The sequence below is a fragment of the Cyclopterus lumpus genome, chromosome 3 (genome assembly GCF_009769545.1).
Source record: "Cyclopterus lumpus isolate fCycLum1 chromosome 3, fCycLum1.pri, whole genome shotgun sequence".
In the NCBI taxonomy this organism is placed as follows: domain Eukaryota; kingdom Metazoa; phylum Chordata; class Actinopteri; order Perciformes; family Cyclopteridae; genus Cyclopterus; species Cyclopterus lumpus.
The window spans coordinates 2775542-2847630 of NC_046968.1; positions in this window are offsets into that span (position 1 = coordinate 2775542).

Sequence of the window (72089 nt, forward strand, 5' to 3'; positions counted from 1 at the left end):
GAATGCCCATTGCAGATTATGATTATTATGATTATGATTAGAGTTTGTCAAGTGTAAACAACTACTTCCGATAAACACTCTTCATGAATGCCCATCTCTCTTCCCTCGACGTCCTCCTCGTGCTCTCCCACCACCCGATTTATGTCAGAAGAGACGTTTGATGTCTTTGGCAGGAATCACAAAGCACACTGTTTGTCACATTAGTGCGGAATAAAGGAAGAGACATGTTCCGCTGGTTGAACTCTGGGGAGAAGAAAAGAAAAGGCGATAGCTTTGAATCTCATCGCAAACTTTTGTGAAGAAGAAATGCAGATTATAATCAATCGGCATTTATGGCTGCAACGTCGTGGTGTTGGTGTTGCCTTTGGTGTGCTCACAGGTTGTTTGTTTGCGAGTGTCACAGAAACACTCCGACGGGGTCCTTCAGCGACAGATCTATAGATGCCGTTTCTTCAGAAAACATGTCATCTCACTGACAGGGTACACGTCTGCAGGCAATTAGCCGGGGACGAGGAGCGAGGAGGAGGCTCACCTCCTCGCGGGCACGCCGGCTGCTTCCCTGTCCCCTCCGTTTTACTCCCTGACGAGAGCGCTGCGCCGCCTGGCAGAGCATGAGAGAGGCAGGAGCACTTTTACTTCCTTTTATTCTCCATCAAGGTCACGCTGGGGAAAGAAAGTGCCAGCAGTGTGTGAGGCTTGGGGGATTTTAGATCAAATTTACAATGACATTTCTCAATTAAAAGGCTTCTTTCTTGTATTTATAAGGAAATGTTGGAAGAGACGCAGGATGTCTTTACTTATGCTTTATTAATATTAAGCAAAATAAGAAAAACACCTGTTCACTTCAAAGTTCTCTCTAGATTAGTGCATATTAACACCAGGCTATGGGATAGGTTGGTGTTAATATGCACTAATTTAGGTGACCTATTTTATTTTAATGATGAATAAGTTAATTGGGCAATTAACTCAATAACAGGTGTCCATAATTGCCCAATGCTTTGGAGACTGAGGCTTAAAAAGCTGCTTCTTTAGCTTGATGGGCAGAGCTTTTCATTAATGTCCAACGCTGTAAAAAAGATCCCCGAGTGTTTGAGGTTGGGAGTTTCCACACACACCATCACATTTGATTATTGAAGGCAAAGTATTCACATCCTTTAACATCACCAATGAGTTACTATGTAAAAGTATTGTACCATCAGCAAAATGTGCTTAAACTATCAAAAGCAAAAGTACTCATTATACTGACATTAATACAAATATGTATGTATAGCCAATTACGGAACCTGGGGTCCCAAGGCAGGAGCCTACTCTGCTTTATGTCGACAGACTATAACCGTAATGTTTGACATTTATATGAACATATATTGATACGTTCCTCACAAACATGTAATGGAGTAAAATAGTACAATATTTCCCTCTGAAATGTAGTAGAGAGGAGGCACAGAGTGGCATGAAACAGAACAAGTAAGTGAGGGAGTAAAGGAGAGCGATGGCCTGGATGAAGTGACGGAGGAACGGAGACAGGGTCTCGTCGGAAACCAGGATGAACCGGGCTCTGTGGCGCATGTCTCAGCAACGAGGTAATGGCATGAAAGCGTTGGTGGCAAGAGGTTTTCGCAAATGTGTAGCTCTCATTGGAGTGTGTCACAAGCATTCAGCTGCTTTGAAGAAGAAAGCAAATGAAAGGAGATGCGGCGCGCGCCTCAAAGCTTTTATACCAATCGGTGTGAAAAAAACGCTTTCTTTTTCTCTGTCTGAAAACAACAGGAAGATATGATTCTTATTAGACCTTGTCAGACCTGATAACTCCTGAGCGACCACATCCCCAAATCTGTGATTGCTTCATGATAGTTCCCAGTAATTTAGCAATTTGATGAAATACATTTGGCCTATATATGACAGCATTTAGCGTATTCATGGAAGTTGCAAAGTCATTTATAGCATATTTTAGCAGTCAATGTGGACTCATGACAGTGGATTCATAAATATAATTAGGTCTGTTCTGTACGAAGTGTCTGAAAAATGAATGTGAAGAACAGCAACAGAGGTCAAATGCAGCACAAAATAAATAAAAAGGATAACGAGGGAGGCTGGAAAAAAGTGGAAGTTTAGCCCTGACACAACAAGTTATCAGTGAATCAAAAAACATCAAAATTCACTGAATCATGAGAGAAATCCTCTGAAGTCAAAATAAATGAAGATGCTAAATCCAGCACTAATAAATATTCAGTGTAATGTTTATTTCTGATTTGAATACCTTTTCGGTGTAAGGCAAGATTAAATGATGTCTTCGGAATAATGAATATCCCTCCTGCTGCACGCATGAGTGCATATTTGGAAATCGAGCAATCGCTGATGTCTTTCCCTGAAATATTAAAAAATATGAAGGACACAGCTGTTTCAGGGTGTTCGTTGACGCTTTAAATGATGCTAAGATTTTCCAAAACATCTCGGTATTGCATCACATTCATTCAGACTAGTCTGTATGTGGTGTATTTGCTTTTGTAAACACGGACATATAAAAAAAAAAGGTTATTAATGTGTAATCTGTCACGATAAAAGTAATCAGAACCAATGCAGTTATGTCATAGCTGCCTATTTGAAATAATTTGATGGATGGACGATGAGCACAAAGCATAAACAAAAAATAGATGCAGTGAAGAGGTCACACATTTCTCCTGTAATTTGTTCGCATCAACATCACATAGTCCCGCAGCAGATGAAATGGTGAGGGTTTTTTTTTTTGGGGGGGGGGAAGACTAAAATAACACGATTAAGGATGTTGTGGTTCTCTCTGTATGAAAAATAACCGTGAGCGTGTGTGAGTGTGTTTATTCCTTTTTTCCGCCCCTCCTTCCGCTCCCCCACGGCCACGCTGCCGTTGTGCCTGGTAGACTGTTATTAAATCTATGTGTGGTCACACAGCCTGCGGTATGCGCGGCGTTTGATTGGTCTGTCTTCTCTTCCTCTCACCCTTGCCCTGTCAGCCCACCACTGACCTTTCATCGTAGCCTTGAGCTAGTGTAAGCAGTGCTGAGGGGCTGACAGGAAGGGATGTCTTCACGGCTCCCTACCCTCCGCCCAAAGATGTCACGGCGTAATACACACAAGTACTAATGACCTACAATAAACCACATTTATTTATACATCAAAAACAATGACTAAAATGTGTGCTGGCTAAAAGCCCTGTGAAGGACTAATGAAAATGAGCAGTAAAAAAACAACTTAAAGGCCCATTATGTGAGATAATCCAGATTCAGCATCCCTGGCCAGTGACCCATAAAAACTGCCACAACAGAGACGGAATCAGCGCATCTTAAGCCAATCTAAGTCAAACTGAAAATTAAACTAAGGACTAGTTCAATTAGCTATTTTGTGATTGCTGCATCATAAAATGTTTATTAACTGCCTCCGTTTGGTTTATGGCCAAATACCTGCAAAACATTCCCATTAACTCCTGCTGTACTTAATGGCCAGTGCTAATTAGCACACACTAGCAAGAGAACAGTGAACATCAGCATGTAAGCAATGTTGCTGTGAGCATGTTAGCATGCGAGCATGTTAGGATGCGAGCAGGTTAGCATGCGAGCATTTTAGCATGCGAGCAGGTTAGGATTTCAATTCAATCCAATTCAGTTTATTTTGTATAGCCCAATATCACAAATTACAAATTTGCCTCAGAGGGCTTTACAATCTGTACACATACGACATCCCTGTCCCAGGACCTCACATCGAATCAGGAAAAACTCCCCAAAAATAACCTTTCACAGGGAAAAAAGGGAAGAAACCTTCAGGAGAGCAACAGAGGAGGATCCCTCTCCCCGGATGGACAGATGCAATAGATATCATGTGTACAGAATGAACAGTGTTACAGAGTTACATAAACACATTACATGAATATGACAATGTATGAATGGAACTCCAATCCATGAAACAGAAGGAGGTAGAGAGGAGGGGGGGGGGGGGGGGGCACATCAGCAGGGCCAACGCGGGAGGCCGGCTCACCAGGCATCAGACACCTCCAGGTCCAATGGACCCTATGAGACGTGAAGTCACAACGACTCCGGGGAGGAAGCAGAGTTAATAAGGTGCAATGGAGAGATGTAAATTCATCCATAAGGAGAGAGAGAAGAGGAGATAGGTGCTCAGGATGCGAGCAGGTTAGCATGTGAGCATGTTAGCATGTTGTTGTGAGCATGTTAGGATGTGAGCAGGTTAGCATGTGAGTATGTCAGCAATGTTGTTGTGAGCATGTTAGCATGTCAGCAATGTTGTTGTGAGCATGTTAGCATGTTAGCATGTCAGCAATGTTGTTGTGAGTATGTTAGCATGTGAGAAGGTTAGTATGTGAGCAGGTTAGCATGTCAGCAATGTTGTTGTGAGCATGTTAGCATGTTGGTGCTCGGCTCAAAGCATTGCTGTGTTTAGAGGTACAGCCTTACAGAGACACAAGCATGCATGGAGACTCTTAGTATAGTTTCCCTTTTAATAGCTTTTAGTTATATAGATTATTGATATACGTTGACGGTTAGAGCATTTAGAGAATGTGTAACAGTTAACCAATTCATTTAGTCTCACTATTGTCTGAGATACAGCAACTCCTTCTGTTTCATGGATTGGAGTTCCATTCATACATTGTCATATTGTGAAGCCCTCTGAGACAAATTTGTGATATTGGTCCATACAAATAAAATTGAAAAACCAACTGTCAATGTATAATAGACAAGTGCTACGGAAAGAAGAAAGAGTGCAAATGAATGTAATGCTAGGGCCGGCACAAGAAGTACATTACATTCATTGTTTCACTCCAGATAAAAACACAAACCAGGTGTCAGTCATCAAATCCTATACTGATCAACAGTCTTTTCTCAGCGCACATTTGAAAGATTTTGCTCCTTTTCAATTTACGCTTTTCAAATGTAAATTGTTCAATATCCTGTAAGGCAATCGAGAACCTCCGTACAGCATTTCAACCTATTCCTAAACTCCTAAACTTTATTAGGGTAGGACATGGAAGGAATATGACCTCTGCATTTAACCTGAATGATTTTGGAGCAGTGGGCTGCTGTACACCATTTGGGCCTCCGTGTTTTGCAGGTACAATGTGACACTGGGACAGTAGGTGATGGGGATCCAACCGCCAACCTTGTGGTTAAATGATGTGCCCGCTCTAACCCCTGAGCCACAGGCGGCCCCTCTTTTATCACACTTACTGTGTGGTGCTCCTACTGGGTGAGTCGGGGTCAACGCGCACACACTCTGCATGATGGAGTTTCAGATGCTGAAGTGGGAGCTAATTAGCGCAGAGATGCAGCGGAAACTTTGAGCGCAGAGGGGATGTTTATTACCAAAATAAATGCTGCAACAACAGCACTGCTTCGTCATGGCTGAGATGTGCCAGTGCTGATCTGCTGAAAGGCAGAACTTCCAGCAGCCGGTCAAATAACCGCTTGACTCGTATTGATCAAAAACCCTATAGTTGTGCTATAAGGTTGGTTTTTTGTATGGGGTTGAAGCAATTGTACCTATTGACCCTCTAAAAAGGTTCTGATTGGAGTTGCTTGATCTCCTTACTGATCTCCTACTTGTTCTGTAATGGCTGGATCACCATTACAAGGCATGTAGGGAAAACGCCTAATGACCTTTTGATTTTAGTCTAGACTTTGGAGAAGCAAAAATGGCTGTATGTTAAGATCTGAGTTTAGGACTCTGCTTTGTAGAGGATTAAAAGTTCTGTGATATAGCCAGGGGCAACCTACTCAATACAATTTAAAAATCAATTCCAACAGGCCCAGGTAACCTGCGAAAGTAGCACTGATGTATATTTGTGTTCTGGTTTAAAGCCCAAACTGTGTCCAACGTGTACAGGAGAGGAGGTAATTCAAGTCGACATCAGACTGCACTGTAAATAAAAAGAGAAACATCTACATTTGTTTGAAAAAGCCCCATTTCTGCCTCGACCTTTTCAGACTAAGCTCGCCCTAAAATGAGCTTCATCATCTTGGGAGAGCCAGACAAACTAACATTTCTGAATATCTGAAGGCCAGCACAATTAGTTTCCCCCACTAAGTAAACACAAGGGAACATTTGTTGCTTTAATGAAAGCATAATGACACAATGGAGATGGATGAACAAACATGAGGCCTCCTATCCGTAGAGCATGGGCGACTTGCATGGCTAACAAGGGTCCAATATACTCAAGAGATGAAACTCTTCATATAGTTATAACGCTCTTATCTTCCAACCTCATGATAGTCATCACAGGTAAACACGGATATTTGTGAGATGAATAAATTAACCCCCCACCCCCGCCCATTCATCCCCATCTGCAAGGCATATTTTAAAGCTACTTTGACGATTATATGTTTTGCACAACATTGTTGTTTTTTCTACTAAGACAGGTGAGCTTAAGCTTCACTGTGAAAAAGAAAGAAATTAAAAAGTACTTTACAGATGACATACGATAAATGGTTTTACTGCTAAAGGATCATCACAAATTGTGATTCTCTGCACAGCTGCAGAGATACAGTCAGGAAATGCAGGTAACTGGAATTAGTTTGTTGCAAAATTAACGACTAAAGAGCATATTTACAGAGTAACTATGTGACACTCTGAAACGCTCACAGAGCATGGGAGGAACACACATTCGTGTGAAGGTGGGACAGTCGGAACAAAACATACCATTGCTCTCTAATGAAATGTGGGTAGTGGAATGACGACTGCTCTCAATATACAGTGTTTAGCATGAATTCGCATTCTCAAACCTTCCTGTTAGCACAGCTTTGTTCTGTCAACAATAGGTTGGTCCTGTGAAATAAATGAAGATTAATTTAGAGTCACATGCAAAGGGTTAACACAATAAAAGCAGCATTTACAATACCATTGCATTTATTATACACACACACACACACACACACACACACACACTGCAAACAATTCTATCTCAGTTTGTAACCGTCAATTATCGTTGTGACAGTTTCAGAGTTGTGTTGATTCAACTTTAACACAAAATGTGAGTTTGCAGTTGCTCTGCCCGGTGCTCCACTACTTAAGCAGCGAGGCCAGCAATATGTGGAAATTAATTAGGCTACATTTTTAACATAATGTTATCTAATCATATCTACTGCAGAGCAGTGAGGGTGGAAATATGTTGGTGTTCTTCCAAAATACAATTAACCTTTGATTTGCAGAGAAACCCATCTTCTGTAGCCAAGCAGCAGTGAATATGGACTGTATGCAATAATGACTTTGGAATCGATTCTTTGGAATGTGAATTCAATCGCCTCTTGAAACTGTCAAAATACATCCAAAAACATATTCAATCGTAACATTTACAACTATATGCCATTAGTTCATTATACACTATCATCAGCAAGACAAGCAACAGCAAACATAACTTTATGCAAGAATTACACTTTGTTTTTTCAGCCATTCCAGCTGTTTCCTACAGTCTAGACTCACCCCTTAATATAGATGATATCATCTGATTTACCAGGTTTATTCATTAATAGATTGGCAATATATTTCTTTCATACTATTATTCCATTTCATGTGTTTACTACACTCCATTTGGTTTCATGATCATTTAGTCATATTTCTCCAAATATTTCTATTTCAGTGTTCATTTTGGAGTGTTTTTCGTTTGTAGTTTATTAGCTAATATCTTAAACATAAAGGAGCTGTATGTAGTAAGAAAGCACTGATAAGGAGAAAGATCACTGCATCGTGGCTCTAGGCATGACCCAAGGCATCTTCAGTGTCTGTATGAGGGCATTCAAGTAACTACATTGTAAAACCATCCCCATCATTAGTAGGCGCTCATAGAAATAATCTTAGGGAACGTGTTAACATTGAATACAGACCTTAAACAAAGGGTGGGATAGGTCAACCAAACCCACGACTTTCACACAGGAGACCAAAAGTTATGTTAGAGATATGTGTGACGGGATTTATTTACTTATGTCACGTTTTTTTCTCTCAAATCTAACAAAGTTGTTTTGCTGCCCAAACCTTAGCAAGTGTTTTTGTTTGAACTCATGAAGTTTATCACGTGTTTACTGCGACTGTGCGTTGGTCTACCCAGTGCATTAGAAAATGACGCCAAGGGGCCTTACACAGAGTCACCGTGCGACGAGTTGGAACGAGAACTTGGGGGTTTAATCGGTCCACCACTTCCAGTCCAGACTGAAACCTGTCAACATAAACATAAACATAAACTTTCATTGTTATGCAGATGATACTCAATTATATCTATCAATCATGCCTCCTTGCTACTGCTTCATGCACCCAGCCCCTGACCCTGGCCTCCATCCCAATGGCCCTGCCTCATTCTTTGTGCCTCCTGCCTTAAAAGGCCTGGCCTCATTGGTTCGGCCTCTTTCGTGAAGCCCCCTGCCTGGTGGGCCAGCCTCCTGCCTCTGTGCCCCCCCCCTCCTCTCTTCCTCCTTCTGTTTCATGGATTGTGGAGGTCTGGATCGTGGTCCATTCCTACTACTCATGTTGTAACTTTGTAATGCTGTTCATTCTGTACACATGACATCTATTCATCTGTCCATCCGGGGAGAGGGATCCTCCTCTGTTGCTCTCCTGAAGGTTTCTTCACTTTTTTCCCGATGAAAGGTTTTTTTGGGTGTTTTTCCTGATCCGATGTGAGGTCAAAGGTCAGGGATGTCGTAAGTGTACAGATTGTAAAGCCCTCTGAGGATAATTTTTTATTTGTGATTTTGGGCTATACAAAATATACTGAATTGAACTGAACACGTATTGGATGGGGTGCCATGAAATATTGCAGACATCCATGGTCTCCTGAGGATGAAGCCCACGGACTGTGTCCCTCTCTGAATGGATCATCATCTTTCAAATTAGAATGTGTCCGATACTTACAATATCGACATTACATTCATCAGCCTCAGCTGCAATATGTGTTTGGTGCTTTTTGGCGACATGAGCATGTTAACACTGAACAAAGATGGTGAACATGGTTAAGATGATACCTGATAAACATCAGTATTTAAGGAGTTTGTTTTGGCATGTTGGCCTTCATTGGACAGCTTGACAGTGAAGAGATAGGGAGGGGGAGAGAGTGTACGAAATGTTCCTTCTGGGAATCTGTAGAAAGGGGTGTCTGCAAACCTGTTTCTGCAGTAAGTTCAAACAAAAAATGGTCTACGATGAGCAACAAGCTCCAGTATGGCTTTACAGTGTATATATACACCAAGATGTTGTGTGATGCCGTGTTCACACTTCTGTGTAACGAGCTCTCCCATCATTTCTTTTTCCTATATTTCACCCCTTGTCTCATTTTCCCAGTGTGTCCATTGACCCCCTTTACAGCCAGTAATACCTGCAGGTGTCCAACGGCTCCTACATCTGAACAAACAGCCCCTCCCCCGTCGACCGCCCCACAGGCTACTAAAGAGAGAGCTATAGCGTGTCAGATCATCAGGTGAAGTACCAATGTTGTGGCTTCTATCATCAAGAAAAGAAAACACACTTGATGCCTTTGAGGGAGACGGAGTACCGTGCTGAGACCAAGGGGAACGGCACAGAATGAAGGGCAGAATAAGCAGCATGATGTCTCATGGACTAAAGAGAAACCAATGATCTAAAACAACCTATTAGAAAACTTAGTAGTTCTTCCAATTTATTTGTACTTAAAAAAACATAATGGATCACAAAACAATAAGGAATGTACTAACTGTCACGATATTGGTTTTAATTTAGTTTGTTTCCAGTTTTATTTTGAAGTTCCCTGCCTCTTGTGTCCTGTGTCACTTCCTGCATTTGTTTTTCCACCTGTTTGCCCCGCCCCTGATTGGATTATCCGAACGGCTTATCCTATTTAGGGTCGCAGGTGCCGATCGCAGCTGACATCGGACGAAGGCGGAATTCACCTGGACAGGGCGCCAGTCCATCTCAGGGCACATAGACAGACAACCATTCACACTCACATTCACACCTACGGGCAATTTAGAGTCCAATTAACCTGAGCTGCATGTCTTTGGACTGTGGGAGGAACCCGGAGACAACCTGGCTCCGAGGCTATGACAAATACGGCAAAGACACAACAGCTGATTGGAACGTAAAGTGTTTATTTAAACTTAATAAAGAAATAGTTAACGTTATGGAGTGTCCCAGTCAGTAACATCAGTAGTGTCAATGTGAATGCGTGTGTAATGGAGTGTGTTGTCAGCGAAAACCAAAACCAAAGTAACCGGCAGCAACGTTCCGGGCCCACTCCAACTATGACGGAGAGAAAACCTGCCCGGCAACGCGAGAGCTCAAGGCTTTTATGCCCTCCCTGTTCTCTGGCCAGGTGCTGCTCTCGGGACAAAAGCATACACAGTGATTAGACAGGGACCATCACAGAACGCACACTGCAAACTCCCTGATTGGACCCTCCTGCGTCTAATCACCTGCACCTCCTCTGTTGCTCTCCTTAAGGTTTCTTCACTTTTTTCCCTGTCAAAGGTTATTTTTGGGGAGTATGTGTACAGATTGTAAAGCCCTCTGAGGGGAGTTTGTAATTTGTGATATTGGGCTATACAAAATAAACTGAATTGAAATTGAATTGAACCTCCCCAGTGTATTTGAACCCTGTGTTCCCCTGTCTCTGTGTTGGTCCGCCTGCTATGTTCCCTGCTTTGTTCCCTGTCATGCTTCCTGCTTTATTCCCTACCATCCTGCTTCCTCTATGTATCCCTCGTGCCATTTTCAGATTCACCTGACTGTCACGGTCTTGGGTTTTGTTTCGGTTTCCTGTTTTATTTTGAATTTCCCTGTCTCTCGTGTCCTCTGTTCCCTTCACTTCCTGCCCCTGTGGTTGTCTGGCCCGCCCCTGATTGAATCCTCCTCTGTCTAATCACCTGCACCTCCGCAGTGTGTTTCTACCCTGTTTGTGTCCTGCCCCGCTGTCTGTTTCTTTCCCTGTGATATCTCCGCTGTCTTGGACTGTTCCTTGCTGTAAATAAAATTACTTCTGTATTTTGGCATTTGGGTCCGTTCCTCGTTGCTCTTTTTGGCCCTTTATCCACCGCCCTGACACTGACCCTGTTTCAAAGGTCATTTTGGCTGTTTTCAGTTTTTTTTCAGTTACTCAGTTTTAGACTCTCCTGCTCTGTTTGTTTTGGACATTTCTTGTTTATTAAAATTCACCGTCTGTTCCCCCGTGTCTATGTGCATTTGGGTCCATCCCCTGTTGTCTTTTTTGTGAATAAATAATTAGACATGTAAACATTAATAATAGCATTTGTAAATAATTGGCGTTAGCAGAGGCAATAAAACACATGGATGGCTTGTGAAACAAAGCCTTATCTTGGGCCTCTAATTTTCTTGATGTGCTTTCCCCTCAGATGGCCGCATGCCTACTCTATACAATTGTATTTGACATGAGGCAGTATAATGGATAGGCCTCTTCTGAACTGTATTCTTTGGTTTAGCAAATTCATTTTTAATAGTCTATTACGCTTTCTATATTAAATTGCGTGTGCTCTAACATCTTTACTCCGGGCAAGACAGCGTGTGCAGGACACCGCAGAGAAACGTGAACAAAGGAGTGAGCAGATTCCTGTTCAGGAGCAGGTGCTTTACTTACCTTAAACGGTCCTACGCAGGACAAATAGATCAAACATAAATATTTAAACATAATTGTATCGATTTTGCAATCTTATTAGAAAGTATAGTACTGAAGATTCCGCTCATCTTTTAAGACCCAGTAAAACAAAAAATAAAACTTTTAATTTAACTCATTTGTTAAAAAACTCTGCATTGGCGTACCTTTAAGATCAGAACCCCAATCCAAGTCCCTTATCCCCCTTTACAATGGTTTACAATGTGTGATGACTCATCCTGCAGTCAGAGGCGTTTACAAAAATGTCAAACGAGACTTTAGGCAAAAAAACCACACTGGTCCCAAACATTGATTTGCTGGTTAAAAGTGCTGTTTGTTGACTCATCCACCTCCCCTTCCTTCCTAAAGTAAGTAAGTCGTCTTCCTCACAGTGGACATATTTAGGTGGATGTTTTTAATTTTATTGTCCACCAATAAAAAGGATCTAAATTGACTTTCTATTTCGCATTGTTTCCGTGGTGTCGATTACGTGCAACCACAACGTGATGTCAACTGGTCATTTTCTGTGAGATCAGGTCGATCCTAATGGCTACCCGATCAACACGGAGACAAAAAGAGACGTGTGATTGGATATTAGTGAGCAAAAACGTTCGCTTTTCGATTTCCAATACAATCTAACGGAGAGGTCTGATTCATTCAAGTGAAAATGTGCAGATGTTCAACCAGGCAGGCAGTACATGCACAGTGCATGGTGAGCAGGTAGCTCTGGGTGCAAAGTCCCCCTTTAGTCTCTCCCTGGTCCTCCTCATCGTGTGTGTGTGTGTGTGTGTGTGTGTGTGTGTCCCCTCTGTAGCTCCGTATCGCGCTTAATTCTAAGCCCTCCCTATTTCTGAGCGGTCAAATCAAATGTGCAGGATTTGATTTAAATCCCTCTTGCAACAGTACACCCCTCAAATATTCCGTTTCACTGGGAATTACGTCACAGCACAGAAGACACTCTTAACTTCCGTTTCAGTGGAGCTTTAAACGGATTGAGGAGTCGTATTTCTGAAGGCTGAGCCCAAACAACACACACTGAATGTTTTCTCCATACGGTACATGTAAATGGGGTGGACAAAATAGTAGAGACGCATGCAAAACTTAATTCGACGTTTTTGCTAATATGGTCACCTGCTGTTCAACCTTGTATTAATAACTCATTCAAGACAATGAGAGTATACAATAGCCTCAAATGTATGTTTTATTCAGAAATGCATATCCTCCATTGCAAACGTTATTGTTGGGCGCTTCTTTTCACTAGTCACTGCAAGCTCTGTGGGATTTTACAAAAGTATTGTGAGTCAGGCAACCTGTAAGCTGAATGAGTCATCCTGAAGAGCCTTGAATGATCCCCACACAGTTTGCCCTCACTGGGGTTTTGTGTCAGCACTTCAATATGCCCATGCCTACTTAAGTGTTCAACATGTGCATCTTCTATATCCACATTTCTGCACAAACCGTTCAGCTCATCCACTTCAAAATAAAGTTTTTTTTTGTTCTATTATATATTACAGTGCATCCGGCCACTCCACAAATCAGGCCTGTTTGGTAGAGTGGCCAGACAGAAGCCACTCAGTAGAAAGCACATGACCGCTCGCCTGGAGTTTGCAAAAGGCACCTGAAGGACTCTCAGACCATGAGAAACAACATTCTTTGGTCTGATGAAACAAAGATTGAACTCTTTGGCCTGAATGCCAAGCGTCATGTCTGGAGGAAACCAGGCACTGCTCATCACCTGGCCAATACCATCCCTACAGTGAAGCATGGTGGTGGCAGCATCATGCTGTGGGGATGTTCTTCAGCAGGAGGAACTGGGAGACTAGTCAGGATTGAGGGAAAGATGAATGCAGCAATGTACAGAGACATCCTGGATGAAAACATGCTCCAGAGCGCTCTGGACCTCAGACTGGGGCGACGGTTCATCTTCCAACAGGACAACGACCCGAAGCACACAGCCAAGATAACAAAGGAGTGGCTTCGGGGCAACTCTGTGAATGTCCTTGAGTGGCCCAGCCAGAGCCCTGACTTGAACCCCATTGAACATCTCTGGAGAGATCTGAAAGTGTCTGTGCACCGACGCTCCCCATCCAACCTGATGGAACTTGAGAGGTTCTGCAAAGAAGAATGGGAGAAACTTCCCAGAAATAGGTGTGCCAAGCTTGTGGAGTCATACCCAAGAAGACTTGAGGCTGTAATTGCTGCCAAAGGTGCTTCAACAAAGTATTGAGCAAAGGCTGTGAATACTTATGTACGTGTTATGTTTTCGTTCTTTATTTTTAATAGATTTGCAAAAAACAGTTTTCACTTTGTCATTATGGGTTGTTGTGTGAAAATAATGAATTTAATCCATTTTGGAATAAGGCTGTAACATAACAAAATGTGGAAAAAGTGAAGCGCTGTGAATACTTTCCGGATGCACTGTAATATATAATAGAACAAAAAAAACCTTTATTTTGAAGTGGATGAGCTGAACGGTTTGTGCAGGAATGTGGATATAGAAGATGCACATGTTGAACACTTAAGTAGGCATGGGCATATTGAAGTGCTGACACAAAACCCCAGTGAGGGCAAACTGTGTGGGGATTCAATTCAATTCAATTCAGTTTATTTTGTATAGCCCAATATCACAAATTACAAATTTGCCTCCGAGGGCTTTACAATCTGTACACATACGACATCCCTGTCCCAGGACCTCACATCGAATCAGGAAAAACTCCCCAAAAATAACCTTTGACTGGGAAAAAAGGGAAGAAACCTTCAGGAGAGCAACAGAGGAGGATCCCTCTCCCCGGATGGACAGAAGTCTCTGGACTTTTGCAGTGTTTATAGTTATGCATCAAATCACCAAGACACATTCCTTCTATGTTCAAACCTTTGCATGAAATGTTTCTGATTATCTATCTGTGTCTCACTGAAATGCAGTACAGTCAGCTCCTTGAATTTGTGAAGTAACATTAATGTTGTGCAGAGCGGTCTGAGGAGGAGCAGGAAGTGGGAGGGGCCTGGCTTAATTAGAGCCTATATAGGGGTATTCATTTCAGGTGTGCAGGAGAACCTCTGGGCTCTCTGGAAGCAGTTGTTTGTCTGAGTAAATATGGGAGTGTCTTCTCTCTACGTACATTCGATTGCATTACCTTCAGTTATTTAAGTTAAAGGTCCAGGAGCAGGAAAACCAAGGGTGCGTTTATGATTCAACATTCATTTGTGAGAAAATTAATGTACTTTTTAAATATTTCAAGTTGGTGGCCAAGCGCTGTCATTTAGAAGAAAGACAATATCTTGCTCTTTTTAATAATTGTTGGTTTTATTTTCCAATCCATCCACTCATTTACTATTTCTGGTTCCATCACAGAATTTGGCATATTCATAGCAATATTTGCTTATTAAAACTCAAACTCAACCCTACAACTGACCAGAGCATATCTTTTTCTCTGCCCACTTTCATATGTGATTGCCTGCAGCTAGGGCTGTCACAATATATGATTTTCATTATCATGGCCAAGGGTTAGGGGTCACAATAACAATATTGACGTGACACACACACATATATATATATATATATATATATATATATATATATATATATATATATATATATTGTACAAGTGACAGAAAAAGAAGGAACCATTAAATAAAAGAAATCACCATGAGGAGATCAACATTTCAGTTATATATACAGTATAACGAGGTGGAGATAGCTTATGTAACCATAACTGTTTATGAAATCAGTTTAGAGGTGCATATTATTATATATGTATAGTTACCAATATAACATTTTTTAAATAGCACAGTTATCATCAATACTGGTACATTGCCACACCCCTTATTTGTTGTTAAATACGACCCAATACCTTCACTTAATGCTGAAGACCCGAGCTTCCTCTCTACATGGTTTTTTATTTTAAGTGACAAACATCTCACGGCCCGTCGCCACCTGTGAACGTTGCCTCATTCGGCGCTGTGATTGGACGGGTCCTCCCCCACTCTGCCTTGGGATTCAATGTACATAGTGTAACTTCAGAGAGTAGTCTTGCAGGTGAGCGTCTGCTGAGAGGCCTTAGCTGGGCAAGTCATTTGATCAACGGCGGCTTTAAAGGCTTATTCAGTTCATTGCTGCCTCTGCTCCGTGCTCCTCTGTGACTCAAGAGATTAGGCCTCCGTGCACACACTGAACACGACTCCTACTGTAAAGGAGCCCTCTGGTCGGGCTCGGCACATACACGTCTCACACTAGGCTCCCTGTCCGAGTGGCCCACTGGAGCAAAACAAACAGCGTCACGTTAAATGTTATTCAGGCGAGATGAGAGGGAACATATTGGTTGTCCTTTGCCACCAGTCAACTCCTCATCCCCCGGAAATCTCCCCCCCCCGACTCCGCAGCGCGTTTCAGAGTGGTGAGCCCATGGGTGTCAATACGCTGTCACTCATCCCCACACCCCTCTCCTTAAACCGACGGCTTAAAGAAGGAATCTCGATATTTGCATTCCAATTATCATAAATGTAAGAAAGTGGAACAAGTGGCTTTGAAAGTCATCGGGCGAAGCGCATATTCAACCAGCGGGGGGGAAAGGGAGAATAAAAAGGCTCCATGTATGAGAGAGAATAGCAGTGAGGGCACGAGGCGAGAGTGCGTGAGGAGGGGAGAAAGGGAAAAAAAGAGAGTTTTGTATTATGATAGTGGGCTCGGGCTACACAGTTCGAATCACTGGTGTATGTCTTTTATGAGCTTACGACTTCACACTGCGTGGAAAATCCGCCCTGCTGCCGGGGTTCTTTGGCATTCAGAATGTCACTTTTAATCACGTTCCCCTCTGAGATGTGATCCCGCTGATCAAAGACGCTCTGACTTTAAGTTAACACGTCAACAAAGATGGGGGGTCTTGCATGGAGAGAAAAAAAATGCAGGATGCTGGTGAAGTTGGTTTGTTGTTTGTTGTTCGGGTGAGGAAGGGTTGAGGCTCGGTGGCGTTGGTGCTTAAGGGGATCTTTGGATGACGGAGTATGTGTGCTGTGTGGGGCTGTGTAGGTGCTTCTGAAAGGTCTCTCTGCTCTGCAGGGACAGGCCCAACATAAAAAGGTAATCAGTTTTTGTATTTCGGCACCTCATTTTGGTATACATTTATTTATTCTATTCTATTAACTATTCATTTTGTCAAAATGCATTGATTTGACCATGATTTTGAGTTCCCAAAAGATATTTAGTATAGTGTTTCATTTGTTGTGTTATTGGTGAATGTTCAATGTGTATGTCTTCTGAGCTTTCTAATGTCTATCTTGAGGTTAGCACAAACAAAGTAGCAGATTGTTAGCGTCCGCGTTTCTCTCCGGGGTGATACCGGAGTAAATGTAGTCGTATTAGAAAGTGCGTTCAGTTGCTTTTCAGTGCGTTCAAACAAAGTTGAACCAAATTCTCGGCCGCTGTAAACATTCCGTCCGGTTTGTGGACAGAAATCCAGCAAGTCAGCTGCCAGTCGGCTGCATTTTTAGGCTTGATCTGTCCATCTTTTTGGGGAATTGATCTTAATTCTGGCCCAACAAGTTTCGATTTGCAGCATCGATAAGAGTGCATTCTCTCTTGGCAGACACTTTTATTTCCTCTCCGTCAAACCTCTCTGACTTACTCTGTTTCAACTAGGGCTTCAAAGAATTGACGCCATGGTGGGTTCCAGGTTCAGTGGTGCTGTATCCAAGTTTTCTGCTCATCCGGCATGGAGGGGCATCTCCAGATTGTTGCTGGCCACACAGGCCGAATCCCACTTGGATGCACTCCAGGGCTGGAGGGGGCGTGGAGGTTTTGTTTTGAAGTATTGAGCCACTGTCTTAGAAGGCCCGAAAAGAACCTGCATCACACACCTAGCCAACATGTGTCTTTGCTCTTGCCTACACCATCCTGAAATCTTGGCCCGACTCTCAACTCATTGTCATATGTTGCTCCAATGCTTTAGAGTCTAGAGAAGTGCACCGATTGCAGCAGTGAAATGGCAGCCTCCATCGAGTCGGGCACAGCACCAGAACGTAGCAGACCACCTCCTCTGAGCCAAAATGAGACGGGGATTAACCGTTACGATGATCCTCTGATGAACAGAAACTTGAACGTCTTGCATGAACGAATGTGTGGTTACTGTAGTGGACATAAAGGGGGCTTGAAGCCCCACTGGTGTTGCTCGCACCTCCATTGACACGTCTGATGAACCCTCAAAACAATGTCCTCGCAGACATTTTGAGAGGGAAGTTTAAACAGAGAAAAATGTCCTTGATGCCTGAAAATAGTGATCTGTGCTGTCATATTTGAATCCACAAACAGCATGATAATTCCTCACAATTGGAACTGGCGTTCCATCTGCTGTGAGTTCAAAGAAAGAACAGTGTTGAATTTCAGAGAGGATGTCTCGCTGTATGGCACAGTCGAGCATTTCAAGAGTTTCGGATTGTATCCAACATCCAATTGTCTCTACGTGAAGGCCATTCTGTAGAATTGCTTCTTTCCAACATAAACCGCCAAAGGAAGATATTGCAATGACTGCGGTCTGCTGAGTGGCTTCTCCTCTTCCCTGGAATGTAATGGATCTAAATAAAACATCCAGGACTAAATAAGTCTGGGTCGACCGCCTGTGTCAACTAGCAGTTACCTCTCCCCTTTGCTGTGGCCCTCGCCCTCCCTCGGGTCGCCCTTCCTCTCTCTCAGCCAGATCAGAAAGCAACTTCCAGTGAAAGGTCCAAAATGGCCCACAGCCAACTCCACTTTCTGTACACTCTGCACAGTAGACTATGCACACAGAGGGTTACTCACATGGTCAGACAGAGTGGAAAGCGTCATGTCTCTGTGTCAACCCGTAGTCCTCTGGCTCCTCCCCTTCTGTTGGCTGGCGGCCGTCGACTTTGGCGTATTTCGGCTGCGTTCGACCGGTCGTGGTCCGCGTCCCTCTTTCTTTCCTCGACTTGCTGGGCTCGGTGCTGTGTCGCTCACCCCTCTTCTCTCCACCTGCAGATTATTTTTGGTGTGAGGGATTATCCTCTATTCTAGCCACCCCATTGGCCCGTCAATGCCACACCTTCTATAGACATTGTCTTTCAATACAAAGTAATCTGGTGCAGGTAGGTGTCATTAGTCCCAGAGTTCACTGGCAGAAAGGAGCACCCCATATATGGCAAACTAAAAATACATAGGACAAACAGTTCGGGCAAAAAGTAATACAAATGTGCAAAAAAAGTTCCTTAAAGCAGAGGGATAAAAACACAAAAGAACATGTAAACATGTCCCCTAACAGCTGCTTCTTATTGTTATTTAAATGTAGTTTTAGTTGTAAAATGTTGTAATTGTTAATATCATTGGACATTAAAATAGCTCACATGTACAAAGCTAAATACTGAGGCACGGTTTGTAGAAATAATCCACCAAACGTCGGTATGGATCGCCCCATGACTGTGTGGTATGAATAAGAATGTTTACATCTCATACTTCATTTGGGCTCCCAAAAGTAAAACACAAAAAAAAAAATAGATGGTATATTAAAAAAAAAAGGAAAACATGTTACAGCAGCTTTATGCTACATTGGTTAAACTCTAACTAATTTCTTCGAATTAGCCAGGACAATGTCAAAATAATGATGAAGTGTCATTTAAGTAATTAAGATACACAACCCATTAGTTAAAAAAGGCCTGTGTACAAGCAGACTAATTGCACATTACTCTTTCGACAGGTCTGGATATCGAAAAAATGTACCTCAGAGAAAATTCCAAATACGAGAAAATTGGTGAATGCTACAAGCTCTCCTGGATCATACATGCCACTTCACCACCAATCTGTTCATATGAGTGTTTCTCTCCTCTGGCCCAATGTGTTAACTCATATTTTGTTCTTTGGTTAACACAAGGCATTTGTCTCTTGTTGTCCTCGTGCACATGCTACAGTGTGTGTTTGGGGACGGAGACAATGGAATTGTTCATGATTAGTTAATTTCAAGAATCAACACAAACACACTCAAGAAGAAATTAAGGAAAAAAAACACAAAAGAGTCCTGACACTTTTCCTCGGCTTGTACAAATGAGGTGTAAATGAGGATGAGCACTTTTGCTGCCACAATCTGGTAAAGAACTTTTTCACAATTTATGTCAAGGGTGCTCCCTTTAGGACATGTAAAACAGAAGCAAAGCCAAATCTCATGCAATGCTAATCGTGCACATGCCATTTGGAGGAGAGGATTCCCCAAAAAAATGTTTAGCACACATTAGCAAAGAGCAAAACAAATGTGAAGCCACTTTCCATCTCTTCAGCCCCGGGGTCTTCAGTATACCTCTCACATATAATAACATGTCCTCCGTTTTTTACACATTAGGTAATTAACAGACACTCTTACCCCAAGTAACAAGATGTGCAACCGCATCATCATCACGTGGAGCCACAGTACAAGGGACACGATGAAGCACATTCCGGTTTTAGTTCAGCAAACAGTTCTAAAGAGGCAAAGCTGCACTGGAGGCAACAGTCTCATAGTTTGAGTTAAATTTCTACAGGCAGTTTTCTGGTTTAGCAACTTTGGCCCTAAAAAGATGAGAGTGATAGAAAGATTACGCTAATAGGGGAACAACAACAACATACCCAGTTATTTTGGGTGATTCAAGTTTAAATGAAGTGTGTGGTGACTTATGGAATTGAAGACAGTACCTATAAGCTTCACTGTGTAAGTTGAACAGCACATGGAAACTGATTGCCCACTGGATGACATTTGTTGACGATTAATTCTCCAGTGTTTTCCGCTGGCATTTCTGCTGTTTTTTTACCCTTCCACCTCCAACTATGTCCGCCGCTCCCAGCTCCCCCAAATCTCCCCGTATCTCTCCAAAATGACCTCCATCTATGTCGCAGAGCTTTGGCCTGTCCCAGGGGTGCTGACCCTGGAACGCCCTCCTCTTTGCCAGGGAACCCTGAGCAGCAAGAGACGGGGGGAATTGCCTCTCTGTGGACTGTGTACTGCATATATGATGGTGTCAATGTCCGTCTGACTGAGGTAGAGATATTTGAGTGTGTGTTGTGGGATGAGTCTCTGTGTGCACCTGGTGTGTGTGTGTGTGTGTGTGTGTATGTTTGCTCATTTAAGTAGCAAATCTCAAGTGAGCCTTCAATTTTAATCCGTAAATGCATTATAGATGGCTTGAGAAGAATCTGCGTCATTTCAGTCGGCTGCAAGGAAAAGCGGAAACCTCAAAGCTCATACCTGAATATTTAGCTCTCCCCTGGCACAGCATCTTATACCCAATCAGGTGAGCACCCGTATTGCAGCCATTCATTCAGCTCATATTCATCGGGGCCTCCAAGTGATTTTCTTTCTACACAGACCCTCAAAGTAGCGGGAAAACGTGAATGTGTTTTTAAATTGCTTTTGAAAATGACCCATATGAAGCCATTCCTATACGAAAGTAAAGAACTGTTTAAGTTTTCCGCGACTGAAAAATGATATTGTAACCCTGATTCTATAAGCACAGGCGGAGCCCTCTACTGGACTTCATGGGTAGTACTCTCCTCCAATCACAAGCACGCAATCGGCCACTGACAATTTGCGTAAGCATGGCCAAACCTGGAGAGGTGGGCAACCTGCTGACAGAGCACACTCAGCAACAGTTCTGTGACACAGCCCCCCAGAACTGGGGGATGGTCCAGGGCCGAGCCGCCATCGTCTGAGTCATTTCTGCATAACACGTCACCGATCTGCAAGCTGGACCGACCACAACGACCAACGTATGCTCCTGCCTCGCTCTCTGCAGTCCAGAAACAAGGTGGAGCGTCGGAAAGGCATAAAGCAGCATCCTTGGCCACGGAAGGTGTGACCCTAGGCCTAAGCAGGGGTCACACCTGCCGGGGTGAGGTACGTTTCCCCCCGGAGGTAGTGCAGCCAGACCTCCCACCATTACACCAGGGGACGATTTGGCTGCATTGATCCGTGATAACAGGGTAACGACGGTCTGTGAACGCATCGTCCTCTGCTTACTGGCGACAACCCACGGAGGAACACAGCGCGGCCTCTGACTGCTCGTACCAGTATGATCGTCCCTGCCCACCACCTCCTTCACTGGAGGCGTGCGTTAGAGTGCTTTGACACTTGGCAGCCATTCAGGTCATATTCGGTTCGGGCTAAACATCGTCAAGGCATCGGGAAGCCGGGGAGGTGGAGAGGGGAGTGAAATGTGCTCTTTGAGGGCAGTTGCCACTGCGGGAGCGAAGAGTCGTCGGGAAGTCAATGTGTATTGAGATTGACGTCCTCATCGAAGTCGGTGTCTCTGCAGCGTCGGCACATCGGAATGTTGCCGGCTGGAGCAGCGACTTTGACAGCGTCAGTCTTGGGATCCCAGCGAAGCGCGGCAGTGAAGCACCGCTGATGTAAGCGCCAGAAGTGGTCCCACCGCTGCTGGAGAGGAGTATTGGGCGGCGCTCGGCAGGTCGGAGAGGCGAGATGCTGCTCTGTGCGTGGTCTGAGGCATCGTGAAGATTCATCAAGGGGATGAGGTCGAGACGCGACCGACTGGTTCTCGAAGGGACGACTCCATCCGTGGAAGTGTGCAAATTGCGGTTCCCTGAAGAGGACAACAGACAGCGGTGCTGCCTTATAATAATGTGGAGTCCGCACATATTTGGGTCAGCATGTCCCGATTCGCCGGTTGTGCTTTTTGCATATTCCCGATGAGCGAACACTTGCTCGGTATAGGTGGAGAGTATTACCCAATAGGGTCCAATAGAAAGCGGAGCCCTTGTGATTGAGAAGTATGGGCGTGTATCAGTCCTGCAGGAGACTCATCCCAGAGCTGGCATTAAGGTTTGCACTTGTATTAACCATAACCACAGTCGTTCCCTGTAATCATACTGTAGTCCTGTGTTATTCCAAACTAAAGAAAAAGATTGGTTATACACTTGTATAAAACATGGACAAATTCAAAGAAATTGTCCAGCAGAATTAAGGAATTGCTTCAAGCCGTACATTTATTCTGGTAATACTATTTTGAAGTTCAGTGTCTGCGCAACAGCTATGTTTACAAAATACATTTACACATAAACAACGTAGTATGTCCCCGTCAGAAGGACAATAGAATTCTTCTTCCAGACTGACACATTGGGTGGGAAAAATACCATATCTCAAGCTGGGCATGTACTATCTTTGCTAGGATGAAAAAAATTTACAACTTAATTGACAATATTTATGTACAATATTCTTACTGTACCATCTTAAATGTGTGCCGTTTTAATTCAGTCCATATACATTCCTTGTCAGGATCCCTGTCTGACCCATTGTGTGTTTACCTCTGTTCTGTTCTCCCTTACCTCATGTGTCTGTCATCCCCTGTTTTGTTTTTGCTATGTGCTCGTTGTGTGTGTGTGTGTGTGTGTGTGGGTGGGTGTGTACCTCCAGTGTGTACCTCCAGTGTGTACCTGAGCGGTGCACAGCTGTGGCCTGTTGGATCATCTCCAGCTCCATATCAACCCTGGTCCTGCAGGCCTGGGTTGTCAGCCTGTTAGGTCTTCTGCCCCGGTAGTCTCCACTGTCGCTCCATGACATTTCCCACTGGCTTGTTACGCTCGCTAACTTCCTCTCTCCTTGTCCGTAGAGTACCAGCTTCGTTCTGCCTTCCTCCGACGTCGATCCACGGGACTCACGTCGTGATCTGGTGGGTGTTGTGTCGGACCCCCGGCTCCACATCTTTTATTCCGTTACGAAATTGATTCTGTCTCCTGTGGTCTGCTATTGGGTCCTAACCCTCTGCTCCCGTGACAATTGGCTCTTTATTCTTTACTCTCAGCTAAAACTATTCCTACTGTATTCTGATACTGATTCGATGTGAGGTCCTGGGACAGGGATGTCGTATGTGTACAGATTGTAAAGCCCTCTGAGGCAAATTTGTAATTTGTGATATCGGGCTATACAAAATAAACTGAATTGAATTGAGTACTGACAAAAACATGCTGATCTTTATATTGTTAAAGGTATATTACTTTACCTTCATTCTTATCATGTACAAGATAATATTTCTGAGGCCACTATCCAAATGATTAAGCAGGTATAGCAACATAGTACATGACATGGGTATGATATTTCATGGGCATACTGTGATATCCTGCTGGGTTCCTATTCACACTGGTCATGCACTTCAAAATGTTCTTACGTGGAAAATCCTGGGATCTCCTTCGAGATGAGAATAACCATTATTACTGCCAGGAAACATATGCACCTATTCTAGTCTGGCTAATTATCGGCTCCCAGTATAATTAAGGCTTATAGATGAGCAAACATAATTAGTAGGCATTATGCGGAGCTAATGGGGGGAGTGAACAGGTGAACATGTATTCAGTCCGTTGTTTATGAGCTAAGGGTATGCTATAATGAGCCAGGAGAATAAAAGTTGATTAGGTATGTCCTTTATATTGCTTTGATAAAGAATACAATGCAGTATAGCTGTGGCACTGGGATCGCTGGCATGTTATTGACTAATCAAAGTCTCCGTGTTTCATGTATGCCTGTGAGAGCTGTAAATATGACAGGATCCGATCACAATTCTCATACACACCTCGCCACAGTCAGCCTGCCGTACAGACTGCATGTCAGCAGACGTGGCACCCAGGCAATACACATACTTCGGGTCGGTGCCGCGGTAATCAAAATGTAACCAACAATGTGGTGCGTTATTGGCCTTTCGGGAAAAATCATTGATCATCCTGTACGTATCGGTGCTGTGGCTTGTTTATGATGAGACATACAGGCCGGGAAGCATTTGAGGTTGTGAGGAGGACCTAATAATTGGGCACATGTCATCACTGAATGAAATAGTACTCCCATCGGAAAGGAGCAAGGCTGTCCTACACGACGCGTTTTAAAATACTACAGGAGTAAATCTGGCACAGTGTGGATAAAAGACTGCTCTGCGGAGTAGTGTGTGTTGTGTTTGTAAATGGAGTTGAGTTTGCAGCATGGCAAAGAGAATCCCTCCTAAAAGAAAGTTGGCTCCTTTGAAAACAAGGCCTAATTAGAGCAGTTTACCATGTTCTCTTTAAATAAGAGCTTTTGAGTCCTTGCTCATTTCCCTCATGAGTACCGGATGGGGGCTTCTGGGCGGGGACAAGGGGGGCTTAATTTGTCGAGAAGAATCCACTTCACTCGGGTTGCCCTAATGAAAGTGAGATCAAAAGATTAGTTAATATTCAGCCACATTTATTAAACACAATGCTGATTGTGAGCAAACTGCGGTTTTACACAGAATCCTTGCAGGGCTGTAGCTGATAAGCTTCCATTAAAAGGTTGCAGTATCACATCGGCACCAATCAGGGCCTCGCTGGGAACAGAATCTTATTTATTCACACTCTGTTTGAAATCTAATCCGTCTTAACAAATGAGACAGGGCTTTTGTAGGAGATGGTTCGCTGTCCTACCGAGAGTCCAAAAGGGGTTTGTAGAATCAATGATGGAGGTTTGTTTGTGAGCAGTTGAGTAGACTGAAACAACACGCCCTTGTCAACACATGCTGCTGCGAGTATTTCAGGAAGGACAATGCCAACATTCTGAGTCGATGTGAAACAACCAAACATGCAGTTCATCATTGAGGAGTTGAAGGTCAAAGAACTCATCCGTTTTCTGGTCACATATTCAATGAAACTGTAGGTTTCGTAGCCTCTGCAGCTTGAAGCGGGTGCACAGCCGCGCCCCGCGAGGAATGCATCATCACAGTTTATGTTGAAGCCTTCAAAACAGGAGACAAAGAGGGCTTTTGATGGGATGTAACACTCAGAGGACCTGATTAGGAAATGGCCGCTGTCAGCTGGTTTGCTGGGCCCTCACCATGCGGGGGACATGGGAACATGTATGTAGAGCTAGAAGCCGAAGCAAATTCAAAGCCTGAACAATCCCAGATCTTGAAAATCTCACCTGAGTGGGAGATCTGGTTTGAATTCAGGTCCTGGGCTCCCATTGTGCCTGTGACAAGCCCACAATCTCACCAAGGACCTAAAACAGAGCGCGATGCTCTGGCCCCCTTTCCCACTGGCGAACGTCTGTATCTTTAAATAGACTGCACACAATCCCCACTCTCGCTGGACCAGGAACAGTTTAGTGTAGTTTTTGTGTTCATCAGAACATTTTGGACTCACTGTGCAACCAATGATCTCACTCGCTGACACGCTACCATGTTAATTCAATTCAGTTTATTTTGTATAGCCCAGAATCACACATTTCAAATTTGCCTCAGACCGCAGCCAAGGAGAAAAACATGTTTTGTTATAATTGTGATTATTTCCCATATATATGCAATTCAATTCAATTCAGTTTATTTTGTATAGTCCAATATCACAAATTACAAATTATCCTCAGAGGGCTTTACAATCTGTACACATACGACATTCCTGTCCCAGGACCTCACATCGGATCAGGAAAACCTCCCCAAAAATAACCTTTCACAGGGAAAAAAGGGAAGAAACCTTCAGGAGAGCAACAGAGGAGGATCCCTCTCCCCGGATGGACAGAAGAATAGATGTCATGTGTTCAGATGAACAGCATTACAAAGTTACAACACATTGAATGAATATGACAGAAATGTATGAATAATTAGTAGTAGGCATGGACCACGATCCAGACCTCCACAATCCATGAAACAGAATGAGGTACCCTCCTGGTCATGGAAGGAGGCAGGAGGCAGGAGGCAGGAGGCAGGAGGCAGGAGGCAGGAGGCAGGAGGCAGGAGGCAGGAGGCAGGAGGCAGGAGGCAGGAGGCAGGAGGCATCCAAACACACACAGCTCATAGACGCCGAAAATGTTGGAGTGAAACCACATCCTCCACTGTCCCTCGCCCTTTATTCAATCTTCGCATCTTCTGCCATTAGGAACTCTGGCGTGATGTGGCTCAGCTGGTGGTGACTGCTAGGATTCAACCCTTCACTGTAGTCTTTAAACACCAACATTGTGGGTGAACGCTCTTCCTTTTGCGACTGTATCAACAGTTCGGTTGGTTCCTGATCCCTTATTAAGAATTCCTAATCCTACAAATAGTAGGAAACATCCTTTTAATATTCATAGTTAATACATATCTGATTATTACTAAATAACCAAACCAGCTTCGACTAGATCCCAACACTGCTGCTTGCGTTTTTAAACTCCCTGCAGCTCAGGACACGGTGTTGACATGAGCTGATTTTGACAGCCTGCTCATTTTAACAGTAATTCACTTGACTGATTTTACGTGGAGCTAATGTATATTGGTTAGCAAGCAAATGTTCAAATTACAGTGACCCAGACGACTCACTTTATTTGTCATTTTACCCCACACGGACCATACCGCACATGAAACCAACCACGGACACACAGGAATGGAAATCACCACAATATGATTAGTAAATAAATCTGCCAATTTGAACTCCTGCTGCTGCAATAACGGAGCAGCTGTACAGAATGGCTTGTCCCAGTCATGTGCACCAGTTGGTTTCTCACGAGAAGCCTCACTCAGGGATACAGACACTATGGGAAATTATACTTCTTTGAACTCTATCTCAAAATGTACATTACTTGAATTGTAAGTTGTACTTATACCTTAAACAAAATATATGTACTTTATTCAGAAGTAAACATTTCCTGAGGAATGCTAACAATATACTGTGTGTATACATCAAAAGTTTATGATTTCTGATAAATACTCACAATATATCATAGCATTTCCAAAATGTTTAAGAATTAAGCTACTTAATCTCACTTATATGAAGTGCATTTTCTACTAAAATACACATTATCCAGTATGCTTATGGTATAAGCTCAAATGTTTCTAAGACAAAGCCTGACTCATTTTGATTTAAAAAAAAAATGCATATATAAGTTGTCACATGTTAACATCAACTTTGATTGGTAGGTTGCCCAATATTAGCCTGGTCACATACAACATTAAAGGGTCCAACAATATGTAATAGCTGTAAGATATGGCCAGAATGTAAACTAAAATATACATTTTTTTTCCAACATCATCAAAATAATGTGAAAAGGAAGCAGTTTTGGCGTTTGTGCTGCTTGTAGTACCACTTGCTCCTCGAGAGGCAGTAGTGAGTCACTGCAGAGCCAGTCTGCCCTCACCTCAGTGCAGACAACTAAGAAGTTGAGCTGCACCGTGAGCTTGTCAATAATACATCTGTGGTCCGTGTGCGTTTTGATAGTTTCTTCATTGGATTAAAGACTAAGTGGCTGAAACGAGAACACGACTCTCCCTCGCCTCGTCTTCCGGGCCCCAGTGAGGAGTACGTTTGAATGCAGCTGCTGCAAACCCCAGGCCCGGGGGTCTGATCCTGAGGGACTGCCCACCGGATCAGCAAACTTTCTGTTGTTGCTGTTAGATGAGGTTCTGACCTCTGACCCAGGTTCTGAGCCAGCGCTCCACCAGTCCACTGTGACTCCCGGCACTGGTGTCTGTGCTGGCTGACTTCCAGTTGCTGCTGCTGCTGCCCGGGCAGGTAGGGGATGATTAGGGATCCAGTTACAAGTTCTCTCTCTCACACACAAGCATAGAGAAGCTTTACTTTTCCAGTTTCTTCCTTTTGCTCCACTCATTTATTTACTTTCCCCTCGCAAAAATCACATCACAAAATGCAGGTAGGTTTAGATTTTTGTGTGATACATAATTTGAGCTTCTTCCATCTGATAAAAGCACAGACACGAGGTGGGAATTTGGTCTTCAAAGTATAAAAAAGACATTTTGCATTTGGAACTTGGGCTTATACAAGAGTAGTTATTGTGTCATACCACCTACAATGGTAAAAATACAAACAATCTAAAACATTTTTGTATCCTCACTTTCATAACAGTAAGCTAATACATCGACTTGATATCCCTCAGGGTAGTTTAGTTTTGGAGATCGGTGATATAACTGCAAAGCCTTGATGAACATGAATGTATCTAATGCCACTGCACTGGTGGATACCTCTGCACCCTCCCCAAGGATATTCAGCATGTGTCCCGGTCCCCAGGAAACTGCAGAGCTTCATCTCCCTGCTGTGGACAGAACTCCGGTGGGTGGTTAATATCTTATACTTTCTCCCCCAACTGTAAATGTCACTCCCCAGTGCAGCTGACCACCAAGGCTGCCCTGTGTACATTATTAAACCCACAAACTCATTTTTAATACACCCTTCTGACTCTCCTCTTTCGCTCTCTCCCTCTCTATGGTAGATCCATACTCAGCAGGATACTTTTTCTCTGCATTATCAATGTCTGTTATTTCCCTCTTGTATATGGGGCACTCTGTTGTCTAAAATCCTGTTGTTTTCCTTTCCATTTAGCTTTTTGTCCCCGAGTATCAGTCTTCACAGACGCAGTGTTTAAAAGGGCTCTGCTGTGGAGAAAAAAAGAAAAAAGAAGACGGCTTTAAAGGAGCCTTGCTGGAAGTCGATGCAGAGCTAACCAATGCCCGGCTGCTTTTGAAATACAATTGCCGTTATCTCTGGATTTCAGCTGAAAATATAGAGAAGCAGCAGTGTCAGACAAGAAAGTCAACACACTGTGAATATTTTCTCCTGCTGGCCTTTTTTGTTCTTGTCTGACATGTACAAAAGAAAAAGAAAAACTTTTACACAAATGGAAGAACTGTAAGTGGATTGCCCTGTATTCATGTGGTCACAGCCTGTGTGAAACTGTCTTCTTAACTGCAATTTAAGTACACTACTTATCTTTCCTTTTCCTGCGTATTCATATGCAATATTTCCTATATCCCTATGTGACTATCTATACTGTACATGTTTAGCTCAAATAAAAGTATGCATTATTGACTGTCCTATTATCTTAAAGACATTGGGTATTAAATAACTCTGATATAGTTCATAACTAAAGGAGCACATGTATGTATGCATTATCCTATTTCATGTGGAACCCCAGCAATATTTTATGGATTTGGCAATGGCGGCATATGTAGATGCAAAAATGCTACCAATCTAGCTACGGCTAACAAGCTAGATTGTTGGTAGCTAGCTAACGTTAACCCTGTGGTCTCATTGCTTCCAGTTGGTTCTGGTGCTAACATACAGATAAGAAAAACTAACTGTAGAATTGTAATGCACCAAAAAAAACTGAATCACATGACTACATCAGTCAAACAATTCCTTTTTTGTCACATGAAATCGTACAAAATAAAGTTGCAACGCCAGTGAGATACACGGCACTGAGGTCATCCATCATTTTTTACATGAAAGATTCTCAAAAAGACACCAACACGGCCAAGAGGATAACCTAAACAGGTTCAACCTGATCTAAGCAATAGAAACCAAGGATGTTTTTTGTACCATGGTGTAAACATGTTTATTTCCGCTGTAAAGTCGGTCCGTTTAACATAGGGGTCTATGGGGATTTTGAAACCAGCCTCAAGAGGCCCTTTGATAAACTGCAGTATTTGGAATTCCGCATCGGCTTCAATTTTCAGCCTCGGAGTTGCCGCTTGACATACACTCATCAACATCGGAAAGGAAAACGTGTGGATTAGATAACAGTTAGCGGATATTGAGACGTTCATCGCCCACAACAACCACCAAAAGAGTCGACAGCCCCTGGAGAAAAGGGAGCAGAGCTGAGATGGAAGCTAAGCTAAACCAGCTAGGAATAAAATAGTAAAAACCAGTAGCTGTGACACACATCTAAAGCTGCATGAAGTGCATAGTTTGGAGCACGGCCTACCTTCAAGGTTTGCTGTGCACTCAAGGGACCAGCTCACCAGTAGGCCCGTGCATGTGCAAAAAGAATCTCATGTCTACTCAGCAGGGCCACAAATGACACATTGCTATATAGTAGAAGGACCCTTTGTGATGCAATGCCCAAGGGTCGATGACGGTCCTGATCCGCCTAAGGTTGCAAGAAAATAATTGCGGAAAAAACAACAAAGGATATCTGGTAAACGTTTGTGCTAATTGGATGATTTTGAAATAAACTGCCCATGATTGGGCTTCTTTTTTGTATCGGAACATCACAGCTTCTTTCATCCACAACTCCTAGATACTTTAAGATGTGCGATATCAGCAACCTTGCCTGAAGCACTTTCAGGGAGTAAAAAAACACTGCAAATTATGTTTTTAGAATTAAGGACGAGAAAAAGCTTTTGATGTTAATAATGAACACATCTCACACAGATAATGATCAAATACTCCCTGCTGATCAAATATACTTGAAACAATATCAAAGATATGTATTATTAATGTAGTAATCCATCCATGGGATTGAAAGTGGATTTACAATATTTGTAGAACTTCAGAGTAAATCCTTTTTGGTATTGTTTGGTCAAATGGTTACACTGTCTATGAACAAATTATACGTATTACTTTTGACTGTAGAGAAGAAAAGAAACGATTGAATCAAGTTGGACTTTGGGTTTGGTTAATAGATGAAATGAAGGTGGACTAGACTGGTGGACTTCAGTCACGACTTTCTTGTTAAACACTCGTCTGCTCCCTCAGTTGCCATCATCCGAGACGGACTCATTTCTTTGGAATGGGAAACCTGTTAGATGAGTGCAACGATAAAGACGACAATCAAAATGACCAACAAGATGCTGCCAACCTCTTTAACTGCAACCCATGCAGCAGCATCTGGACACAGGGCAGTGTTTCTCGACGTGATAGAGCCCCTCACAACTAAACCAATAGCAGTAGTAAGGCGCCAGTATACTCCATCATCCGCCCCCCCCCCGCACCTTTCCAATGTCGACAATCTACTTGAAACATTGAGCCAGATGTGAGGAGGTTTTATTTTTTTGCACAATTGAGTCCAACACAATGAATCTTCTTGCGTATCTTTCATAACAGCTAACAACTGCTTTAACAACACTTTGTAGAAACTCTCTAGAATGAGGCGGCTCTCAGGCTGCCGAAGCGCTACTCATAGACGTGGAGTTCCATTCAGGGAAGTTATATTCGTACTACGGTCACCTGTAACATTCAGGCTTTGACCTTGTTTGAAGAAATTTATGGTTGCAGAGAAACAGAGAATGGGTTGGAGTTGTTTATGTGTGAGTTTCTAATAAAGTGCCTCCTCTCAGACAGAGCACCGAGGCATGTCATGCATATCTTTCATTTGTTAATAAAAACAGGGGATGTGGTCTAATTAGGGGAATGAGAGGAGGACCGAGAACTGTTCTCATTTATTCCTTTCCCTATTAATATATATATATACAAGGTAGTCTTTTACTAGTAAAATAAATACACTTGTTATTATTGCATGTTCTCAAATTAAACCACGGACATTTTCCTTTTATGGCACAACCAGCAACCCATCTAACTTGAGACTTGTTACACCTCGGGGCAAGCGAGAGTCAAGGTCACAAATTCAAGCGTTCTGTTGGCCCGTCCGTTCGTCTGTCCACATAATTCTCGTGAACTCGATATCTCAGCAACAACGAGAGGGAAGTTCAAATTTGGCACAAACATGCACTTGGACTCAAGGATGGACTGATTAGAATTTGGTGGTCAAAGGTCTAGACCCTTACAACACCATTTCTTTGGCTCAAGATTCCATATGTGAGAGTTTCACATGAATGCCTTAGAGAATAAAATCATGAAGTGATGATGTGTTGGACAAACATAGATGTAAACATACAACCACAAGGCGGTAATTCTAGTTTAAATTCAGAATTGCACTGTCCTGATTAAGAATGCACTCCAACGTGAGACCGCTCCACCATCCCCCAAAACATGTGACTGCAACAGAGACACTCAACACATCCCGACAGTGGAGTTTGTTATTCAGGTATTCTTCATCACGCAGACGACATTGAAACTTAAGGGCAAAGCAGAGGAAGGGTGCAGCTCTAACCAGGGGCTTGGGCTTCATTCACTTGAGCTTTGAAATGACGTTGTCACTTTGCATTGCGAGCGGTCAAGTGCTCTCTGCACATCATTGAGATGACAAAGGTTCAGCCTGTGGACATTGCGCCGCAGAGCTTGATTAGTTGTTGCATCACAAACGCATAAACTTGAGACATTCGCCGATTTCAAAGGAGCTTGAAAACAATTTGATTGCACTTGCTGAAGGATATTTTAAAGTGCATTCACCACTGAAGGTTTTGATGCCGAACGGAAGGCGGTTTACCTGGGAAAGAAAATACACACAGGATGCACCTTCAAAGAATTCACAACTAATGTTTGATTGAAAATGCATTTTTGTATGGGGTAAATAAGTTGCAAATAAATTACATGAGCTATTGCTAATTATTATTCATGTGTTTACAGTATGTTTGGGCCTCAGGCAGCGCCTCCACTCGTGTGTGTGTGTGTGTGTGTGACTGGTCCTCCAGTGCCAGTGAGGTCTCTTACATTATTTTACTCCTATCATGCAGAAATTGCCTGGACAGCCATTTGGCTCGTCCTTGCCATCCATTTGTAATCAGGATAGAGAGGCCATGACTGCTCGGGCCTCGGGACAGCAGCAAAATCAATTGGCTAGAAATGACATCTGCCAGAATCTGCCACTGGAGCGCTCGTAGGTACCATAAATGAAATCACAAGCCCTAATTGTGTGCTGATTTATTCACTTGTCTGAGTGCATCGCGGCTCGGCCAGCTAGTAGCCCCAGAGCCCTGTCTGTGCGCTTGGTCATACATAACACATTTATTTATTTACCCACCGCTTCTGATTCACAGCATCACTGGGGGATATACAGCAGCCCCCCCCCCCCACCACACACCCACTTCATTCCTTTGCCTGCCCCCTCCACATTTGATTAATTCAGTTTGCCCCCTCTTATTCGAGGCGGCGTGTAAAATGAAATGGCTGTGGAGACAACTGTCACTTGGCTCAAGTAAGATAAATATGTCGATGCCTGAAGAGGTTGGAGTGCGCTGCCGTGTGTGACTGCATTCAGAATAGAGAGATTCTTTTTTTACAGCATGCTTTTTTGAGGAAAACTGTCGCAGGTTTTTCACCATTTTTCGTTTTTGTGAGTCAGAGTCGCGGCGGTTTGGTGATGTCAGTCGTGAGTGTGACATTTCGGCAAACAACAGCATCACTATGAGACCACAGGCGTATTTGAAAGAATCCCAGACATAGTTTTCACCTTATAGCCCCCCCCCCCCCCCCCCCTTTTCTCTAACCCTTGATAAATGGACACTGTTGCTGCCCCCAATGTGATATTTCCTCCATGCTGCCAAAATCTTTTGGGCCGGTAGTCTGCTGAAACTTTAACCTCGCTCTAAATCAGGTGTAAATAAAACATGAAACAATGCCTGGTAAAGTGTTAGGCAGTTGAACATCAAATATTGATACGGCCTCCGCAGGCCAGACCAAGAAATGTATCTAAGCCCAAGAGTTCATCCTGCTCTTCCTGTCACCTAGGCGACAGTCACGGGAGGTTACAAGCATCCTTGAGATGATTCCACTGAAAGGAAATGGACAAGGCAGAAAACTCTGTTTTTCATTATATCATGGCTATGGGAGAGAGAGAAATAGAGAGGGGGGTAGAAACTGGGTAATCTGGAGTGAAAAGGACTTAAAGGGAAGAAGAGAGAAAGCGATAAATAGACTGGGACAGGCCGAGAGAGAGAGAGAGAGAGTGGACTAAATGTGAAAGCCATTTTTGGGATGAAAAATAAGTGGATGACCGCTCACAAATTTGGCTGGGAGGGATACAAGGCATGTGGGAGAGAGTCAAATTAGAGAACTGTATTTGTGTTACTGAAATCTGCCTTTGATGAAGCCATTTTAAAAATATCAAACGCGTCGTCGTGGTTCTCGCTCAAATGACATTTTCCAATATTTGTCCTACATTGCTGTTAGCGACATCAGGATGTGTGAACATGGCAGTGCGGCGGCCAGTGGGGAGACGGTGCTCCGGTATCATTTAACGCGGTGAACAGCCCTGCCTTTTCCAGCTCATTAGCCATCCCCTTCTTTGTCCCAGGCCATTTGATAGCAGCATTAATCTACAGCTCCACTCGGCTTCCTCTCCCTATTTACCGGTATTTCATGAAGATTACACCGCTCAACCGTGTAAATGTATGCCTTTTTTTTCTCTCCTCCTCTTCATCCTCGGCCCCCTCCTGCTAATGTGAGGCCCCTGTACCTTGTATAAACTTCTGCGACATACAGCGGATTAAACGGTGCATTTCCCCAAAAGCCCAAAGCGATGCGAGGCGAGAGTGAGTGAAAGGCGATCAAAGCGTTCGCCAGCGAGCTTCGTACCCGCTTGTTTGCTTTTTGCATTTTTTCCGGGATGCCGCGTGTGTTTCCCACCGACATGGATGGCGGGCTGCCATGAACACCATCGTCCTTTGATGAGGATCACCTGCCATTTGGTCGCAGTTACTTGCTTGTCTGTCACGACGGTGTTAAATAAAGTGACAGAAAAGCCACGTCCTGTCCTAATATCATATTAAACATCTTTACTCTCTTTTATAGTGTGAAACCCAAAAATGATCAATGTGCTGCATTCAAACGGTGGTTATGGGCCTTTGTTCCAAATCGCTTCATAAAACTACAAGAGGAAATCCAAACGGAGACTTCGCCAATGCCATATGTCTTTAAATCTCACTCTTACCTCAATCTGCTCCGCGATGTGGCACACAATCTAAAGAGGAAAAAAGTCTTAAATATGGGAAGCATATGGAATTATATACCACTTTTAAGGGTAGGTAATCCTCATGGAGAAGAGCTGAACCCACATCATAAAAATACCACAACTACTTTGTCACAAATTTCTTAGAGCCCGGTTTCTTCTCCGGATTGAGCAGCAGCTCTGTGATCAGTGTGGCAGACTCCGTCTCTCATGGGGTATCTGACGTTTTCTGGGGGAAAGACAGGAAACGCAAACTCTGTCGAGAGCTCGCCATTCATCCAGACATGAGAGGTTTGGGCGTATTTGGCATTTAGAGAGTCAGTGGCATGTTTGAAGGTGAGTCCATTCTTTCTCTTTTCCCTGCGAGGGTTTGCACTGTATAATGAAACCTGAAGTCAGTGGTCTGACAATAAATGGCCATTCCATCTTTTCATGGCAGTGTTCTGTTTTTTTAGGGGTACGGCAACCGTTTCTCTTGCAATAAGTACAATTGCTTAAGTGTGAAACATGTCCTGTTCAAGCAGCTCAGTGTCCCACAGTCATGAGAACATATGAAGAAAAGATAACAATGAAAATGAAGTTGAACTTGTTGACATCGATGAGAATGTGAAACATTTCCGGTGTTTCCTTATCATGGTGGCCGTATCAATCCACATCACACATACTGCTTTTTTTCATAAATCATGAACCACAACTACATGGGAGTAAATAGAGAGACCATAATCATTTCCTCAGTCCCAGCTGGCCCCTACGAAGTTCAATTCAAGGCTATTATATCGGCCCAATAGAAGACACTGGGTGCTATTCTGCAGCTTCCATTAGATCTGTGTGACTTTAAGACCTGTGACTTTCAGACAGATATTGAACTGGAATGACCAGATATGGCATCAGTGTCCAACACATGGCCACCAGTGTCACAGTATGTTGTGGCTGAGAATGAGTCGGGTTGATTTTGGTGCGAGAAATGAGCGGTCATAGATTCTCTCAGCAAATTGCAAAAGTTTAAAAAATAAAGGTTAATGTAAACTGTATCACAGTGTTCATATTTTAAGAGTTTCCCAAAAAGATTATACAAAGAATGTCCAAGTGTTGAAGTAAATAAGACTACGCAGCTATATATTAAGGATTAATTTGAAGAAAAGCAAGAAGAAAAGAGTTCGTCTTTTTGCAATCCAAGGGATGTCAGTCACAGGTTGTTTTGTATAAAATAACAGAAATGAAAAAATCCTCATTCTTTTAAACATTATCATAATTATGACTATTATTAATATAGTGCACTCAAGGTGAAATCAATCCAAACAAGTGATGATTTATCATTTTAACAATGTCTTTTAAAAGCAAACTCCTCATTTCTGTAGCTCCATTACGGTCTGAGGTCTTTGAAAGTAGACAGCTCTGCGAGGATGCGTGGGCGGGTGGAGAAGGGACAAATCACCGAGGCACATCACCGAGGTAAACGGTTCAGCACCCGTTTAACGAGTTACATCAGAGAACCATCAGAGGCCAGTTGGCTGAGCTAACGCACTCGCCACTCGCCCTCATCAACGTGTCACTGTCAATTGGGAGGCTAACTATCTCCCCGCGATCCCCCACCACACGCGTCATGCTTCCCCTCGGCAACAGATGCCACAGTGAAAACAACAATTACACGTGCTAGCCCCTTCATCAAATGTATTTGGTGGATGCCATCTACCCACAAACACTCCAAGTCTTGTTTATTTGCGGACAAATCAGCCTGTCCCACTGTGTGTCAGTCATTCCCCGTTCAAGACGAGAACATTAGTGTGATGGTCACAGAGGAAGACCCTTCCCCAAGAAGAGCTCACTATTTACAGGCAGAAGGTGAGATACAGTCCATCCCACAAATACTTTCTCAGAGCATTGTTTGTAAAACTCGCCGGAGTCGATTGAGAAGGGTCTCCGCACAGCGTGCGTTCAACAGAACTATTTAGCCTCATATGTGTGAAATTACAGCATTAAAACAAACAAATAAATAGGCTGCCCCCCAACACCTCCACCCACTTTCTGGATAGCGCAAAGAGAGAGTGATTACAGACCGTTGGGCAGAGCCTGAAGTAGACGCATGCCAATTCTGCCCGCCAAAGATTTGAGAAGAAGCAACTTTTCCACATCAAATTTGTTGTTTCTTTTCGTTTCATTTATTTATTTATTTGCCGGTTTTGTTTTGGAGGAGGAAGTGGCTGTCAATAAGCACGGCCATGATAGTGCGGAGGCACTGCCAGTTCCGATAAAGCGACAGAGGGATCACCACAATGAAAGGTGACCTTGGCATAATTGAGATTCATCACAGAGAAAGCCAGGCGGCTGAAGTAACAGAGAGGGGAGCGAATGAGGAAAAAACAACAAAACATGGGGGCTACAAACACAACATAAACACTACTTCCATTTTATGGTGGAACAACTGTTGGTTGGGCGGCAGGACCTGATTCTCAATGACCATATTACTTAAGGCCAAGACAGAATCCTCCCTGCTTATATTCTATTTTTGCAAGCGCCACACGTGTGAAATGATAAAAAAGCAGCGCCCTCTGTAGCGACATAGAGAGAGGGACTGATTTACGGGGGTCTGTGCGCTCTCTGGATGAGATAACAAACCGTCTGCGTGTCGGGAAGCACATGTTTTGACCACAGAGAAGGACAATGACAGCTCTCCATCACATTTTAACTTGCATGCCATTGAACAGTGTAAAAGGCACTCTGGAGAGATGCAAACACAGTGAGGGATGAATAGAGGTTAGAGGGGGGTGCTGGCACGTATGGGGGATGGATTATAGTGTCCTTTCAGACCTGCACAATATGCATGTTTGGACCTGGGCTGAAGCCTTCACATAGCAGCCACGCAGAGCTCCTGGGCTGGGGGGGAGGTGGGATCCCCTAGACATCCAAGGTTTTCTATGGCCTACAACAATGGCCCACATTCTGGGTCCACAACCCACCTGGCCTTGTCTGATAAATGGTTTTTGAAAGAGGACACACACTATACATTCAGTCCAGCATGCAGTCCATGTGGCCAACCACTTATCTGTCTGATGCTTGATTCTATTTTTTCTTCTGAGGATGATTTTCCAGCAATTCTTTATCAATTACTGTGCATGCCTAAATCCCGTTTTTCTGGATAGACAACTCGTTTACTGTTGTTGATGAGAAACCTGGGAGGTACTTCATGGATTAAGTAATGAACATACATACAGCTGGCCAACAAATCCTTATACTCATAGTATGATATCATACACAAAATGACTCCTGATTTGTCCTAAGAAAGTCTGCAACCTGTATCCATTTTAGATTCTTACATGCATTTACATGCATTTTTCAAAATAAATGTCTGTCTTCACAGGAAACTTAATTTGTGCAAGAAAACCACTTAGTAGGTGTATGCAAGAAAACCACAGAGTTATGTTTAGGCAAGAAAACCACTTAGTTAGGTCTGCCTCATGGCTGGTGGGCCGGCCTTCTGCCTCTGTGGCCCTGATGCGCCCCGCCCACCCCATGCTAGGTCAATGACTACTAATTATTCATACATTGCTGTCATATTCATAGAATGTGTCATAACTCTTCTATTGCTTCTGTCCATCCAGGGAGAGGGATCCTCCTCTGTTGCTCTCCTGAAGGTTTCTTCCCTTTTTTCCCTGTGAAAAGGTTATTTTTGGGGAGTTTTTCCTGATCCGATGTGAGGTCCTGGGACAGGGATGTTTTATGTGTACAGATTGTAAAGCCCTCTAAGGATAATTTGTGATTTTGGACTATACAAAATAAACTGAATTGAATTGAATTGGTCCAGGCTAAAAACTACTTAGTTCAGTTTAGGAATAGATCTTTGTTTGGGTTCAAATAACTAGTGTCTTTCATTCAACCTCCCCGCCTACTAAAAGTCATTGTCTTTCCAACCCAGTTTGTACTGCAGACTGTAACTTCTGTAACTACCAAGCCAAATCCAAGTGAACCCTGGGTCCCCTCCTCTTCTCTCTGTACACCAACTCTCTCGGCTCTTTCATTGTCTCGCATGGCTTCTCCTACCACAGCTACGCTGACGACACCCAACTGATCCTCTCGTTTCCCCAATCTGAAACACAGGTAGCAGCACGAATCTCTGCTTGTCTGACTAACATCTCTCAGTGGATGACCACCTGAAAATTAACCCTGACAAGACTGAACTTCTCTTCCTTCCAGGAAAAGGCTCTCCCACCCACGACCTGATTACCACTTTCAACAACTCAGTGTTGGCCCCGACTGTGTTAACTTTCGGTGTGACACTCGACAGTCAACTCTCCCTGCCAACATTACCGCAACAACACGCTCCTGTAGGTACATGCTGTACAACATCAGGAGAATACGACCTCTTCTCACTCAGAAGGCGGCACAGGTTCTGGTCCAGGCTCTGGTCATCTCACGTCTAGACTACTGAAACTCCCTCCTGGCAGGTCTACCTGCTGATGCCATTCGACCTCTACAGCTCATCCAGAATGCAGCTGCTCGACTGGTCTTCAACCTCCCGAAATGTACCCACACTACTCCGCTCCTCCGCGACCTTCACTGGTTACCGGTGGCCGCAGCATCCGCTTCAAAACATTGGTACTTGCGTACCGTGCTGCGAACAGATCGGGTCCGGTCTACATCCAGGACATGGTCAAACCGTACACCCCACCACGTTCACTTCGCTCGGCTTCTGCCAATCGGCTTGTAGCTCCGTCACTTCGAGCTAAACACTCAACAAAGTCACGACTGTTTGCTCTGCTGGCTCCTCATTGGTGGAACGAGCTCCCCATTGACATCAGGACAGCAGAAAGTCTCTACACCTCCGTAAACTAAAAACACATATTTTTTGACTATACCTTGAATAGGGAAGGTAGAGCCGTAGTAGCACTTTAGTAGCACTTAAATGTCTCTTACTGATAGCACTTTGTAGTTTAACTTTATTGAAGAAACTGTACTTTCTTGATTCTTGTTGTTCTGAGTTTATACTCATGGTTCAATGCACTTATTGTAAGTCGCTTTGGATAAAAGCGTCAGCTAAATGACATTCCTGAACTCCTTTCACCAGCTGAGTAGTTCTCCTCATGACAAACTGTCTGTGTAAGCTCGTTGGAGTGTCCCTTTAAGTCTCAGCTCCTACATTACTTCATATACGATACTAGGACACATTCACAGTTTATCTATGCTTTATTTTATGACAACTGTATGACTAAGGCTGATAAATCTCCACAGAAAAGTGTTATAATTCAACATCATGCCCATATCAAGAGAGCTTAGAAGACATTTTCTATTATAAGTGGGACATGAATTTTAAGAAAGGGAAAAAAAAGTGCTGACGCTGCACAAACAACAAGTAGCTACTTCCATGTTCTATAATTAACCGGCTTCATAATCTTTCGAGGATTTAGAGGCCAAGTAATGACCAAAAAAAATGGGATTTGGTCAAAAAGGATTAATTACTTCTCATACTTTGCAAGGTGACAGTAATTACGCTCATCCACTCAAACAAAAAAGGGAATAAAATAATTGGCAGTCACTTAATTAAAGGGTACGGCTTTGACGTAATTGTGAAAGACAAGACAATTAAAAGTCCTATTATTCAATCAAGATACACATGGAGTAATTGGCGTGTTGCTCTCTGGAGGGCTTGCAAATGTGGGCTCTGTGATGGGTGGAGAGAGTTTGGTAAACATCGAGGGATGGACTGCTCCATATCTCTAACCCATCCAGACAAGGTTATTACGAGGGTTCAAACTTCAGAATGACCCAGGAGGGAACTCAACCGCCTCTATAACAGATTATGGTGAGCCCCGTAAGGATTGAGAATGTGAAAACCTCCCATTAATGTCAAGGTTGTATCAGTGAGACGCCTCAAAAAGTCAATGGGTGTACTCCCAAGAGGCTCTTTGTGATTTGTTACCTGGACAAATCAGACAGCAACCACACAGATATGGAGAATGTAGTGGATGTAAAAAGGCAGGTCTGGTTCAGCAACCTAAATTAAAACACATGATTAGAAATATGTGATTTGCATTCCGTCTCAATAAAGACCGCTGCAATTTCATAGCAAAGAATGCAAAACTTTGTCCATGAAGCGGAAGTCGACATTATTTTCTCTGATTGGTTAGTGACACAAAATATAAAGGTGATGAAAAATAAATGAGGACAAGTACAGTCATAATCTACCCACAATGCTCCATGACATGACCCGAAGACAGGCCGATGACAGAAAATGCTAATATCGTACATATGGTAAACAATCTAATAAGAAACCCAGCTGATTTGTAACGGTACAATGAATTCAAGGCCGACTCACTGCTGCACTGACACATCTACCAGTATGTTCAGAAGGCTGTTATTGTCTATTCACATGGTTGAACACTAATACGATGACTAGAGGCCATAGCTTTTATAACGGGAGCAAAGGACGTATTGAGTTGACGTAAAGAACAAACAAACACGGGACTTTCACCCGAAACCGAAAGTCAACGTTGAATCATTTTACTGTACTTCTTTGGCGTAACTTATGAACTTAACCAACAAATGCCCAAACCACGATAAAAGCTTTTCAAGTTGTTTGTGTCAATGCACACCTTTAAGTTTCCCTTTCCCATCATGGCGAAGCAGTTCGGATTGAAGAATGGTAGTTATAACCACTGGCCCCTAAGAATGCTTCAGAAAACCTTGTTTAATGTCACACAACAGCTAAGTCTAATGCATGAATTCTACCTTTTCACTCAAATGCTGCACAGTGGTTTTTTTAATTGTTTATTTTATAAAACAAAGCACATGGCATTACATATCTCACCAATTGTAACAATAACATAATGTTCAGGAGACAACGTTACACAAATGAGACAAAAGGGCACAGACAAAGTACTAGATTTTTTTTTCTTTGAAGTTTACACTAACTTTGGTCAAGATCTTTGGTTGTGTAATCATTTTTTAATAATGTGTCGTTTAATCCTTATAACAATCCCTCAGACTGACAAGGCAGACTGGCATTCCTAAACTTAGTCAACCTTATTCAGTCTGAATGTCTTCAAACCCATACAACTCCAAAAAGTCTGAGTCTCCACTGAAGTGAATGTAAGAGGCCATGATTTCTTGTCTGTCATATCTAGGTCAGACTTAATCAAACGTCAGGCTCTCAACCTAAATGACTCAGAGAGCAGCCATCACTCACGCCTGCCTCCTTCGGACTACATTTATCTCCTTCCCCCTCTCCACTTCAACGTACAGAAGTCGGGGTTCTCTCCTCAGATGTGCCAGCCAAGGTAATATTCCTTAGGTATCCCTTAATTACCTATCATTTAGTATTCATGGTCCAGGTAGTCATCACCACTTTGCTCATTGCTCACCGGCTGAAGGATGAGGATTTTCTTCAACAATACGCACTTCCCAAATGGAATTAGCCTCCCCAAGAGGAAAGGAGGTTCTGCTGATGAATGACAATGAAGCTGACTTGATACGGCTTCTCAGAAAGGTTTTAAATAGGTCACAATACGGCCTTACAGTGCCATTGAGAGGAATGCATTTCTGATCAAATCTGGCAGTGGCGCCTGTTTTTTGCTCCCCATGACATCAATTAACAATGACCCGAAACCGAATTGCACAGCTGAATCCTACACCATCTAACCATCTCCCCCAGAGCTATTAATCTTTAACTGACGATGCATCCATCAAGTTATTAATTATGAAGTTCCATTTGTTAATTTACATTGTCAGAACACAATCTCGAGTAATTGGCTCATTGTCTGGTCATCTGCTCATCCCAGCTTTCCTCTGTAAACAGGATGTAACATTATTGTTGTTGTCAAGTTGCACAAGATTCACATTCACTTTGCCAAACCACATGCATTCTTCATCATAGAGAATGATATTCAAGCAAATGTTTGTTACATTTTTTTTTGCGTAACCAGTATTAAAATGCGGTCATTATGTGAACTGTAATGCAGGAAGATATGAAATCTTACTGTGGTTACTACGGTAATTGTGCTTCAAAAGAACAGCATGCTGTATCCATGTGTTATAATGTGTAAAATATGAAAGAGTGAAATCCACAGCTGCATGGACGTAGCAGAAAGCCTCTGTTCAACCGGATTTGCCTTGAAGGAATGAACAATCTAATCAAAGCTTGTTCCCCCTGAAGAATACTGTTAATGAGTTGCAGCATTCTCGACATTTTCATTCTGTCTTGTGGGTATATGTTCTAATAAATCTTGATGTCTAATTACCGCCAGAAAGCTGTAAAATGTTCTAGAAGATGGACAGCGTCAGTGTGTAGTAGGCTAAATAGATAATATAACTATCAGTTGTATACATTATTTAGAAAGCTGACATTTAATGACGAAAACATATAGTGATTTGCATCGTTTGGAAGTGTTGTTGGGGCTCCTCCGATGGAACACCCGCTGTCACTCCTCTGCTACCCGCACACCAGTCCAGGGAAGTACACCGCAGATGGAAATTGGGATGGAAATAATTAAACTAATGTTTTTTTTGTGTGTTTTTTTTCCAGAAGCATTTGTCCACTTAGGATTCCAGTAAATGTTGAGTCCATTGTCGGTCTGACAGCCATGACAGCAGTCTGACTGCTCCCTGCTGGAACCAAAGTGCTGTTTACCACTGTGACACATTAACTATGGCACTTGGGACCAGTAGTCTGCTTTTTTCTCTCATTAAACTATTAAGCAATGATAAGAAGACATGACCCCCCCCCCCCTCTTCAATCTTGCCAGGCAGACGGCTCTTCCTCTTTCAGGAAATGGATTCCAAGAAAGATTTGGCGTAAAGTCTGATGTCCGAATGCAAAAGAGAGAAGGGGTAAAAAACCATATCCAGGGAAATAAATAACAATGTTAGAAATATAGAAATTTGATTAATTGTGTGGGTTTCTAGGGGTCTTAAGATGTCCTTTAAAGTGTCTTTGAAGTGTTGTCACCAAGAATGGCATGTACCAGAGAACGAGTTGCAAGCAGCAACATGTCTAAAAGCAAATGGAAAACTAATCAAGGTTGTTGGAGGACATTGGGATGAGTGCTGTGATTTGTCAGATATGGAAAAATCCTAAACCTTTTTGACATAGATTTGGAGTAGATGCTCGGGAGCGAAAGCCCAATGCTCAAGTGACTCCGGTGGATGCCGGCTATAAATATTGTTAGAAGATGGTGTTACATTTGAAATCAACGAATTCCAAACAACGTAAGTGCACGTGAGTCCCCGTGAGCGTGCCCGTGAGCGTGCCCGTGAGCGTGCCCCACTGGCCAGCTCAGACAGGAAAACGCTGCTGCGGTGGCGCCTGGCTTGCATTGAGTGATCTCAGAGAGACGTGGACAGCAAGTGGGCACAACCCAGACAATTCATCAGACGCAGGGCATCATCTCCCCCCCCCCCCACTCGGGAGTTTTATCCTACACAAATTTACCTTGCTGACCGCATTGAAGTGTTACTTGAGTTAAATCTTTGAGCCGGATCCCTGAATCTGATTACATTACGTTCCTCAAAAGGCTCAAAGAACCATTGAGGTCTCAGAGGTCACGGACTCTGTGTTTGCTGACTAAAATTGACTTTTCTCAAGTATAACAGTTCACCAAATTGCTTGTGTGTGCGGCGACGTGGAGAAGTGGATGATATTGTCGTTACTACAAAATCTGGATAGGCAGATGAATCCATGCGAAATGTGATTCAGACATCAGATTATCAGACTGGATTATCCCCAGAGATCATCTCTTGTGCGGTAGCACTCTGTTAAACAGTGGCCCATGATGCTGGATAGTTACTTTCACCCCTATACAGCCCTAATGTGACTACTTTCTTCACAGAGAAAGACACAAATTAAACAAAAGCTCAGCTCGAGGAAGAGAAGAGATACTGGTCAGGATGAGGACATTGAGAGAAAAAGAAAGAGCGAGGGAGATGGAGATGAGAGAGGAAGAGCAGGTACTGCCCACTGTGCCCAGGATAGTTACCATTATATATCGCTATGCTGCCCAACACAAAACTCACCGTATCCAATTCAAACTATGTCATTAGTTGATTTAAATGTTCAATTATTACTTACAAACTATATTATTGTAAAACATGCTTTTGTGTACTGTTTGAGACACATTTCTGAAATTAAAAAACTAAATGATGCAAACTCAAAAAAAAGATGAAGTAAAGAAGAATATAGTTTGAGTTCATCATTTTAAATAGACTTTGGCAAGAGAGACACATTATGAGTGGCAGAGTGATGGACAGGCAGTGAATACTGAGCGTGGGAGAGAACAGTCTTACTTTACTTTCACTGGAACACTTTAATTAAACACTGTCAACATTCATTGTTTTCATCTATTGCGATCATTCTAGCTTCTTCTGTATTTTTGGATTGTAGCGTTGATCATTCATTGTAACATTGAACCTGATTCTCGTGTATGACTGACGTGGTTTTAAAGATATTGTTATACATATTTTCCCCTCTGGACATCTTTATCTCAGGGAGATCTAAATATTTCCAGTAAGCTCAGTTGTTGGACCTCGGTTTGTCTACAACCCTACAGTCTCTGAGAATAAGCAAACAATCAAATGTTGCGATACTGTGGAGCTTTTAATATGTTTAGTTTTTCATTTCAGTCTCACGGCGCTTCACAGAAATGCGTTTTTATAGGTTTTCAAGTGTAGAATATTGCAGAAACAAATATTAAAGATGTGGCTGGTAAAGAATACCAGAAATCTAGCTGGTAAAAAACACAAGTGAATATTTAACCACAAACACGAGTGCAATGGGATGATTCAATTCAATCAATTTTATTTAGCATAGAAAAATTTGCCTCAGAGGGCTTTACAATCTCTACATGTATATGACCTCCTCTGACCTTTGACCCTCACACCGGATCAGGAAAAACTCCCCCTGAGAAAACTTTAACAAGAAGAAAAAAGAAAGAAACCTTCGGGAGAGCAACAGAGGAGGATCCCTCTCCCCGGGTGGACAGAAGCAATAGATGTCATGTGACCAGAATGAACAACATTACAGAGTTACATAAACACATTTAATGAATATGACAGAAATGATTCATATAATGACAGTAGCACGCATGATGAAAAAGTTACAACTACCAAAAATAACAGCAACAGTGGCTATAGTAGAATAATAATGATATTAGTAAAGCAGTAATGGTGTTGGCAATACCATTACTGAGCAACTAGCAATACTAATTATAACAGCAGTAGGTGTTGGGCAGGACCAGGGTCCAGATACCAGGATCCATGTAAACCAGTGATGATGTCGCTACACATCTGTTGAATGTGTAGTGACATATTAGCAGTATGCTGTAGTCATGGTTGCTTTGGCTGTAAGGGTCAACAATTGCTCAACAATGGCAATTTTAAGTTGGTAAACAACCCCTGGTCGTGGCAACTGGTGGTTACTAGGCAAACTGTATCCCCCCTCTTGATGTGTCCATGCATAAGCTCATGCCTCATAGCTCGAGTTGATACAAATTGGCCCAACTTGAAAAGCTTCAGCATAGGAAACACAGCCATTCCGACACACAGTTCAGCCGGGCGAGCTCCATGAGAAGCATTCACAGAAAGGAAACGTGCTTTCAACAGGCCACAGAGGGGAGAGAGCATCGCAGCCACTCCAAAACCCTGAAAATGGAAAGAACAACACACAAATCTGTCTGCACTGTGAAGCAAAAACAAGCGAGCATTTGCCTCCCCTCTTTACATGTTGACTACAAGTACAGAAGCAGCAGCAACGCGTTTCATCCGCTGCCTGAATATCCTGCTGCTTGCAGTCCGCGCAGTCAATTGATCGTGTGCAACTGAAACGTACACACAGATGTGGCTTTCCTGATCAGAGAACCATAAATCATGGTCGGAGTGTTATTTATGTCTTTCAGTTAAACCCCGTACGAGTCTCTGCGCTCATCCCTACCGACCCTCTGCAAAGGAAGAGTCCGAGAACTCAGGGATGTCACTTTGGTTGGTGAACGGTTGGAGCAAATAGCACGCGGTAGCCTTACCGGGGCGTCCTGTAGGGTTGAAGAGCCGGCCCTGGAGGTCTCAGGACAAGAGAGAAAACCCATCACGGCTACGGTAAGAGTAACGGTGGATAGCCCCGACCCATCATGTTTCTCCCTGGGTTATTTACTTTGGAGCTCGCGAATCTGCTATTAGATATAATATCTCTTGACAGGATCTCCTTTCAAAATGAGGGCTGCATCTCTGCTCTGTGCTTTGAGTTGTTTAAAGTATAGAAGGGGGGGGGGGGGGGGGCTATCTTGTCTTTGGAAGGCCTAAAGCCTCAAACAACTGGATCTGAAAATTGTATATTGAGACATGAGCCAACGTGTCATTTATGTTAATTAATGTGTTGCAGGTGCCTTTGTGTTTGCAGCATGTTGTATTTTAAATTGCCGCTGTGAGATCAAGTAATGGATTATGTTTCCTCTATTCGAGAGTGCGCTGGGTAGTGATGAAGATCAGGCAAGGTTTGCATTGTGCTACCTGCTTCCCTCGCTCGTCGAGTAAACATGGTTGTTGTGTTTTATCCATCACATTACAGTAAATAAGGTTATGGATAACACACAACGTCACATGGACCAACGTTTTTGTCGGATTTCAGCACCGTCTAGCTGTTTTTTTTTCTTCCTGTTTTGTTTTCAACCCAGCAACAGATGAATAGAGTAGGAGCACTTTTCAGAGCCGGTTTAGGTTGCACCCTCTTGCTTTACCGCCCGCACCAGATGAGAGTCCCCACTGACGGAGATTACAGCAAGCAGATGAAGAGGAGCTTCAAGCTGTCTGCAGGCTTTGCACAGAAGACAACAAGGGACATCATGAATGCCACCGTGTTGTTTCTTTTGTGCTGTAAACACTCGGTGCTGCGAGAACAGATGAAGAACGTACGCCTGTTAAAGCTCTACAATGAACCTCTGTAGCTGGCTGTTTGGATTTGTTTTAATTATATTGCAGCTGGGGGGCTGAGTTCAGAGAGAGATTCCCCCAGGGTTACTTCCTGTCAGCGTTAATACACGTTAAGAGACTTCTTCACCGATGTTCACTTCCAGCAAGTGCTTTCAGGATATTCTTGTGCGCAGTAGTAGTACAATTGCACTGAATGTAAATAATGGCATGCCATTGTAATAGATACTAGTGAGCACAATAAAGTTGCACTGAATGCTTTTTTTGTTTTTGTTTCATCATTACGGTCAAACTAACCATTGATGCTCTTCACTGCATCTTTTATTAATTGTTCTGTTGGTGTGTTCCTCTTGCATCTTTTGACAACCAACACCGGACCTGCCTCCTGGGGGGGGGGGGGGGGGGGGGGAGAAGAAAGAAAGAACCGAGCAGCCAATCATTGGTCAGCTTCAAACACTAAACCAACATTCAATCCCTCTGCTGACCATGAACTGTTACAAAGTGAACCTCTGCATGAGCAATGCAACGCCGATATGTTTCCTAGATTATTTATGGCACAGTGCAACGTATCCTCACACATGATGTCTTACACGTGGAGGTGTGCTGGGCTCGTGTCCTACTCGCTGAGCAAATAGTCTTTCATACAGAGTGAGACGCGGAGACCACACAATAACCGACCTCCTGTATTATTATGATACATTCCTGGGTCCTCATAGAGAGACTGTAACACACTGTGATCTTAGTACATTTCACAGTATGCTTACTGTACAATTAATCACCGATAACATACTGTAGTTATTTATTTATTTTATGTTTGTAGTTTTGTAAACAACAACATTGCTTTCAGTGTCATATAACATTTTTTTTCAGTGTCATTTTTATTTTTTTTTAAAAAATTTTGAGAGTAAAGCATAAAGTTCAAGCATAAAAATAGTCGGGTAAAAACACAGAAATTAAATATCAACTGTAAAAATGGCAGAATTTCAAAACTTTAAAATGTCCAAGACGTTCTTGATTGTCCCTGAACTGGAGTCTTCTTCTTGGGCGGGTGTCCTCTTCCCTCCGGTGGAAGGATATGGAGGACAGATTCCCTTTAGAAATAGCACAATATGTTTCTACTTCTGATTCCACCACATAGAAGGGCAAATGGTCCCAGCGCCTCGTGTTCACAGTGAATAAGAATTCTAGAATGGAAGGATGTCGTTATGTAGCGTATTCGAGGTCTCAGCTGGTATCAGTTGTTCTGCCAGCCGTACTCAATGAAGTCCCCGATGAACGAGGCCACCTGTGGATTGAGGGACTGGTTCTTTCTTTGTTGCCAGTTCTTCTGCTCACCTGGACCTTGGCAGTGCACTCACTCAGAAAATAATCTGGACATAAAGAAGACATCATACATAACCGCAGCCGAGGAGAAAAACATGCTTTGTTATAGTTGTGATTATTTCCCATATGTATGCAATACAGCCATCAAGTTTGTTCCATTAAGTCCTTCCCGGTCGCGAGAATGAAAGCTTCCCAATTCAATTCAATTCAATTCAGTTTATTATAGCCCAATATCACAAATTTGCCTCAGAGGGCTTTACAATCTGTACACATACGACATCCCTGTCCCAGGACCTCACATCGGATCAGGAAAAACTCCCCAAAAATAACCTTTCACAGGGAAAAAAGGGAAGAAACCTTCAGGAGAGCAACAGAGGAGGATCCCTCTCCCCGGATGGACAGAAGCAATAGAGGTCATGTGTTCAGATGAACAGCGTTACAGAGTTACATAAACACATTCACAAGGAAGGTCCTGGTCCAAAAAGAATGAAGTAGATACAGACTAGAAAAACATGATTTAAAGCTGAAGAATTGTTTTGAAGAAGAAGAAGAAGAACCCACACTTGAAGTAGTCTCAGTGCTTTCAACGCTTTAACAAAGCAAGGTTGAACTACTTTGTGCCACTGTATCACAGCGCGGCTGCAGTCTGGTCCCTTATGTGAACCTACAGGGGGATATGGTGGCGCTAATACAGGAGAAAATAGTTCCACCATTTTGGAAGTCAAGGGGGGCTTAAAAGAGCATTGAAAGTGAAAACAAGACGAAAGTACACCTCTCCAGTCGATAGCTACTTCCTTCATTTAGGAACAAACAGTCCCGGTGAAGCTCTCACAAAGATCTCAGTGAACACATTAATGTCTTGGGAATGTGAATTTTCAATAATTGAGTTAGTCTGTTAGATAAAAGGCAAGTCATTTTGAGTAGCATTTTGTGAGTTGAGTAAGTGGTTACAGAACGAGTACCTGAGTCCCCCATGCCTAGTGAAGAACATCAACAATAAATAAGTGCTTAACTCTTGATGAATTCAATTCCAGTGCTGCTCGAGATATTTAATGTTGAATACATCCCAAAGAGGGAGAAGTGGCATCTGGATGGTCACTCAGGTGGAGGACAACTCTGCCCCTCAATACATATCCATGTCTTGGCTCCCATCTCCTGACATTTAAGTCGACAGTGCACAACATTTGACTTGATAGGGTTTAACATAAAAAGCAGAATCACATAACACCTCGAAATGTGGCATGCAATATTGAACTAAGCACACTTTGAATTTTACAAAACTTTACACAGATCACGTCCATAAAATGCTCCCATGCACAGCCAGGTAGTGAGCCTGCACATGGCAGAAATCCTAACGGAAATATGACTGGATACTGGAGACTCTATTATACATTATGAGGAGTGTGGGCTTTTTAAACAGAACGTTTGTGTTTCGCTGTTGTAGAAGCGTCGAACCTTGCAAACTTTATTTGTCAGAGATTCAAACCACCACATAGTGAACTCATATTGATGAAAATATGATTTGTGGGTAAAGTAACCCTGAGTACTGGGATCTTACCGAGCATGATGAGCCTTAGAGTGCGAGGCAGAGAAACCTGGGCCTGTTTCCAGAAATTTAAAATAAACAAGACCACTTCCATTTGTGCCTGAACTGATTATTATTCATCAATAAATAGTCATCATACATTTTCCAGTTTAAAATGCTCTCAACATGGACACCGAGGTACTAAAGGACTAAACTTGTGTAATTGGCTTGTACAGATAATCACCAACTTCTTTGATGATGAATTTTTAATTTTGCACCAGTCAAATAGCTCCTTAAAATTATCACTGATGGTGGTGCAGGATGACATCCGAAAATTATGTCAAGTAAACCCTTGAGTGCATTACACTATGATATCATATTTACTCCTCTTTCATACCTTCATGCCTCCTCTCCAATTCTGAAAAGTGAAGCCTTAAACCTGCATTCTTTCTAATGGCCATCAGGGGGTGACTTCTCTGGTTGCAAAAATAAGTCTGATTGTACAGAAGTCTATGAGAAATTAATAAAAACAAATAATTGAATGAGAAAATGAACCTAGTTCTCACTTGATTTACAACATCGTAGAGATGAGTTTATGGTCGTCGTGCTGTAGTCTCCAAAACGTTGTTCATTTAGAATAGAACTGTTTAATGTGTATGGCATTAAACAGTTCTATTACACATACAAGGGATTTAGATTTAGTAAAACATTGTACCATTTAGAGTAATATAGACTATAAAGCATGGCGTTATACAATTCAGGGCGTGGCTACCTTGTGATTGACAGATTGCTAAAACCCTACTGTCTGTTCTATGTGTTGTCTGTGTTTTTGTCTTCTAACCCTAACCCTTTCACAGTGGGTTTCCAGTTCATGAAAGCTAAATGTAATACTGTAGTCGCATAAAAATGTATTTTTCAACGTTCGGTTCTACTTACTCAAACCAACCAAAATTGCCAAACTCAAAGGCTCTAAAACAGTAGTCCACGAACCACGTGGCTTCCTCCACTTCCCCTATATTGTCTATGATGTGAAAATGAAGAAATAAAAGGGAACAACGTATCTTTTGTTTCCCTTTGTCTAAACTCTAGACCAAATGAACCAAACTACATATGAGAAAGCGACCTTTCTATCAATAAAAGACGTGTCAACTGGGGATCTCCAATTGTGCATTTAATGCTGATACTTAATCAGCAATTTGAGATTTGAACAGATGTTGTGCGAGGATTGTAATAAATACACGCTGAACAACTTCTAAAACCAATTTATGTGGGTGAGGTTGAGAAAAGATGCACTGGAAACTTGCAGGAGAGGAGAGACAGTAAATCAGAAGGTTTAATAGCATTCGTGTGGGTGGTTCTCTCGCTCGCTCCTTTTTTATACTAATAATTCCACAGCCTTTTTGTAAAGCCCTTAATGTCAAATAAAAATATATTGTAAAATTGAATGAGGCATTTAATAGAGTCTGGAGCTGCAGGAGCACACTGGCCCAACATGATTTCTGGGGTGAATTCTAATAAGAAATAGATCCCCAGAATGCTTGCTGAGTGGGAGAGGGAGTGAGACGGGGAGGAAGAGAGTGACAATAAGAATGTGAGTTCACTGACAGCATTAGCTGTTCCCGAGCCTGTTGTGCTCCTTCTCATGCATGTGAATACGACATTTACACTTTTCTGCATCCTCTGTGCTTTGCTGGGAAAATCCTGCATCTTTTACCTTATTCAACATTTTTAAGCTTGCCCATGTCTAACCATACATCAGCAGGTAGAAGGAGGCTATAGAGTGTGTGTGTGTGTAGAGGGGGGTGGGTGGAGGTCTCTTCACTTATACAGCATGCATTCGACGAGTATTTACTGACTTGCTGGAGCAGTCACTCGATACTTATGGATATTCTTCACTCATTTCTGATTTAATATCAAGTTGGCAAAACTCTGCGCTGCCACTGCCGCTCATGTTTATCCGATCAATGGCACACCCGGTGAAATTGATTGGGATAAGAATTGAAAGGAAGACTCTATGCTCAAAATTCAATGAGAATCAAGAGCTACTTCGGCAGAGTCTCACTTAGGATTGATCAGCCGATATGAGACGTGGACGCCAGCCCCGACGAGCAGGTACACCTCGGGCCTACCAAGGAATAAGCACCGATATTGTATTCGTGAAAACACGATATGATTCATCAGTCGAGTACTAAATCTGTCGGGCCATTTTAGTTGGCTCCGCTGTAAAAGAAGAACTCCCGAAGAGCCCTGCCAGACTTTTTGAAGGGTAAAGCTTAAATCATCCCTTTCTAAATAAAACGTCCTTCCTGTTTTGTCTTTCCAGTCCATGTCGCAGGCTATTATCGATGACATATGTACAGTGGCTGCAGCAGAAGAGTGCACGGTGCCCTTCAGTTGAGCTATAGTTGCCATCTAAATGTATAATAGGTGACTTAAAGTGACGATTAGGCCTCGTGCCAGATTTCTTTTTCTTCTTCTTTTTCTAACTCTGTATACTCACATGTCATTGTGCAGCGGCTAACAGTGGCCCGCGGCAGGCCCTCATAGCCGCCTCGGATTACTGTAAATTGCTGTGAAGATAAAGCTGTTGCCTGGGAGCCAGACAGGACAGTAATTCTCCACTCCACTCCCATTATGGGCTTTTCATTTCTTCCATTTACTCCATAGCGACTGAATGGGACTAACTCTTCATCATCCTCCCACTGTTGCCATCTGCCTGCATACCTGCCCTGCCGGAGAATAGATGCCATCCGACAAAATACCAGAGCTCAGTCAAGCTTTAAGGAAAAATAACAACGCTGATTGAAACTTTATTATGTCTATTGTCTTCACCTACTGGAGCAAACAAAAGCTCTCCGCCGGCGTGAATGACCTTCCATGCACAAACCCAATTGGAGCATCACACCAAAATGTGAAACTAATCCTGAAATCATGAGATTAAAGAAGTTGTGCTCGGTGGCGTTAGAAAGAAGAAATATTAATCTGGCAGACACACTCCATTTCCTTTCCTGGATGCTGGCATGCAAATGAGGCTCATTTGTATAATCTTTCCAAATGAAAAGCAGATAATCAAATACCATCAGAAGCCATTAATATTCAATTATGTGTCGCTTATGCAAAGTCACGCAGCTGAAGGAATTCAAAGGGATGGCGAGTGGACCTCTCTGGGAAGAGAAGACCAATTGGCAGACACAAGATTTCCTAGCTCCTTCTGTGGTGTGAAGTGAGCGGGCGCCATGCTTTTACTGTCTGTCACCGTATTAGTGATGCCCCTTCAAGTCTCCTTCAGTGAATTGATGTTCCTCTTCCAACAGCGCATTGCATGGACCATTGCCACATACTGTACCACAGCATTAATATCTAAGCTATGAATGGGCCTTCATACAAATATAAGGAAACTCACCACGACACATAAGGAAGACCTCTTTCATTTGAAGTTCAGTGTGTAATGAGCTCCAGATATTAATTCCCCGAATGGAAACATTGGTACAAATGAATATTCAGGAAAGGCCATCAATACCGCAAGGTACCATTAAGTCACTCTGCATTTTAGGAGGCTCGTTATTTAGTCATTAATGGGTTTAATATGAGAAAATGTAAAACAATGAAATATATTTAAGAATATGGTGGCATCTTATTGGCTTCCAATTCAAAGATTCGATTGCACAATAATAAATTATAACGGGCTGAATAAATTACTATCAAAGCTTTTTGTGACCATAAAGATACACACTCACTTTAATATGAAATTATTGTAGAATGTAAAAAACATATTTTATTTTATGAACCGACATACATAAACATACTCTTATATTGTGTTTGTTTATCACATTCTGTTGTAAATGTTCATATTTACATTTTCCAACACAGGTTGGTAGGGAACCAGGCAGGTAGGCCTTCTAATCATTTAATGCACGCTGAACATAAGACTGTATGAAATATGGAAGTAGTCTCCATGACGTCACAATTATAAGTTGGTGGCTCTGGCCGTCACCATCTCGGCAGTGACAACACCAACACTTGTGTTTTTGTACCAGGCTGATATGATTATTTCTCACGACATTGACTCGCTTTAGGAGCCCACCTCAAGTGGCCATTTGAAGAACTGCAGTTTTTGGCACCAGAGGTTGTGGCTTGAGGCTGAATGAAATGATTGAACAGGCTTATTACAGGCCTGCAGCAGATAAGAGTAAGATACGTTTTTTCTTCTTGATTTATTGATTGCTTTCGGGATGTAAAGAGAAATTCAACAATTATAACACAAATGGTCCTAGCCTATCTTTAAACCTTAAACATTAACTTGTGATGAGGGCCAAACCCTGGAGAGAAAAAAAACTGACACACTTAATTTTCAAGGACAGATAGTGTGTTCAATATAATGGCAGCACTCAAAAAAGCATGACGCATACAAGTCAGTTCAATTTAGCTGTGTTGTTGACCAGAAGTGATTTCAAGATTGTCAGGAGGACATTGTTATAATTGGCAGGTTTATATGGAAGGCATTTCATCTTAGTCACATGTGCTCTGCCATTGGTGGAATGTGGGGCTGGACATCCATTGTTGTAAAATGAGGCGTTTTGCTATCAGAATGCAGAGTGAGATTGCCTGGTAACCCAAATATGGTGAGAAAAGAGTCTTGCGTTATTGTTTTACTGTAAGCCTTAGATATATTTTCAAATATAAAGGATCAGAAGGAGTGGAGCTTGGAGCGAACTTGTATCCTGTTTGCACTTATCACATGCGGGAAACATAAGAGTGTACTGTATTGTTTAAGTTATTATAAGTTATAAGGTGTATTGTACAAGTCAATGGAAGTGTTTTATATCAATACCCAAGTGTTCCTTAATATTAGCATCAAACAGTAGTTTAGGTCTCCAATTGTGCTAATGTTTTTATCTTTCCAGATGTAAAAAAAAGAAAAAGAATGGAATTATCTAGACCTCAGGGGGAAGTTTTATTTTGCAGATAGAGCTATCCATGTAGACTCAGAAAGACTGTATTGGCCTCCATGTTCCTAAAGAGGGTTGAAAATGACTGGGCTGGTTATGTATAATGGAGTTTTTACTTTGACAGGATTGTTCAAAAGCACAGGAAGAGATGTATAGCCGCAGGCCGTCTGTTTCATCTGAAGCCAAGAAGCTGCTGCCATTAGAGCGGGGTCTGCTGTTAGGCCTTTGCACCAAAGGGACACAACTCTAAAGTATGCAGCTCAGTTATGAAATTGGTGGGAGGCCAAAACCACTTGATATGGATTTGAGATATGTTGAATATTTCTGCCCTTTTTTGTTCCAAATAAATGATGAAAGGCAATTTCGAGAAGTAGCATATTGGTATGTAGACCGGAAGGCATTGACATATATACGGGAATCTAGTCAGTGTAACTAATTTTAGGACATTAATGTGGCTAACTAGTGGGATTGTTGTGTAAATGTATTACATCATTCATCATAGTCCAGCTATGGGGTCTTCCTGTTATTGTTGGACTTTAAGAGATCACCATATATTAATATCTAATATCAATCTAGGTCTACGTTATCAGATATTAGAAACAACTTGCCCATTCAAAAAAATGCAATAAAACCCAAAAGAGGTGAACGAGACATTTTAGGGTGCGATAAATTCAACGTTATGTCATTCGCCAAAAGAGACAATATGGTTTGTATCATATGTTTTAATATGATCATAATCTAGCTTCATCTGATTTGACGTCCCCTTCACGTAAATTGAGTGTCTGCGATATCTGGGTGGCTCAGTGGTGAGCAGGGTCGTCCTTGAATCGGAGGATCGTAGGTTCGATCTCCGACTCCGCTAGTCCAGGTCGATGTGTCCTTGGGCAAGACACTTTGCTCCCACAAGCTGTGCAGGCCATTATCATGTATAGGGTTGTGATTGATTGTAGATGATATTAATCTGATTTATATAGGAATTGACAAAGCCAAAGTGCCATAAAAAGTGAATTCCTTCTATACATCTAAAGCGATGACCACACACTGCTCTATGTGATTGTAATATATTACATGAGAAGAGACAGCATGTTCTTCTCTATCTGGAGCAAGGATTTGTGGTGGGAAGAGCATTTATTCAAATGTTTTTAATAATGACTATATTTTCTTGGTGGAGCTAGGGTGGAAGCAGATTCTTTCAAACGTTTTAGCAGCTGAGCAATCTTAGTTAATACAGTTGTTAAAATAGTTTCTGGATCAACAGTACATCTTAATTGATTTCCTTCTTGGTACAGTTTAGCAAAGCATTTATTAATATCACCTGGGGTTATTGTTTACCTGCAATTGTTGTCTTGGATTTCACAACCATATCGTATTAGACCTTAGCTGTTGAAAAGATTCTTTGTTACTGGACATCGACGGGCTCAAGGAAACTCCAATGGGTTTAAAATTAACAATATTTAATGGCAACAAATGACCAGACAATAATACGTTCACGATCGTGGGGACCAGCTGAACAGTTGTCCACAGTCCGAGTACACACTCACGCCAAGACTCCTCCAATGTGTATCTGTTACCTGTCTAAACTGTTCAAGCCCAAAGGAAAGTAAAAAGAGAACGTCACGGGTTCCCACTCCACTAACAATTTTAACAACATTTCTAAACAATTAACTACCACTCATTCTCATACATCATACAGTTATCAATACATACAGTTACAATAATTAAACAGTGATCATCTTATGCTTTTGAAAGATATGTTCAGAACTTCGCGTCCCGTGGCCGCAGGAAATCCAGGATTCAATGAATTAAAGTTTAACAATATTTAATGGCAAAGATAACATTCATATAGCGTTCACGATCGTGGAGCTGGTAAGGGAGAGCTCTCCACAGACGGACACCTCGCTGCTCCCAAGGCCTCTCTTTCAGCCCGGTGCAGCGTAGAGCCCGAGAACCAAAGAACTCTGAGTCCACAACAAATGCTCGGCTGTTAGTCTGGTCATGCAAATGAATTCACACCTACAGGTTAGTTCTATTGGCCAGTTAAAAGAATGCCGCCGTTCTGTTCGCTAAGCCAATCGATAAGCTGCCGAGGTCAAAGCTCACACTTCCGGTCAAGGATAGGAAGTTCCCCTTCAGAATAAAACCTATTATCCTGCCTTCAGAATAAAAGCAACATCTCAGGTTTCAATCGGCATCCATTTTAACTATAAACAATAAAACATCATTCATTCTCATGCATCATACAGTTAATCATTACATTTGTCATCAACAAACAGAATAATAAAACAGTGATCCTCTCGTATGCTTTATAATACATTCCTCATAATATCCCTGTCGGTTCGTCTTGTGTTGATCGCTGAAGATCTTGGGTGTGAGCCTGTTTTGTCTGCGTTGAAGCCCGTTGTGCAATAAAGTTGCCTTTCCCTCGTTGACGGCGTTTGGGTCCAGTTACCTGCAGCTGCACATAACAATCCCAAATGAATTCTTATATCTTTCTTTATGTATTAATATAAAACATATACTCTCTTATTTACATGTGCAAGTATATATAAAATCCACTACAACTCTTTACACTTTACAATACATTCCTCCAGAATATTCTCATAATATTCCCTATTAATTATCATAACTTCCTTTATGTATTAATTTAAAACATAAGACTCCCTTTATGTACATGTGCAAATCAAAATAACCTATTACAACTCTACACAGTAGAGACTCAAGCTGATAGACAAAGAAATGTTCTGTCTTTTTTTTTTTTTTCTTTACAAAATGTACCAAAACACTGGCGACGAGGATATGAAATAAATTTAAATCTAGTTGATGCCTGTTTCAGGGGCAGAGATGTTCTCTGGACTCTGATATCCAATTGGGGTTTTGAATTTGAGTTGATAAATTAAAAAACCTATCCGATAGGTATTTGATCAAATTTGAGATTTTTATCAAAGCAGATGGCAAAGGTTCCTCTGACTTAGTCATTGATGCTGCAGAGCCCGGCCCCACTGTTGCAGGTGTCTCCTGGGTTTTGGCTTTTCTTCATTAAAACACAAGTTTGATATTGTACCGTTGGGTGCAGTTTTCTCATTCTTCATGGTTATTGGTTTTGGAGCCAAAGTGAAAAAAAACACCCCAAACTATTTTGCTTTGGACTGCAAGTGCTGCAATCGCTATAGGTAGAAATTGACAAAATACCTTCAACAACCATATTCTCCGCACGTATCTGAAAGCCTGTTCCACGACATGATTCTGTTCACAAATTTATATAAAATAAAAGGTCTTCCTTGTTTCACTAATAAAAATGATTTGTCCATTTCAATAATAAAACACTGTTGCCACCATTGCAAAGATGTTTTCAGATTTGTTCAATTCAGAGTATACACAGGAGAACATCTTCAATGCATCACTTTTTCTTCTTTTTTGAAGATCCAGACAAAACACTCCCACCACGCATTTGAATTTGGGATAATTGAGATATAAGCCTGCGCGATCATCTTGCACTTAGTTTCATCCCTGCAATTTTACATAACGTTCTTTGGATTGAAAAGAGCCGACCCAGGCCAGATGTGGTGCTGACTTGACCCATGCAGTCAGCTTCATCGCAGCTCCTCTGCTGAATACTAATGTACACCTGCTAATGGCTGCGCAGGCTAAATAGATGTCTTGTATCCATTCAGAGTCAGATCTTGCGGTCTTTCGTATCGGCTCTCTTTAACCTGTGTTTTCCCTTCAGACATCATATTAGTAGTCTGCGATAGTTTCACTTCAATCATGCATCCACTTTCTATGTGCTGAGCGTTGAGCTCAGAGCTGAATTGCAACTCCTCGTACCCTACGTTACCAATTTTGAACACGTATACATAACTGTGGGAATTAGTTCCAAGTCTCTCTCCCACATTCTCTCTATTTCTTCCTCTTGTCTTCTTTTTTCAAGTTAGAAATCCTCTTAAGAGAGGTTTTCCAAAATAACATTATCTTCAAACAAACATTTCACTTTTAATCATTGCATTTTTCTCCCTTATACAATTCACCGTGGTATTGCAGGCCCTTTTGAAGCTGTTCTTTTTCTGAGCGTCCGCCGGGATTTGCTCCCCTGTGGCCTCTCTGCTTACACCAAAGCCTCTCTTTTCAAACCCAGCTTTGAGTAAAGAAAGAAAATGGGGGGAAAATAGACACCTCGTAGGGAAATAGGTGGTGAACTGACGAACAATTCACTGGTGCATACCTGACAGGAATAGCGATTGTATCACCTTGTCTGTTCTGAGTAACACAGAAATATGATTTCTCACTGGACATTCACCCGTCACTCAAGAAGTTGGGCAGATAATACGAAGACACAAATACACAGTTAACCCACACTCAGTTCATTACTCACATGCATACAAGATGAGACGACCAAACAAGGAAAGACAAAGGGATAAGAAACCCTCAAGATTCATTTGGAAATAATTAGATTTTTCTTTTTTTAACAAACAATTATTTCAACTTTGTATTTATCTTTGCAATGCCATTTCTCATCTTTAGAGGTTAGGTTTATCTCTCTTCATGGTCAGTCATTGGCCTCATCTCTCAACACCGACTGAGATATGTATTTGAATGTGTTACTGTGTCGTGTTTTTCAATGTCAAATCATAATGTGTGCGTCTTTTAATTATGTTCACCTGTTCCTAGTCACTTATGATTGGGGTTTTGGAGTATCCTGGTATGTATTCGCGTATGTAAATAATATAACCTGGGTTCAGAAACCTGCACAAGTCCTTACCCCAAAGAATGCATGGAAATGCTAGCTGGATTGCTCTGATACAAACAAGGATACCTTATGCATGTGTCCGATCACTGTCTGCTATTTGTGCCCCAGACTTGAGTTCAGTGAAACAAAAATATGAATATGATCAGCATTGTAATGATCAGATGAATAACAAACAATACCAACAGAGTGGTCAATGCAACAGCTCATGGACACAACACTGCGTTTATCCTCTATACTGATCAGTGTATAGTTAACATGATGCAGGGTGGCTGAGATGTTGAGATGAGAAGACACACAATAAACATAATATTTGATAATATCATCTATACAAAGACCTGAATAACCAGGTTTCTCCATGTTTACAAAAAACAACAGCTGGTCGGTAGTGTGCGTGGGAAGAATGGACATTCAGGCCGACCGCATAAAGGATCATAAACCATGTCATTAGGTTTAAGGTCATATGCAGAAAATGAATCAGAACATTTTTCTTTTTTTCCTGGAGAGTTAAAAATAGACTGACCAGTTTCTTTCTTTCTCCCAAGACTTGAAATACTGTTGCCTGCTGGCTGTGGACAATCGGGGGGATATTAGTATGTTTCATTCACTTTTATATGTCATTTATTTTAGATGGAAAAGAATTAAGCAATACATAATTAGACATAATTCAATAATTAAAGAAGTCAGTATACTATTCATTTAACCATTTACTGCAAATAGTTTATAACAAAGCCCTGTATTAACATATTAAGACATTCTGTCCACAGAAAAAAACAAAAAGGGCTTTTATTTTGAAAGAAGAACAGGAAGTGTGTGACATCGAAACCATAGCAATGTTGCAGGTATGACATCAATGTACTCTCAAAAGATAATTTTAAGATCTGCGACCTTACCAGTGCTGCGCGTGTGGCGCTCTAACACTAACAATGGAAACATAGAGCGCGAATGTCCATTAAAAAGCAGTTTCTTAATAAAAAATCACCCACGTACAACAAACCCCAATAACGACTGCTCACAAGGATATTGTACAGACAATGCTAGTATTTAAGAGGTTATGTTAAATTATAGATTTGTAAAGTGACTAATTGAATTGGTAGTTGCTAATTATGTTATTTTCTAAAACCTTCCAATAAATAATAGTAATACATAAGGTAGAGTTGGATATCTGTTTTGATAATGAGAAGAAAAAGCTTGTTTTGACATTATCTGCTGTTGACTTTATGTGGCTTTATATTGACCACAAAAGATAATGACTGTTATTACAGTTCTTGAAGCGAGTATACATTAGACCAGGATGATTCATATTTTAATGTTCCATCAACATGGTAGTGTGATTTATAAATATGCTGTACGAGAGTGCACACACAGGAATAAAAAAGGCTTCAGCTGAAGGGAAACCGCAATTGGACAGCCATGTCAAAGTCTAACCCGTGACTGATGTTCCGGAAGTTAGATGAGAAGATACTACAACCTTACATTTTGAATTCAATTAAATGTATTTGTATAGGCCAACATCACAAATTACAATAATGAACTGTGTGTTGATTAGGTAATCTTCAGAGGCGATCGAATGCAGATTTTGTATTTTATAGTCTTTCCAGTCTGTGTTTTCAAAATCACACATAAGACTGCAGAACACATGAACACGCAACACACACACAACCACATCGGCCATATAAAGACACACACGCTGAATCGATGAGCCGCCTGGTATTTACTGAACAATCACGAACAAGACGTGCACAAAAGAGCCCCACTGCAAATCCTCAGTGAATAGCATTACCTGATAACATCGGATTGAGAAAACACCCCCAAACACTTGATATTGTTGTGTGTCCAGGCCCAATTCTACATGTCCTCTTGGACAATCAAGCATTACTGTGAACGCAACAGGAGCCAGAGGGATCTGCAGGCTAAGCCTGAATCCAGGAGGGCACATCAAATAGTGACCTACCACAGTGTTTGAAGTTATGATTTATGGATCGCCCGATGCTATTCTTTGTTCTATTGAAAGCGCTGACAGCTGATAAGGCCGCGCACAATGGCCAGATTAGAGGCCCGATTGGACACATCCCCGAGACGTGTAGTGTTTAAAATCTCCTCACTGCCTGTAATTCTGCTCCTCTCTACCCCAACCCTGTAACAACAGACCCTTGATAATGTTATTGCTCATGGTTCATGACCAGGGAAGATAAGAGAAATAGGTTTCTTTAAGCCCTGCACAGGCTTAACCTATGACTCTACTTATGGCAAGCTCCAAAGACCCAGACAACCCGGTTAGCTTTAGTTTTGTACAATACTTCAATACAGTACGTGACAGCATTTAATAGTTCCACTCTACTGTATGTGTTGTGTGCAGGAATGAAAACATTTAGTACATATGCAAATCCATATCCACAGTTTGAAAGGCTCAGAATGCATGTATGCGAGCCCTTCAGTGGACTCATCGCGCACATTACTCAAGCTCACGTATAATGTGCTACTTTGAAAATGTAGGGTTTGCACAACCTCTAATAGTTCATTAAATAATGTATTTTTACTGTATTTTGTCCTTACTATGGCAGTACTTGCTCGTGTTCTGATTATTTTATGTCTAATTTATGTATTAAATTAAAAAAAAGAGAGATATTTCTTTATACTTGAAAACCCCTTGGCAGTAAACCTAAATCAATATTAATTAATGAATAATAATATTATTAAATACTATTGTAACTGCGAGTAATGCTGAGATTACAGTTGTGACTCTTCTAATAGAATGTTTGTATTATCAATGATGAATGGGGGATGATTTCTACGTGCAGCTGTAGCGGATATTGCCATAGTTGGCTCTTCACAAAATAAAAAATTGGGATTCAGAACACCACCTTTCACGCCAACACATTTTGACATTAACCAATGCACAGTACCTGACATAACCCTCCCACAAGAGCAACAGCTTGGTTATAAAGAGAACAGTGGGATGGGGGAGCTGACAACAGGTATACCATTGGGGTTATAAAATGAGCACCTCCTATCGCAGATGTTTAATTGAATTCAGCCTTCAGCACCTCCAGCAGGATCAACCATAAATTCCGGTATCCCTGAAACACCCTCCCCTGTACCTGCTCACAGTTCTAATTAAACCCACACAGAGCATCTCTATTCTAACATTCTGCACAGATGCTGCCCCTATATTTAGACTAATACTCACCCCATGCCATTACTTTATAAATCAGTCCTTAGTTTCCATTGGTAACATTCCCTAGAGTTCGAACACAATTTTCTCAGCAGTGTAGGAACCATAACATGCATCTTAACATGCATAGCAAATACACTAAAGTTAAGGTTCGGCAATAATTGAGGTCATTTTAAATATTGGGTAAGACGATTTGAGCCATATCCAGATGTAATCCAATACATATTCATTTACACAGTCTCTATTGGCCACATCACAAATCTGATTGCATTCACTCTTCTGCTTCATTCAAATCAGAGCTGACCCATCTCCAGTCCAGAAGGGACTGGTAGTAATGTTTCTGAAGCGTCTTCGGAAGAAGAATGACGACAGTGGCTAACAGCATGTGGCTGGTAATAAACGTAACCATTCTCATCATCTTCACATGGGCTCCCTTACCCAATCAGATGATCAGTTTCAGCTGCATCGACACTTAATGCGCTACAGGATGGTCCGATAACAATGTCATTCTAAGGAATACCGGTGATGTGACTCCTGTGAGTTCAGTGCTTTGCTCAAAGGCCATTTACAAGTATTTGTTGTAGAAGGGCAACTAACACACTAAACAGCCAACTCTTATAACTCTGAGCCAGGTGATATGTGTATGTTTCAAAACAACAGCCTAATGGTGTTCATGAATGCAAAAGGCTATGTGTACACAACATGTATAGATAAAATCACTGATTATATGTATATATATATATATATATATATATATATATATATATATATATATATATATATATATATATATATATATATATAACCAAACATTTTTTGTGCTATTTAACAATGAAAGCGAATGCAAATGCAGAAACCTGTCTGATGCTAAAGTAGAACAGGGCTGCCTCTCAAAACTCCTCATCGTGAATCATGACAAATTAGAAATTTCCATTCAGTCAACAAGAGCAGAGATGAATTATTAGAGCCTTTATTTCAAGATGCCTCTGAAACTGGGTTGAACAATTTATAAGGGTAATGCAGTCTTGAAACCTGTGAGTGAGTTGCAGTCTGAAGGTTAAATATGATCAGTGAAATTGAATCTGACAAAGCTACATTACAATCCATCTTGGGATATTAAACATTTCAAATGTTCTGAATTAAGGACTAATAAGGCTGCGGAGATGAGTGCGAGATGGATGGTGTTGGTTAACAATCACCGAACAGATCTGATGGGGGTAAATGGCATCAGAGTTGACATATGATATTGTTGAGGGGGAGAAATTAAGTCGTAAATTGTTTTGCATCCTCTGAGATCGAAACCATTACTTTTCAGAGCATTTGCAGTGAAAGCTGAACAAAAAGTATTGATTCTCGTTGTGATAACTAAACCTGCTGCTTTTTTAATATCAGCCCTCGAAATGTGATCTAACTATAAAGCAAGGAATCATTATCCTCCTGTTCTTTGCATATCTTGGGAACCGTTCATCTGATCTACTTCACACTTGGTAGGAGTATTGCTGGGGAACCTGTGGAGGGCTTCATCGAATTTGGTGCAGAGTTGAACACGCGACACCTTCAATAAAAAGAAACTTTATTTCAGGTGCGGAGCATCAGGGCTCTGCGGTCCAGCATGCCTGTAACAGGTTCAAGGCTCGGGCAGGCACCAAAGAGGCAACACACACAATTGTGAGGGCAGTAACAGTTTTTAATTACTTCTTCGTCACGCTTCTGGTAGCGACCGATCCGGGTCTCCGCTACACGCTCTCCCTCCTCTCCAGCTACTCCTGTTCTTATATGGAACATAAAACACAATTGATCCCAGCTGAGGCTCATTTACACATCATGACACTGTTCCCTGAACCACACCCCCGCTCCACCCACTCTGCAGCTGAGCCTAGCCACACCCCGCTGCCACAATGCCGTTAGCTCGCTGAATGCTGTTCCCTGTTTCTGTTGGATTCTGGGTAAAAACTTTTAACGCTACATGCATGTTGGATATCGTTACAACCAAACTTCTCTTTACCTCCCTGGAGTCAACAAGCATGAGCGGATAGCCGACAGCATTATTAACTCGTATATACGTGTTTGCCACACAAACGTATAACTTCCCTGCCAACTCAACAAGTAATACAGACTTCCTCATCAAGTGAGTTTCACAGATGAGGAAGTCTGTATTACTTGTTGATTTATTTCATCCTCTACTTGAAAAAGGAAGCGCCTGTTATGTGTATATATAATACACACAAGTGTATTTCACAGATATTCTTGACCACGAATAACCCAGACCTGGGTGTTTTTCAGGGCTGGAGTTTTTAGATAAAGGCCCGAGGCAAATGCTGTCCTGCTTTACTTTTCACCCTCACTCTCACTGGGAATGTTGGTATCTGCAGTGATAGAAGAAGTACACGGAGATCATTCCAAACTTTATTTCAACCAGTCAAACAATGAATAATTAAGTTAAGTCTGAAAGAGAGGCACAATGTATTTCAATTTACCAGAAGTCTGTTCAAGGTGGAGCTTTACTAAATAATAATCAATCATATTTGAATTGTTATATTTTGGGAGTCAAATTTGAATCTTTAAAGTAGTAGAAGTTGAGGCACAATAGCACTACACTATTTTATTCTGAAGGAGAAGAATACTGGAAAGCACATTTTAAGTGTGTTGGAGGCCATATGTAAGTTATTTTAGGATACAGTGAGTTAGAATATGAACGTGATTAATTGATCAATATATGACGACAAACGGTTTGCTATGTAAAGATTTAGTGGGGTAAGGTCTCCCTGAGAGAATGAAGTTTGTTTCCTTGCTTTTGTTGACATGTGTTAACACCGTTAGCTAGGAGCCGCTGGTTTGAGGTTTTGCCATTTTGAGAGTCGTTGAAAGGCAATTTGCATGATGCACTTTTAAATACTTTTAACATATAAACATCATAATACATATATAGGTGCTTAAGTCAGGCCCTGGTGTTTATTTTTCATTTGTATGAGTATAAGATTTGAGGGTGTGACACAACTATGTCATGGCAGGAGTATGTGCTCAAAACCAAAGGAAGTGCAGGGTTGTGTGTGAAGTTATTAATATGAGCAGTTATCAAGAAAGCTGCAAGACACAACACCACAGGCCAAATATTTAGCCTATTTTGAAAAGGCATGCTATGAACGGGTATTAAGTATTTGTAATAAGCCGACCCTGTTCTCTGTCGCCTTTGGAAATGGTTATCAGGAGATTAAACACCAGGCTGTCCTTAATCGACTAAATTACATTAATTACCTGGTTTATGGCTGCTGCTACTGTCTGTGGTCTTGGTAGAATAATTTGCATGATGTTTTGAACAAACACGAAAGAAAACAAATATCAAAGAAAGACACTGTTGGTAAGCAGTGATCGTGTGACGGTAACTAGGGAAGGCTCACCTGAAGAGCTGTGGCTCTCGTAAGAGATACTGTTAGTACAGCTTTCAGGGTGGTGTGTTTTCTAAACTAAATGGAATGGATTAAACTGGGTTAGTATGCTGTAATGCAAGCTGCAAATGTTAGCATACCCAGCTAACTAGTTTATTACCTTGTAGTGACTGAGCGCTATTTCTGAAGCCGAGGGGCATCACGACATGGGCTCAACTACTTTAGTCCGTTGGGTTACAGATTTCATGACAAAGAAACGTGGAACATCCGTTGAGTCGGAAGTAAGCTGCAATTAAGTCAGAGCTCAGACTGACAACCTCCAAGTTGGTCTTTATTTGTGTTTGGGAAGTTTACACTCAAGCAACTCCAACCAAACTGGTGTTAGATGTTTGCCAAACTCGGCCATTTCTCTAGTAAAAGTGAACCATATTGGAACTGTCATAGCAAACACTTTGACTTGTCACATCAGGAAAACCCCAACATTAGAAATAATTCTGTTCCATTATGTGTCGTAGGAAGCCTCTCCAGTGAGCCAGCATGTACGTTACCAAACCCGGCAAATTAGTAATTTGTGATTCTAGGCTGTACAAAATAAACTGAATTGAACAGTTGTTTTTTTGCCAACAGAATCCATGGCGGTCAGAAACTTGAGTGGTACTTCTGACATTTTTAACTGTGAATTTTTAGTGAACTGTATGTGCGAAACTGCAATAGAAAGCTTGACGAGCGCAGCAGAAGTCACGAAGGGGAGTGTCGCATCACGAATGGTCATCTGACAAACACTGTGTTTTCACATCGGTATTCGAGTAAAAGGAAATCCAGTTTGGTCATGTTCTTCCCTCAACGTATAAAGGAACTGTGTGGCGTACAAAGTTGGGAGCGCAACAAAGTTTGACTAAGTGTGTGTGTTTGTGTGTGTCTGTGTGTGCTGCATGTTGGGGGAATAGCTGTTTATGAGGGGATCTTGACAATTTATTCCAGACAGCTGCATTGTTGACAGGCCATCATTAGCAGAGTGATTCCTCAGGTTGTTTCATTCCCCGGTGGCCAAGACAAACTGCACAAGATCTTAATTGCTGGTAGGAATAAAAGTTCATTTTTCAAGGGGTGGTATCATTATAAATGCGGTATAAAAGATTACTAGGAAGATGAATATGTCAAGTTCTGTTCTCTCACACTCCTGCAATAAAGAGGCTAATAACCCTGAGATGGGCCAGAGGGTTATTCTGGGACAATAGAGAAGATAAATGCTGTTTATCTCCAATTACTGTACATTCTTATGACTGTCTAAGTTAAGAAGGATGTAAGACAGGGAGAGGCAATTGTAGGGAGCGACACAAAGAGGCAAATAACATTTTAAGCCTTGTAGAGAGGCTCTTTTAAAAGCCTTTCTTGGGATAAAAACACCTAATTGTATTTTCGTCCAGAAAATGTCTTATGACAGATAAATGAGAGGTTGTCAGAGTTTTGAATGCTTGTGAAGTCAGAAAGTAGCACTGAAAGCCATTCTGTACAAACCCGCAGTCTGTAGAGTGCTGTGTGGTAAAATGCTACCCATAATTATTGTAGTCAAGGGACTGTGGAAGAGAAGGTATTAGGACTGGTCTCTCGGGATGGGGACTGGGAGTTAGGGGCCTTAGTGTAACATAGCATGGGAATAATGATGAGCCATATATCCCCAATATCCACTTCCCTAATGGCTCTTTCCTTCAGTGAGGCATTACTGCACACTTCCCAGTTCTCTTACTGTAACAACATCTCTTCAGTATTCTGGGGTACGTTCAAGTAGCACTGTGGGGTAAAAACATTTAGAAAATAAAACTAGAGTTACATATTATAACACTTCATTTAACTTTTTAACTATGTTTACACAGTGAAAAAATGGTTGGCCTTAAAGTGAGGCCGTAAACTAATACATTGAGGGACCGTTTGTGACGAGCTGAGATATGACGCCCTGGTGCGCGTTAGGTGCGTTACGCCCAATCGATGGCCCTCGCAGAGGCTGAATGCATGGACACACAGCCTCCCCTGTCTGCTGCTATTGTCTGTCTTGGCTTGTGTTCTAATTAATTATTTACAGGCATTATTTGCTTATTAAAATAATACTTTCTAATGAAGTATTCGCACAATAGGTTTGTGTTTTATATACATAATAAGGACATGATTTAACGTAGTTTCTTACAAATAGTCATTAGTCTTTAGCAGTGAAATTAGTAAAGTTGTCCTTGGTGACATTAGTTTTAAAAAGCTGTCTATAAAATTCTGAACAGTAATATAGCATCAAACAAGTAAGTAGTAATGTCCACCTTTGTTGTGATCGCCCCTCAGGTAAATACCGCTAGCTCTGGCGGCATGCTGTTAGAACCGTTAGCTGTGAGCAGCACGCTCGGCGTCACCATGTTGAGAGCCGTTGAGAGGCAATCAAAATGCTTCCTGCTTTCGCATCTTTAGCCGTCTCTAAACATTGAACAGAGGTGGATAGAACATATGTTGCTTTCTAAGTTTTCTCTGCATTCAAGCTTTTTCCCCACATTTTTTAAATCTTGCTTGGATAGATTGAATGAGGTTCCTCAGTGTAGCAGTAGTCAAAGCATGTTTCAGTAAATATATTGAATTGATTGAGTTTGAAAAACAGAAGGTCAATAGAACATTTATTCTGGTAAACATATTTGTTTTTGCATATTAAGGTGCAAACCTTCATTACAATAAACCATCCAAAGATTTAAGGATCAATTATTGTCATTATGCAACACAGAAATGCATTTTAAATAGAACAACACACCTCGTCCCATCAGAGTCCTGCTCTCTGTCCTGCTGTCCACCCGTCAAGTGCAGCTTGATCCTGGATGAACGATGGCTCCAGGTCTCTGAAGACATGGGCTCAACAGTCACCAACCTCCCGCTGCTTTCATCCACCTGATCTGTCTGCGACTGAACATCAGACAGCCAGGAGCATGCTGGGTAGTGGTGCAGCCTCAGATCCTAGCCGGGTTAGCTTAGCTTCCATCTCAGCTCTTCTCCCTGGGGCCGTTTGCTGGCGTTTGGTCCTGCAGGTCTGGCTGTTTGGTCGGCCGTGGGCGGTGATCGTCTCAGTGCGGTGCACTCGATTCCCACGCTTCCTTTTCAGATGTTGATGAATGTATTGTTTCATAACCCATTAGTGATGAACACGATAAAAAAAAATCCAAAAATGTAGCAAATTTCATTGCCATTGAAAGTATTCATAGTATGTATAGGTAAGTTCAAGCCGCTTTGAATTTTAAAGTTAATTAAGCATCCCAACACCTGGAATTGGTCATGATGCTTAATACTTCATCCAGGTGGCAATCCAAAACCAATACAAATAATTAATTTTCTCTGTGGTCTGATCTCGGCCTCCAGCACCATGTGTGATTACAAAAAACCCGTGCCTTCTCCAATATTTAATATCAGAGTATGTCAAATTGTATTTTTGTATCATCATAATTAGCATTTAATTAAATATAATATTTAATGTGTTATTGCGGTTTTAAAACCCATTAAATAATAAATTCCTCAAAAACACATTAGATGGTGTCTTTCTACTTTATAGACCTGATGATTCAGAATGAAACCACATGTGTGTGAATTGCTTTGGCCCTGAACTCAAAATCAATATAAAGCCAACTCCGTTACTTTAGTTTACTTTAGTTTCGTTTGCATATAAATATACTGCTTAAGTAAGAAAGGCAAATACTGTTGAATGAGAAGGAAGCCCAGAGGGCTTGTGGGTAAATTACTATTCCTGCTGTTCACAAAAGCCACACTGCAGCCCTTCAATATATGCACAGCTCTTAATTGCTGCTCATATGTGTAGTCTTGGATGTGGCCCATATCCAATATTAATATAAACGGACAGGAATATTCAGAAGCGTGCGCGCAGAGCAGCAATAACACAAGTTGACACATTTGCCTCCGTTTCCAATATATTCTGGTAAAAGTACAGTATGTGCCATCCAGTTTTGACTGAATCTTGCCGTCTCCTCAAATGGCAATCAAATGAGATATGTGGCATTCTTTCCATTGCTGGGTCTCATTGTCCCATCACATTTAGTTTTCCTTTAGGATTAATATACCAACACTGGCTCATCAAAACCACCCAAAACACAACAGATGTCCCCGGTGAACGAGGTCACCGTCATTTATTGTCAGGGCCGGTGCCGGTTCTCGCCTCATTCACATGTTGCCGAGTATCTTCTGGTATTTCTCCAGTGAATAAAAGATAAGAGGAGACACTGGGTTTGGGGATCCTCCCCCATGAAATGCTTGACATGTTTTGCCTTATATGCTGTGGATTTCACTTGCGGATTGTTTGTTCTGTAGTGTGTGTGGGTAGACTGGACCAGTATGCGGGCGTTCATTTTCCAGAAAAACTACTTTGGAAGTGTTTATTACAGCAAGGAGGGTCTTTACTTGCCAAAAGGTCATGAACAAGAGGATGATTCATTCTTTTCACGGATGCGGCCGTAGGAAGGGATTCATAGTAGGCGACTTTGAGTGAAAATATCAATTCTGTAATTACTGAAACAAACTCTAATAAACGACTGTCAACACATGCTTTTTATTTGAAAATGTTGTCTTGAATACCGGACACCATGTGACCCTCCAACATCGCAGGTCCAGCAAAGGGGTCGATCAGGGGAATTACGTCCACCTGCAGAAAAACGCCACAAGTTCACGCCTTGTATAAATCATGAACATAAATATAAACAGACGAGCTAGCAGAATGTGCACCCTCCTCTCTGCATGCATACCAACACTGACTCGTGGAAATTACATATTGGGAGCGGAGAAAATAAAAAGGCTGCATGGCACTGCAATTCAACGAGGAGCGCTCACGAGTGTTGGAAAAGGAGCGGACCACGGTGAACATGTATGGAGCAGAGTAGTCACACTTGTATGTTCTCAATAGAACTTTATATATGAT